Raw genomic sequence first — 71,278 nt, forward strand, 5'->3', positions numbered from 1 at the left:
AGGGGTGCGTGTGGTCCTGCCGCGGCAAATTTTTAGCTTCCCCGGCCTCCCAGAAGCACTCTGCCGGCCAAAAACAGGCCCATTTTGGGCCGGCAGAGTGCTAACGGAGGCTACGGAGGCCGAAAACGAGGCGCTGGCAGGCTGGTTACTCCCCCAAAGAAAATGTTCTCTGCACAAAGAAGGAAATCTACACACAACTACACTATCAGGTGGATGACCCCAAAAAGGCACATTACAATTTGGGTTATTTTCTTCTTTCCTAAAGAGATTTTTTTTTTTATTTAGCTTTGGAAACACATGCATACATTCATTCATTATTTCTCTCTCTCTTCTCTCTCTCTCTCTCACACACACACACACGCACACCCAAAGCATAAATGTCTTAGCTTTAGGACCAGCCTCCAGCTGTAAAGCACACCACAAAAAAAAAAAAAAAGGAGAGGCACAAATAAAGGAAGGTGTGACTTGCTCGACTGCCCAACGTGGGGTAGTCATCCTTCATTGCTCCCGGAATAGTCAATTCCCTTTCTGGCCATTGACTCCACATCTTTTCAAGTTTTGTTTTTTTCTTTTCTACATCCTTCAAAAGTCCCACAGGGGAACAAATAAAATATGAAAAAAAACAAAAGACACCCCCACCCCCATTTCCAATTATTTCAACAAACCCTTCCCCTCCCTTCCAACACGATCGGTCCCTGTCGTCTCGCTTTTTTTTCCACTTCATTAGAAAGCTGGTCAGCGGGGAGGGAAGTCACGAGAATTTTCCCCAGGATCTTTGGGGTTTCCTCTTTGGCCGAAAAACCGGGGTTGAGCTAAAGGATGTTGGCTTTTTGAGAACAGGACAAATGTTTATGGACCAAATCCCACATGTTGATCAGGTCGGACGGCTGAAGTTTATGGACCACCAGCATGCTTTTGTAGAAACAGGGCTCACGGTTCATTTTGCTGTTCTTGTTCCTCACGAGGCCAAACGTCTTGAAGCCGGTGTGAGCCACGGGGGTCACCTTGAGGTCCTCCAGACACATCCCCATGAAGACGTCATCGATGGGGTAGAGCTCCCGGTTTTCGGAGGCTTTGTGGAGACGCTTCGCCAAGGGCCCGTCCATCACGAAGCCCCCTCCGCCCGCATACGACGGGTAGTAGGTCTTGCCGTATAAAGAGTTGGGGATGTAGTATTTGTTTTCCTTCTTGCGAATGGGCTTCGCCTTGACCAGCACGTCGCCCACGAAGAGGTCCCCTCCTTTCTGATCCTTGAGGAACTCCAAGATGTTCTCCGGACTCACGAAGACGTCATCGTCGCCCTTGAAGATGTACCGGACCTGGTCGCAGTAGATGTTGAACCACTTCAAGAAATGGACTTCCTTCAAGGTGAGGTTGAAAAAGGTATCCAAGAAGTCCCACTGAAGGATGTCCCCATAGATCTGATCCTCGTACTCCAACAGCTTCTGGTAGTTGGCCCTCTCCTCTTCTTTGGAGGCGATGCCCAGGAGGAAGAGCGTTTTGATGGTTTTTCCATCCAGCACTCGCTCTTGGCCCCACGTCCTACGGATGGCTTCCCGGCGGTCGTGTTGAGTGATGACCGACTTCACCACGATCAGGAGCTCGATCTCGCCACTGCATTTCTCCGGGTGGTTGATGAGGATGGGGAAGTAGCGACAGTGCCGGTAAAAGAGGAACCGTTGGAAGTTGGGCTCCAGGTTTCGGAACCACTCCTCCTTGGTGAAGTTGAGGTTGGCCGTGCAGTTGGTGGTCTTCACGTCCCAGGACGTCACCCCTTTCTCGGTGGCTTTGGCGGGCGGGGGAACCTCAACCGCCTTTTTCCAGAAATCATTGGCAAGAGACGGCACTTCATCCCTTTTCTGGGTTTTGAGCGACTCTTGGGAGAGGGCGGGTTTCGCCGGCAGGGTCTGGAAGAGCTGGTTGGGAACACTGCCCTTCTGCAAGAGCATCATGGTTACGATCAGGGCGAAGGAGAAGAAGACGCTTTTGTATATGGTCTTCTTCCTGGCGTGAGGGAAAACGGGAAAGCAAAGGATCAAGGAAAATGTCTAGCCGAAACGTCCCCACTCGCCCCTCTCCTCCCCTCCCAGTCAGTCCTTATTGGACATGTGCAACATCGCTGATACATTCTCCCCTGCCCAGTCACTCCTTCAGGTAATTTTTCACCCTCCCGACGATCAGCTGTTCCGACGATCAGCTGTTCTGACAATCAGCTATTCCGACGATCAGCAGTTCTGACAATCAGCTGTTCTGACGATCAGCTGTTCTGGTGATCAGCTGTTCCGACGATCAGCTGTTCTGGCAATCAGCTGTTCCGACGACCAGCTGTTCCGACGATCAGCTGTTCCGACGATCAGCTGTGCTGGGATCCCCCTTCTTGTCTTACTGCTTTGCCCAGGAGGCTTCCCTGAGGCCCAGGAGGCAAAAAATGGAGGGGTTGTTTCAAAAAAAGCCAAACCTACCCAGTCACATGGCCACACCTACCTAGCCACACCCACAGAACTGGTTGTTAATAAATTTGAATCCCAACCCCTGTGTGAAGTGTATATAAGTTTAAGGGCTATTGGTATTCCTCCCCTTCCTTCCTTCCCTCCATCCCGCCTTCCAGTTGGTGACACGGCAGTGGTGGGATTCCAATTTTTTTACTAGCGGTTCTGTGGGTGTGGCTTGTTGGGCGTGGCAGGGGAAGGATACTCTAAAATCTCCAGTCAGAGGTAGTATTTGCCGGTTCTCCGAACTACTCAAAATTTCCACTACCGGTTCCTCCAGAACCGGTCAGAACCTGCTGAAGACCACCTCTGTGACACAGTGGTTAGAATGAAGCCTGGAAGGCAAACTCTGCCCACAGCCAGGAGTTCGATCCTGACCAGCTCAAGGTTGACTCAGCCTTCCGTCCTTCCAAGGGTTTACTTGCCCTCTGCCAGCAGACACTATGTGATGACCCGGGGCGTGACACAAAAATAACCAAGTCACAAAAGTAGAATAAATTCCCTTTAATTCCTCCAACTTGGCCCCCAATGTCCAATTCTCCTCAGCTGGATAACAAACTCTTTAAAAAAAAAACAGTCTATGAAGGGCAGAAATGCAGCCTGAACCTAAAGTAAAGATAATCAGAAATTAAAAAAAACCAACACAAACCACACTGAAGTAATTAACACGGCAGGCCAGGATGATAGATTGCAGACTTTCAAAGGATAACCCACAGTTGGAAGGATGCCAAAATCCAGATAAGGCTCGACCAAGATAAAGCACACTTTGCTTCCAGCAAGGGGCCGTGTTCAAACGCCCCACTTATATCCTGTTCTCCCAGCTGCAACTAATGAAAGGGATCAGGGCCCTTTCCTCCCCCATAAGCCATGTTGCTCCCTTCTCCGTTCTTCCCTGCGTGCCCTAGGATGAAGAGGGGGTGGGCCTGGGTCTTCCTCTGAATGCCCAGCTGCTCAATCTATTCCTCAGACACACTAGTATAGCAGTGCTCCAATATCTGGGGGGGCGGAGCTGCCCCAAAGGAGTGGGGCGGGGGGGTCAAGCTATTCTCCAAAGTACCCAAAGGTGGGACAAGAAGCAACGGACGGAAACTAATCAAGGAGAGAAGCAACCTGGAACTGAGGAGGAATTTCCAGACGGGAGAACAACTAACCAGCGGAACTGCCTGGCACCAGAAGTTGTCGGTGCTCCGTCACTGGAGATATTGAAGAAGAGACTGGACAGCCATTTGCCTGAAATGGTGTAGGCTCTCCTCCTTGAGCAGGGGGTTGGACTAGATGACCTCCAAGGTCTGACATGATCCAGAGAGTCCTTGGCTTACAACAACTGGTTTAGTGACTATTCAACTAGTTACAACAGCCCTGGAAAAAGGGACTTACGACCGTTTGTCACCTTTACGAGCGTTGCAGAATCCCCGCCACGGTCACGGGGTCAAAATTCCGATGCTTGGCCACTGACTCATCTTTATGATGGTCGCAGTGGGTCACACGACCCCCTTTCAGCACCTGCTGACAAGCCAAGTCGACGGTTGTTAAGGTTCACTTAGCAACCGGATTACCAGCTTAACAACTGCAGCGATCCACATAACAGCTGTGGCAAGAACGGTCCTTAAATGGGCAAAACTTAACAGCGATGAGCAAAAGAAATTTGGGGCTCCATGGCAGCTGTAAGCCGAAGATAGACCTGGCGTAGGGCCTCCTGCTTGAGCAGGGGGTGGACTAGAAGACCTCCAAGGTCCCCCTTCCAACCCTGTCATATCGATGAATTAAAACGCAGCGCGGCAGGAGCAACCGGCAGGCTACAAGGCGAAGGGTAAGGTTTTCTTTCCCCAGTGGCTGAGCCTCCCAATTTCTACCGCAGATTACAGATGAACAGAGTTGGAAGGGACCTTGGAGGTCATCTAGTCCAACCCACCTCCCAAGCAGGAAACCCTACACCATTTCTGACCTTGGCAGTCCAGTCTCTTCTTGAAAGCCTCCAGGGATGAAGCTCCCACAACTTCCGAAGGCAACTTCTGTTCCGTTGGTTGATTGTTCTCCCTGTCAGAAAGTTTCTCCTTATTTCCAGGTTGAATCTCTCCTTGTTCAGTTTCCATCCATTATTCCTTGTCTGGCCTACAGGTACTTTGGAGAATAGCTTGATCCCCTTCCTCCTCCTCTCTGGGGCAGCCCCTCAAATATTGGAAGATGCTCTCCTGTCTCCCCTGGTCCTTCTCTTCCCTAGACTATCCAGGCCCAGTTCCTGCAACCGTTCTTCATATATTTTAGTCCCCTAATCCTCCTGGTTGCTCTTCTCTGCACTTTTTCTAGAGTCTCAACATCTTTTCTATAGTGTGGTGACCAAAACTGGATGCAGGACTCTAGGTGTGGCCTTACTAGGGCTTTACAGAGTGGTATTAGTACCTCCCTTGATCTGGATTGTATCCCTTTGTTAGTACAATTTAGGATTGTACTGGCGTTTTTGGCTGCCGCTGCACATGGCTGGCTCCTACTGTGTTTTCCCCCCAAAATAAGACCCTATCTCATATATTTTTGGCCACCAAAAAACGGCACCAGGTCTTATTTTCAGGGGACGTCACCTACTGACTAACCTCCCTTGTGCGCGTCGCCCCTGGCATTCTTTTCCGCTGTCAGAGGCCTTCAGGAGCTGCTTCTTCTGAGGCTGACAAGGCCTCTGCATCCCATAATAGAGCTCTCGGTCGATCTGGAGCTTTCTTATCCGTTCTAGAGGCCTTCATGAAAGCCTGGCCAGCCTTGCCGGCTACAGAAGAAATGGGCTGGCTAGACAGGTGTTGGGGGGGGCGCGAGGCCTGGCTACACCTTACTAAAGTAGTAGGGCAGCTCCACACACCCCCACCCTAGCTTAATTTTTAACCCATCCACTCTGGAGTGGGTGGGATCTTAATTAGGGCTTATTTTGGGGGGTAGGGCTTATATTGGGCACAGAGGTTAAAAAAAAAACAAACCAAGCTAGGGCTTACTTTCAGGGTAAGTCATATTTTGGGGGGGAAACGGAGTATTCAGCTGGTTGTCCACTTAAGACTCCAAGTTCCCTCTCCCAGTTATTGCTCTTAAGCCTGGTTGCATCCAGTCTACATGTGTCCTTGGGTTTTATCTTGGTTTACTTTTGCTTTGCAAAAGACACGTCAGCCGTGGCAGAAACTGTCTTCATCTGGCTGTGGTTTATGCCCTTCGCCAAGCTGGCACCTCGCCCGAGCCGTTTTCAATTTCCTCCCCAATTCCAGCTAGCTCCGCCATCAATTGCAAAGGGGCCCAAGGACAGTCAGGTTTCTGTTTGCAGACAGTGGGGCAAATAGAAAGGGGTCTGTTGCCAAGCTGGCAGCCCCCACCCTTCGCCACCCCCACCATGCCGAGAGAGAGAGAGAGAGAGAGAGAGAGAGAGAGAGAAAGAAAACACAGGGAAAAGGGTTTTCAGGCGCCCAGTCCAGATTGTGCAGGGAAGATTAGCAAGAGAAGCCAGCCAAATGCAGGGAGCGTTTTCCCTTTTCATACCGGAGCATAGAATCGTAGGGCTGGAAGGAACTCTGGAGGCTTGTAGTCCAGGAGTCGCCAACCTTTTGGACCTCAGGGACCCCCAAACTCACCATTTTAAATCCCGCGGACCAGAGACCCTGGGAAAATCCCCCAAAAAGTCTGCAGGAAAATTCCCCACCCCCGTTTTCCTACCGATCGATCGTTCTTTATTTGGGATCGCAGGATACCGTCTCCAGCTCTGTTCTCAGGGGAGAGAGAGAGAGAGAGAGACTGAGACTTTTGGCTTCATGCAAGGAAAGCAGCAGAAGCCGCAGAAGTCTTTCTTTTCTCCCCAAACTCTGCCAGAAATGAGTCTTGGTGCTTGTCAGCACAGCCTCTTGGGCAGGAGGCCTTGCAGGGTCCCAAAGACTCATTTCTGGCGGAGTTTGGGGGAGAGAAAGAAAGACTTTGGCTGCTTTCCTTATGTGCAGCCAAAAGCAGAAGAAGAAAGAAGCGGAAAGAAGCAGCCCGGTGGCCAGGCGAGGTGCATGGGGCGCGTGGGACAAGTTCCCCCCTCTGCCCTTTCCCCCCTCCCCTCACGACCTCGTGTTGTTCGCAGTGCAAGCGACGCAAGCCTTGTGTTCCTGCAGGCCATGTGGGCGGCGCAGCCTTGTGTTCCCGCGCAGCCTGCATTAATTGCTTTGAGGGGGACATTTCTCTGCGGTCCACCAAAATTTTCTCACAGCCCCACTGGTTGGCAACCACTGTTCTAGTCCAACCCCCCTTAAAATTCCTATTCTACTCTAATTTCAAACAGGAGACCCCTATACCATTATACTATTTTTAAGTAATGTTTTTTTTTATATTCCCCCCTCAAGTTAAAATACAAAATCCAAAAATAGAAAAAACACGAAATAACAAAAAAAAAAAAAACAGGAAAAAATGCGCAGAAAGACCAGAAAGTAACCAATATGCACCTAGATTGTCCCTCCAAGCTGAATATTGATAAATATGCGGTATTTTCAACACTACTGTGGAACCATTACACGGGATAGTCTTCAACTTAAAACAGTTGGCTTTTAGCGACCGTTCAAAGTTACTGAAATAAAGCGACTTATGACCATTTTTGAACAGTTGCAACCTTTGTAGCACACCCAAGATCACCTGAAAAAAATTCAGATGCTTGGAAATTGCTTCATACTTACGACTACCTTGAAGTACTCATATCAAAAGACCTAAGCGCCAGAGTTCACCGCAGCAGCATTGCCATAAAAGCATTAAGATTTGTAAATCTAATCTTACGAAGCTTCTCCTCCGGAAATATTGAATTGCTAACTAGAGCATACAAAACCTTTGCTAGACCAATGCTTGAATACAACTCATCGGTCTGGAATCCGCACTGTATATCAGACATTAATACAATTGAGTGAGTCCAGGAGTATTTCATGAGAAGAGTACTACACTCCTCTGCTCGCAGTAGAATACCCTACACCACCAGGCTTGAGATTTTGGGCTGGACAACCTAGAACTACGCCGTCTCCAGTCTGACCTAAGCGCAGTACATAAAATTATCCATTGCAATGTCCTACCAGTCAATGACTACTTCAGCTTCAACCGCAACTATACAAGAGCACCCAACAGATACAAACTCAATGTTAACTGCTCCAAACTTGATTGCAGAAAGTACGACTTCAGCAACAGGGTGGTCAATGCCTGGAATACACTACCTGACTCTGTGGTTAACCTCACCCCATTCCTAAGAGGTCTGTAAGGGGCGTGCATAAGTGCACCATCGTGCCTACTGTCCCTGTCCTATTGTCCCCATTTATTCGTACCTATTTCCTGTATTCTTACTCGTGTTTATACTTATACCTATCATCTTGTAAGTGATTGACAAATCAGATAAAAAATAAATAAAAGGAAGGAAAGAAGGAAGGAAGGAAGGAAGGAAGAAAGGAAGGAAGGAAGGAAGGGAAAAGAATGGAGGCAGGAGAGAAAAGAAGGGAGGGAGTGGGAAGAAGGAAGGAAATAAGGAGAGAGAAAAAGGGAGGGAGGAGAAAAAAAGGGAGGGAACGGGAGGAAGGAAGGAAGGAAAGGAAAGGAAAGGAAAGGAAAGGAAAGGAAAGGAAAGGAAAGGAAAGGAAAGAAGGGAGGGAGGGAGGAAGGAAGGAAAGGAAAGGAAAGGGAAGGGAAGGGAAGGGAAGGGAAGGGAAGAAGGAAGGGAGGGAGGAAGGAAGGCAGGAAAGGAAAGGAAAGGAAAAGGAAAAGGAAAAGGAAAAGGAAAGGAAAGGAAAGGAAAGGAAAGGAAAAGAGAGAATACCCATTCCTAAGAGGTCTGTAAGGGGCGTGCATAAGTGCACCATCGTGCCTCCCGTCCCTGTCCTATTGTCCCCATTTCTTTGTACCTATTTCCTGTATTCTGACTCATGTTTATACTTATACCTATCATCTTGTAAGTGATTGACAAATCAGATAAATAAATAAATAAAAGGAAGGAAAGAAGGAAGGAAGGAAGGAAGGGAGGGAGGGAGAGAAAAGAATGGAGGCAGGAGAGAAAAGAAGGGAGGGAGTAGGAAGAAGGAAGGAAAGAAGGAAGGAAGGAAGAAGGAAGGAAGGAAGAAGAGAAAAAAAGGGAGGGAGGAGAAAAAAAAGGGAGGGAATGGGAGGAAGGAAGGAAAGGAAAGGAAAGGAAAGGAAAGGAAAGGAAAGGAAAGGAAAGGAGAGAATACCCATTCCTAAGAGGTCTGTAAGGGCCATGCAGTAGCGCACCATCGTGCCTCCCGTCCCTGTCCTATTGTCCCCATTTATTCATACCTATTTCCTGCATTCTTACTCATGTTTATTCTTATACCTATTATCTTGTAAGTGATCGACAAATCAAATAAATCAAATAGATATAAACTAGCTAACATCGTGTGATGTTCATCCTAGTACGATGAGGTTACTTAGTTTGGGTAATGGGACATCTGCCAGAAAGCATCTCCGTACGATTTTGGATCAACACCCTTTCAATGGTGTGAGAATAGGAAGGATCTCCAGAGAGAGAAAAAATTCCGGGCCACAGGAATCATTTGCGCCACTCAGCTGACTCTGAGGACACAGATGAACCTCCAAGTGGCCTCCACGACCATCTAAAAGGATGCAAATGACCAGCTGTCTGCAAGGAGTATAAATCCTTCCATTCCCCACCATCCAAATCAGAGTCGAAGAAGCTTCTTGGATGAGAAGCGAAACACCTTTTTTCAAAGAAAAACCAGAAAGTCTAATTGCCTCTTGCAAAAAAAAAAAGAAAAAAAAAGGCACATTTGTGACTTTTACGGAATCAATAATTGTGCAAAGTTGGACTTTGGTTGTTCTGCCAACTGATTCTTACGGTAGCAATTTACTTCCTTTTATTTTAGATTTGTGAGGCTGGATAAAAGCCCTAATAAAAGATAAGTGGCACTTTGCAGGAATTATGACATTCCTCCTTCGACCCTCAACGCAGGATAATCAATTGCTAATGATGTGTACCAAGATATAAAGGGGAATGATACAATTACAGTTATTGTTGGGGAAAGAAACTCAGATAAGAAACCCAGATCCAAAACGAAAGGTTATGAAATACATTAATACATTTTATTACACAAATTGTTATAAAGTTAGCAAAGAAATTCCAGGAAGTAATTCAATGAGAAGCCCCCTTGAGGATTGGCACAAAGTCAGAAAAAAGTGCAAGTAAAAAAATCAAATTAATAACTCAAAACTACTTTAATGTAGGTAGTTCTCAATTTGAGCTCAAAATTTCTTTTGCTAAGGAGACACTTGTTAAGCGAGTTTTGCCCTGTTTTGTACAGCCACACCCGGAATGCTGTGTCCAGTTTTGGTCACCACATTACAAAAAAGACGTTGAGACTTTGGAAAAAGGACAACTAAGAGGATGAAAGGCCTGGAGGCTAAAAGATATGAAGAACGGTTGCAGGATTTTGAGTTTGGTTTCTCTAGAATCAAGAAGAAATAAGGCAGATGGTAGAAGTCATGATAGAACAATATTCTGGGCTGCCCAAAGAAGAGGAAGGAATCAAGCTATTCTCCAAAGCACCTGAAGGTCAGACAAGAAGCAACGGGTGGAAACTAATCCAGGAGAGAAGCAACCTGGAATTAAAGAGAAACGTCCTAAAAGTGAGAACAATTAACCAGTGGAACACCCTGCCACCAGAAGTTGTGGCTGCTCCATCACTGGAGGGTTTCAAGAAGAGACTGGAGAGCCATTTGTCTGAAATTATATTGGGTCACCTGCTTGAACACAGGGGGTTGGACTAGAAGACCTCCAAGGTCCCTTCCAGCTCTATTCTGTAATTATATTTATTTTTGTGCCTTCATCATCTCATCCATTTCTGATGGAAAACCACCATGACGTGGCTCAATTCCTTCGGTCTCATTAGCCCACAGAGACTTCTGGTTGTGTAGAGTAGGAGTCACCAACCTTGGTCACTTTAAGACTTGTGGACTTCAACTCCCAGAATTCCCCTTGTGGATTTCAACTCCCAGAATTCCCCTTGTGGATTTCAACTCCCAGAATTCTCCTTGTGGACTTCAACTCCCAGAATTCTCCTTGTGGACTTCAACTCCCAGAATTCCCCTTATGGACTCCAACTCCCATGCTGGCTGGGGAATTCTGGGAGTTGAAGTCCGCAAGGGGAATTCTGGGAATTGAAGTCCGCAAGGCGAATTCTGGGAGTTGAAGTCCACAAGGGGAATTCTGGGAGTTGAAGTCCACAAGGTTTGAAGACCCCCCAGTATAGAAAAAGACCCAGCCGACCACAGGCCCTTTACAAAACCTCCATTTCTTCGGTCTCTAAATCCGTGTCTCTCACCAAAGCTGGCTGGATGGTCTCAGAGGTTCCCTCCATGCCTTTGGATGGACCTGGGCCAAGAAAGAAAAATCGCAAGCCCTTCGGACACCCTCCAGGGATTGTAAGGTTCCAGCTGTCATCACCTTCCCTGGGGATCCCATCAAAAATAACTACAATTTCTAACTTTCCTCAGCCCCCATGTTGAAAAACATGGATGGATTAGCTGGGTGGAAGTTTTAGGCCTGCATCAAACTATATCTGGGGGGGATTAGTTTAATTCATCAATACAAGCAGTTTGAAATGTTATTTGGAGAAAAAAAATATATGTGCAGGGCATCCTAAACAAAAGTAGGATAATCTCTTCTTTCTTTTCTTTCTTTCTTTTTTCCTTCCTTTCCTTCTTTCTCTCTTTTTCTTTCTTTCCTACCTTTCCTTTCTTCTTTCTTTCTTTCTCTGCCTCTCTTTCTCTTTCCTTCTTCCTTCCTTCCCTCCCTTTCTTTTCTCTTTCTTCCTTTCCTTCTTTCTCTTTCTTTCTCTTTCTTTCTTCCTTTTCCTTCTTTCTCTTTCTTTCTCTTCTTTTTCTTTCTTCTTTTTTTTTTTCTATTTCTTTCTTCCTTCCTTTCCTTCCTGTCCTTTCTCTCTCTCTCTCTCTTTCTTTGTTTCTTTCTTTCCTTTCTTTCTTTTTCCTTCTTCCTTCCTTTCCTACCTTTCTTTCCCTTTCCTTCTTTCTTTCTTTCTTTCTTTCTTTCTTTCTTTCTTTCTTTCTTTCTTTCTTTCTTTCTTTCTTTCTCCCTCCCTTCCTTTTCTCCCTTTCCTTTTCTTTCTTTCTCCCCTCTCTCTCTCTTTCTCTTCCTTGCTTTCCTCCCTCCCTCTCTCTTTCTTTTTCTTTCTTGTCTTACAACCAGTCATTTAGTGACCGTTCCAAGTTACAACAATACTGAAAAAAGTTATTTTTGACTGGGTTTTTTTTTTTTTACGCTTACAAGCCGTTGCCATCTCCATGGTCAAAATTCAAATGTTCCGCAATTGGCATTTGCTTAAGAATGTTGCAGCCTATCGAGGTTGTGTGATTCCCCTTTTGCAATTTTTCAAGAAAAGACTGGATTGGCACCTGTCAGAAATGCGGTAGGATCTCCTTCTTGGGCCAAGAGTTTTTTTGGGGTGGGGCGGTTGGGCTAGATGACCTCCAAGGTCCTTTCCAACTCTTGTTAGTCTGTCTGACCTGCCCAGCGAGCTTCTGAGCCCAGCAGGTTCAACGGTGCGGTTGTAAGTCAAGGCAGGTGGGGCCAGTCAGGGGTCGGATTTGGGGGGGTTGGAAACCCCCAGCAGCCCAGCCCTGCCTTTTGCTTAACGTAAGTTGCAACACGGCAAACCTAATATTGGGAAGATTACAACGACCCTCTTACAACATGAAGTTGCACCGATCAGCACCAAGAAACCTCTCGCCCAAAGCGTCTTCATCCCTGTCCTGTGTTACCAGGGCCAAACGTGGACACTGGCAACAAAACATACACGAAAGTTAGTCACCGTGGAAGTGAAATGTTTGAGGAAAGCTGCTGAGGTCACCAGAAGTGATAAAATCAGGAATGAGACCATAAGAGAGAGAGAGAGAGGAAAAATTGGCATAGAACTGACCTTCAACCACATACAAAACCCACACAAAGGGGGTTTGCTCACCTGGAGGGAATCTTTGTGGGATTTCATAGCTGATAAGGCATGTGCAAAAAGAGGAGAAGGTCAAAGAACATGAGGTAGACCCGGAGAAGGAGAAGGAAGAAGAAAAGGAGGAGGAGGAGACAGGAGGAGACAGGAGGAGGAGGAGGAGGAGGAGGAGGAGGAGGAGGAGGAGGAGGAGGAGGAGGAGGAGGAGGAGGAGGAGGAAGGAGGAGAAAGAAAAGGAGGAGGAGGAAGGAGAAGGAGGAAGAGGAAGAGGAGAAGGAGAAGGAGAAAGAAAAGGAAAAGGAGGAGACAGGAGGAGAAGAAAGAGGAGGAGGGAGGAGGAGGAAGGAGGAGAAGAAGGCAGGAGAAGGAGGAAGGAGGAGAAAGAAAAGGAGGAGGAGGAGGAGGAGAAAAAGAAGAAGAAGAAGAAGAAGAAGAAGAAGAAGAAGAAGAAGAAGAAGAAGAAGAAGAAGAAGAAGAAGAAGAAGAAGAAGAAGAAGAAGAAGAGGAGGAGGAGCAGGAGCAGGAGAAAAAGAAGAAGAAGAAGAAGAAGAAGAAGAGGAGGAGGAGGAGGAGGAGGAGGAGGAGGAGGAGGAGAAGAAGAAGAAGAAGAAGAAGAAGAACTACTACTACTACTACTACTACTACTACTACTACTACTACTACTTTGTTTGGAGAAGGGTTGGAGAATGCCACCAAGTGCACTCTTACCCTCATAACCTGTTTGTGGGTTTGTCCTCCACTTCTAGTTGGCCACTGTTGGAAGCAAAGCTGGCCCGGATATTTCTTTGGCCAGATCTGGGCGCTTCCCTCTGACTTGAGGTCCTTCTTGGAAACACGTCCAGCGATCAAGAGTTGCTATTTCCTCCTTACACTCCGGAGGGAACTTAACACAGAGCCAGGCTCTGTTTGAAGGCACACCGGCGGCTTTGCTTCTCCCGACCTTCCAGGGACTCTTTTAGAAAACCGGGGACCAATTCCTGGGGCGCCTAATCACACGGGGGGCAAAGAAGGCATTCGATGAAATCCGATCCAGGGGGCGGAGGGGAAAGGGGAGCCCCTAGCAGAGATCCCCCCAAAAGAGGAGATTCAACATTCAGCCAAGATGCTTCTTCCCACGAACATCAAAGCCGGAGGAGACCTGAGTTCGATCAAACAAGCTTTAGACAGGGCGAGCGGAAGGTCCGCGGGCTGCAAAAGAGTCCAGAAACCTAAGGAGAACCGTCCTGTTCGGGAGGAGCGGGTCGATCTCTTCTCCGGAGCACCAAAGAAGGCGGGACAAGGAGCAACGGATGGAAACTAAGCAAGGAGAGGAGCAACCTAGAACGAAGGAGGAATTTCCTGACAGGGAGGACAATTAACCAGGGAAAGAGCTTCTCTCCGGGAGCTGTGGTTGCTCCAACGCCGGAAGTTTTTAAGAAGAGACTGGACCGCCATTTAGAAAAGAATAGAATTAGAATTAGAATTAAGAGTAGAATGGAATTAGAATTAGAATAGAATGCATAAAAAGAATAGGAGAGGAGAGGAGAGGAGAGGAGAGAGAGGAGAGGAGAGGAGAGGAGAGGAGAGGAGAGGAGAGAAGAGAAGAGAAGATTGGGGAATAGAATAGAATAGAATAGAATAGAATAGAATAGAATAGAATAGAATAGAATAGAATAGAATAGAATAGAATAGAATATTGGGGTATAGAATAGAATAGATATTGGATGAAGAATAGAATGGAATGGAATGGAATGGAATGGAATGGAATGGAATGGAATAGAATAGAATAGAATAGAATAGAATAGAATAGAATAGAATAGAATAGAATAGAATAGAATAGAATATAGAGTAGAGTAGAGTAGAGTAGAGTAGAGTAGAATAGGAGTAGAGTAGAATAGAATAGAATAGAATAGAATAGAATAGAATAGAATAGAATAGAATAGAATAGAATAGAATAGAACATTGGGGTATAGAATAGAATAGATATTGGATGAAGAATAGAATAGAATAGAATGGAATGGAATGGAATGGAATGGAATGGAATAGAATAGAATAGAATAGAATAGAATAGAATAGAATAGAATAGAATAGAATAGAATAGAATAGAATAGAATATAGAGTAGAGTAGAGTAGAGTAGAGTAGAGTAGAGTAGAGTAGAGTAGAATAGGAGTAGAGTAGAATAGAATAGAATAGAATAGAATAGAACATTGGGGTATAGAATAGAATAGATATTGGATGAAGAATAGAATAGAATAGAATAGAATAGAATAGAATAGAATAGAATAGAATAGAATATTGGGGTATAGAATAGAATGGAATGGAATGGAATGAAATAGAATAGAATAGAATAGAATAGAATAGAATAGAATAGAATAGAATAGAATAGAATAGAACAGAATGGAATGGAATGGAATGGAATGGAATGGAATAGAATAACAGAGTTGGAAGTGACCTTAGAGGTCTTCTAGTCCAACCCCCTGCCTAGGCAGGAAACCCTATACCATTGCAGACAAATGGTTGCCCAATCTCTTCTTAAAAACTTCCAATGTTTGGAGAAGCCACAACTTCTGGTGGCCAGTAGTTCCACTGGTTAATTGTCCTCCCCGTTAGCAAGTTTCTCCTTAATTCCAGGTTGCTTCTCTCCTGGTTTATTTTCCACCCGTTGCTTCTTGTCCTGCCTTCCGGTGCTTTGGAGAATAGCTCGACCCCCTTCCTCTTCTTTGGGGCAGCCCCCTCAACTATCGGAAGGCTGCTCTCCTGTCTTCCCCTGGTCCTTCTTTTCATCAACCTAGACATACCCAGGTCCTGCAACCGTTCTTCACATGTTTTAGCCCCGAGTCCCCTAATCCTCTTGTCTGAAATGTGATAGGGTCTCCTGCCTGTGCAGAGGTTGGACTAGAAGACCTCAAGCGCCCCCCCTACCTGTTATTCTGTATTATGTCTCACGGTTATAGACTATAGAGTCTAAGGGAAGTGACAGACATGTGCACGATTTATTTCCTGGGCAAAAAGAGGGAGAAATGGTGGAGACCGCTAGACGTCCAGTGTAGAGTACGGAGAAGAGCAACGAAGATGATCAGGGGACTTGGAGGCTAAAGCATTGGACGAACAGTTGAGGGAACGAGGCATCCCTAGATGAGAAGGATTGGGGTGACATGATCGCATGTTCCAATACTTGAGAAGTTGCCACAAAGAAGCGCGGGGGGTGTCAACCTATTCTCTCAAGATACCTGAGGGCCAGACAAGAAGCAGATCCGACCTAGAACTAAGGAGAAATTGGGTAGGTCTAGTCTAGTGAAGAGAAGAACTAGGGGTTACCTGCAGGGGTGGGATTCTACCGGTTCGGACCAGTTCTACGGAACCGGTTGTTACGATTCTGCGCCGTTCGGAGAACCGGCAAATCACACCCACTGGCTGGCCCCGTCCCTCCCCACTCAGGAGGCTTCCCTGAGGCCTAGTCAGGGGTGGTATTCATGGGGTTGGGGGAGGGAGAAGTGGCCTGAGAGCAGAGCCGAACCTTCCTTAGGACCGAAGCTTCTATTTTTTTCAGTGCAGACTCAGGCAGCAGATGGCAGAAAGGTAGATCTCTGAGTGAATCTGTGATTCTGCAAGCAGCTCAATCTGCCTGCCTGCTTTGCCTGATTTGGCGGGTAAAAGCTGCTCTTTTTTTAAAAGTAAAAAATTCAATCTTGACATATATATTTACAATCTTTACATACAAGCCACGCCCAGCCAGTCACGTGACCACCGAGCCACACCCACAAATTAGGCCATGCCCACAGAACCGGTTGTTAAGAAATTTGAATTTTTGGTTACATGATAACGTGTGAATTTTGGGACAGCCCCTCAAATATTGGTCCAATATTTGAGGGGCTGCCCCGAAGAAGAGGGAGTCAAGCTACTCTCCAAAGCACCTGAAGGCAAGAAATAAACAAGGGATGGAAACTAACCAAAGGTAAGAAGCAACCTGGAACTAAGGAGGAATTTCCTGACAGTTAGAAAAATTAACCCGTGGAGATTGGGAGAGAATTTGGACCAAGAACTGCAAATTAACGTTATCAACAGCATATAAAGAAATTTTAATCAAGATGGCATTTGACACCGGCGAGATTGCCCAAAATATACCTGGATATGAAACCGCAATGCTGGAAATGTAACCTAACAGATGGAACATACTATCGTATGTGGTGGCAATGCCCCAAAGTTAAAAAATACTGGGGAAAATTGAAAAAATGGATAAGAGAAATTATGGAGGCTTTTAAGAAGAGATTGGACAACCATTTGTCTGAAATGGTTGTCTCCTCCCTGAGCAGGGGGTTAGACTAGAAGACCTCCAAGGTCCCTTCCAACTCAGTTATTCTGCTCTAATACAGAATATTAGATATTCTGTAGAACATTAGATATTAGATGATATTGTTCTGTACATTCCTGGACAAACCCAAGAGAGGAATGGGCTTTTATTTCTACTGGCCCGCGTTTCTTAGCAAGGACCAAAACACGACGACAAATCCCAACCGCGCTGAAACCTGGAGTTGACCCTATATAGAAGGTTAAATCAGGGTTGATCCCCGTATCTACCTATGTCTAGAACAGTACTTACCACAGCTTTGCCCGTGAGAGGAGCAGCTCCCTGTTATAAGAAGAAATCTAAGCTTCTTAAAGCCACCAAGTTGGATGATGGTTAATGGATACCTTGAATGGTTCTAAACAAACCATGTCTGAAAGCTACCCTGGTTAATCAATGGGTGACTTGGTGTTATTAGCATCTACGAAGCAAATTCATCCAGGAAACCGCTATAAATGTGTAAATAGTGGCATTTTTAAACTATTTAACTTACTAAATGTTTTAGATAGGTTTTAGACTAGGTGGTTTATTATTATTATTATTATTATTATTATTATTATTATTATTATATGCTCTGTAGTGTGATTGTGATGTGGTGTTTGGGGCACTGGGCTGGAGTAGCTTTCAAATTCCATTGTATTCGTGGAATGCAATGAGAATAAAAAGGTAAAATTCTAAAAAGTTCTACGTAAAATATATATCAGAATAAGAATAAGAATAAGAATAAGAATAGAATAGAATAGAATAGAATAGAATAGAATAGAATAGAATAGAATAGAATAGAATAGAACAGAATATTGGGATATAGAATAGAATAGAATAGAATAGAATAGAATAGAATAGAATAGAATAGAATAGAACAGAACAGAATATTGGGATATAGAATAGAATAGAATAGAATAGAATAGAATAGAATAGAATAGAATAGAATAGAATAGAATAGAATAGAATGCAAGGTCATGCCAAATGGGGAAGGAAGTTCACTCTGCACACGGCCAGAGGCACTCCCAGCTTTTACATAATCCTATAAAATTCTCCCATCTTCTGACGAGCAGAACCACAAGCCACTTGGCTCCAATTCAGCTTCCTCATCTTATTGTCGAGAATAATTTATTGAACCCGGCGCTCTTTTAAGAGTTCGAAACCACCGGCGTCCACATCCCAATTTTTTCCCCAGCTGCGGCTCTTTCAAATCCACTCATCGCCTCATGAAATCAAACAGGGGACTGAGGGGATTTCCTACCGATAAAAGACCACCGACCCAGTGAAATAAATACCTCAGAAATTACCCCGAGGAAAGATTTAACAGGTAAACAGTCACAAAAATCCAGGTAAGGAGCATCAAGCCAAGTCAAAAAGAACATTATTTTAATTTCAGGCCCCCGAAGATCACAATGGACTTTTCCGTCCATTCAAAACTGCACTGAGATGTTTGACCTCCTATGACGGCTAGTCCTCGCATAACGACCAAAATGGAGCCCAACATTTCTGTTCCTAAGCGAGACAGCGAAGGGAGTTTTACCCCAATTTTACAACCGCTCTTTCCACAGTTGGGGAGTGAATCCCTGCGGTTAACTTAGTAACGCGGCCGTTAAATGAGTTTGGCTTCCCCATAGACTTTGCTCGTCAGACGGTCGCAAAAGGGGAAATCTTTCCCCCGGGATACGGCGACTGTTGTAAATAGGAATCTGTTGACAAGCGCCTGAATTTTGATCACCTGACTTATGATGTAACAGTCGTAAGTGTGAAAAACGGTCATGGGTCACTTTTTTCCAGTGCCGTTGTAACTTTGAACCGTCACCGAATGAACCGTTGTAAGTCAAGGACTACCTGCATCAAGGAGATGTTTGAGACGGGAAGTGTGAAAAAAAAAACTTAAGTTTTGTGTGGTTTTAAGCGAGGGGGAGGGGGAAAAAAAACTCCACCCTGTTTGATAAATCATGTGGTAATTTTTTTTCCTCCTTAAACCACACAATTTAGGTTTCGTTTCACCCTCCTGGTCTGTTTCCATCCTGATAAATTTAAGGTCACACCTCTTTTCTGGTACTTCTTGGAAGGCCCCAAACATCCGTGGTGTTATTTGGGGCCTGAAATTAAAATACGGGTAACAGACAACAGATGATCAGAGTTGGAAGGGACCTTGTAGGTCATCTAGTCCAACCCGCACCCAAGCAGGAGACCCTACACCATTTCTGACAGAGGGCAGTCCAGTCTCTTCTTGAAAGCTTCCAAGCTCCCACACCTTCCGAGGGCAACTTCTGTTCCATGAGTTGATTGTTCTCCCTGTCAGAAAATTCCTCCTTATTTCCAGGTTGAATCTCTCCTTGTTCAGTTTCCATCCGTTATTCCTTGTCTGGCCTTCAGGGGATTTAAAAATAGGTGATCCTCACTTTAAAACCCATTAGTTTTGTGACAATTCAAAGTCACTACAGCCGTGGAAAAAGTGACTTACGGCCATTTTTCACACAAAGTTTGAGGTTCAATTGGGATCGTAAGTCGAGACTACCTGTAATTAAGTTTTTACCTGTAATTAAAATTCTACCTGTAATTAAAATTCTCCTGGGCTTTCATTTTGCTTGACTGGATCTTTAACCTGGATTTTTTTTAACCTTCAGTTGAGGTCAAATAAGTTTTGCTCTTAAGGAGAGTCACCATTTCAACGGAGAGAAAAGTAAAGTCCTACACTTAGGCAAGAAAAACCAAAACGACACATACAGACTGGGTGAAACCAGGCTCAATAGCAGGAACTGGGAGAGGGATCTCGGAGTCTTAGTGGGACAACCAGCTAAATATGAGCCAGCTGTGTGCAGCAGCAGCCAAAAAAGCCAATGCAATCCTAAATTGCATTAACAGAGGGATACAATCGAGATCAAGTGAGGTACTAATACCACTCTGTAAAGCCTTAGTAAGGCCACACCTAGAGTACCGCATCCAGTTTTGGTCACCACACTATAAAAAAGATGTTGAGACTCTAGAAAAAGTACAGAGAAGAGCAACCAGGATGATGAGGGGACTGGAGGCTAAAACATACAATGAACGGTTGCAGGAACTGGGCCTGGCTGGTCTAGGGAAGAGAAGGACCAGGGGAGACAGGAGAGCATCTTCCAATATTTGAGGAAGCTGCCACAGGAAGGAGGAAGGGGGTCAAGCTATTTTCCAAGGCACCCGAAGGCCAGACAAGGAATAATGGATGGAAACTGAACAAGGAGAGATTCAACCTGGAAATAAGAAGATTCACTTAACAACCGGGTTACTAATTTAGCCATTGCAGCGATTCACTCAACGACTGTGGCAAGAAAAGGTTGTAAAATGGGGCAAAACTCACTTAGCAACCATCTCACTTAGCAACAGAAATTTCGGGCTCCATGGTAGTCGTAAGATGAGGACTTCCCGTCCTTCTCTGTTACATCCACAGATTGTACAAAATGCAGGGGGTTGGACTAAGGCCCCTTCCAACTCTGTTATTCTATTCTATTCTATTCTATTCTATTCTATTCTATTCTATTCTATTCTATTCTATTCTATTCTATTCTATTCTATTCTATTCTCCATTCCAATATCTATTCTGTTCTATTCTATTCATATGTATGTATGTATGCATGTATATGGATATTGCAGAGATGAGTTCAAGAGTCCCCTTTTGGTGAGATAAATGAATAAATAAATTTAGTAAAACAAAGAAATATATAAATCAGTGTTTCTCCAGGTGAGCAGCTTTAAGGCAGGTGGGACTTCAACTCTCAGAATTTCCCAGCCAGCTCAGCTGGGAGTTGAAATCCACCTGTCTTAAAGTTGGCTAGTTTCAGAAACACTGATTAAAACCCTCACCAACGCCACAAAACTGCACTGATAATCCCTTACGTTGGTTTCAGAAATTGCACAATGTTCTCCCTTTCTTTTACACAAGGTTGCATTGTGCACAATCCTTCTCAGAGCAACTATGTGCCGAAAACTTCGGAGAAAGGGAATAGAAAGTCGAGGCTTTTCCCTAAGGGGCATCGTAGCTTTTTCTGTGTCATGTGTGAATCTGTTTTTGTTTTGTTTTTTTGTGTGGAAAAAAAACAAACAAACCCTCTGGATGTCTTACGGTCTCATTTGCAAAGCCAGCCAGCCATGATTCCTTCATGGGTAAACCAAACCATGGTTTATTAGCCATGCCTGGATTGCAAGGGTTTGCTGAATATTCCCCACGAAAACTGCGGTTTTGAACTACGGTTCCCCAGTTTAGCTGTGGGAACTGCACCAAGTTATTAAAAAGTTGGAAATGAGGGCTAGTGGATTAAGTAGAAAGCGTTTCACTAAGGGATCAAAGCAAAGTTTCAGTCTTTCTCCGGGTCTGTTTAAAAATAACCTATATAATTCTGGGACATTCATTCACACAACCTGAACTTTCTCCAGGTTAACCGCGATAAAAGTTTTATTTTACTTTCGGGTTAAACGCTGGTGCAAATCGGCCCCTCCGCTTAGCTTCTCCCTCTCTGTTCCCTGCCTTTTTTACAAACCCAGGAAAGGGATGTTAAACAGAAGGTGTTGTGTGAACCCAGCCAAGCAGCCTCTCCCGTTTATTTCAAAGAGCTTCTTCTCCCAGGTCAGACTTTTCAAAAGAGAACAGAAGAAGAGGAGAGAATTTCAGCTGATAGCCCTACCTCCAAATCTCCCCTCCCCATCCACAAACAGAGGCGAGCGACCCTCACCTATGGAAGGAGGGAGGGAGGAAAGGAAGGAAGAAAAGGAAAGGAGGGAAAGAGGGAAGGAGGGGGGGAATGGGGAGAAGGAAGGACAGCAGGGGGGGGAGAGAGAGAGGAAGGGGAAATGGAAGGCAGGGAGGAATTCAGAAAAGGAAGAAGGGGAGAAGGAAGAGAGGGAGGGAGAAGGAAGGGAAGGAAGGAGGCAGAGCGAGAAAGGAAAGGAAAAAGGGGGAAAGGAAGGGAGGGAGGAATTTGGAAAAGGGAGGAGGGGGGAAAGGAGAAGAAAGGGAGGAAAGAAAGGAGGGGAAAAAGAAAGAAAGAAAAAGGAAGGAAGTAAAAGGAAGGGAGAAAGGAAGAATGAGAGAGAAAGGAAGGAAAGGAAGGAAAGAAGGAAGGAAGAGGAAGAGAAAGGAAGGAAGGAAGGAAGGAAAGAAAAGGGAAGAAAGAGAAAGGAAGAGAGAGGGAAAGGAAGAGAGAAAGGAAGAAAGAGAGAGAGAAAGAGTGGGAGAGAAAAGAAGGAAAGGAAGGAAAGTAGGAAGAGTGAGAGAGAGGAAGGAAGGAAAGGAAGAAAAGGGAAGAAAGAAAGAAAGAAAGAAAGAAAGAAAGAAAGAAAGAAAGGGAGAAAGGAAGAAAGGAAGGAAAGAGGGAGAGGGAGGGAGAGGAAGGAAAGAAAGAAAGAAAAAAGAAAGAAAGAAAGAAAGAAAGAAAGAAAGAAAAGAAAGAAAGAAAAGAAAGAAAGAAAGGGAAGAGAAAGGAAAAAGAAGAAGGAAAGAGGGAGAGAAGAGAAGGAAAGAAAGAAAGGGAGAAAAAGAAAGAAAGAAAGAAAGAGAGAGAGAAAGAAAGAAAGGAGGAAGAAAGAAGGAAGAAAGAAAGAAGGAAGGAAAGAGGGAGAGGAGGGAGAGAAAGAAAGGAAAGAAAGAAAGGAGAAAGAAAGAATGGAGAGAGAGAGAGAGAGAGAGAAAAGAAAGAAAGAAAGAAAGAAAGGGAAAAGAAAGAGAGAGAAGAATGGAAAGAAAGAAAGAAAGAAAGAAAGAAAGAAAGAAAGAAAGAAAGAAAGAAAGAAAGAAAGAAAGAAAGCCAGGCGAAGGACCCCGCCGAGCTTCCCCAGAAAGGAATCAAAAGCGGGGGCGGGGGGACCCCTTCCCTCCCCTTAGCGACCCTTCCCCAGTCCCGGGCAAAGCGCGGACAGGACCAGCCCGTCGGCCCGTCGCCGGCATCCCAAACGACCCCGCCGCCTTTTCCCCAGCCGCCCCCTCCGGGCCGAGTCCCCGTGGGGGTGGGTGGGGGGGAGGACAGCCAGCCTCCTTCCCGGCCGGGACCCCAAGTAGAAGCCCCCTCTTTCCCTTCTCCTCCCCCCACCCTCCCCGGCCCGCCCACCCACTCACCAGTGGCTCATGCTGGCCGCTTTGCAAGGGCGCGAGGATGCGCGGCGGAGGCGCAGCTGCGGCTCGGCGTCGGCTTTGCAAGTGCGGCTCCGCTCCGGGCGGCTCCTCCTCCTCCTCCTCCTCCTCCCCTGGCCGAGGCAAAGGCGGAGCCCGGGTCGGTCCAACGCCTTGGCCGGCCACCACCTTCCAAGCCCCCCCGCCCTCCCGCCCGGTCTCGGCCCTTCTTAACCCCTTCGGACCCCGCGACCGAGAGAAGGATGCCCGGCGCCCGCGGGCGCCCTGGCCGGACCAGCGGCTTCAAAAGAGGAAGAGGAAGACGAGCAGGCGCGTTTCTGCAACGCCCGCAACGTCCCCCGGACCAGATTTAGCCCCTCTTGCCTCCAGGGCGCCGGTCCCGGGGATCTAGGGGATCCCCCCTCCCCACCCCCGGAGTTAAATCTAGCCGGGGAGAGGCAGCTGGTCCCGCAGCGCCCCTCTTGCCCTCCGCCCACATCCAGCCGGTGCCCAAATCCAGACGACAGCCCAGAATAACCTAGCTAACTCTGTTCGTTTAAGAACTAGTTGAGACCGGACGGAGGGGGGGGTTGGTCTAGGAGACCTCTAAGGTCCCTTCCAACTCTATTACTCTGTTATCCCTTCGGGAAAGCTAAGAAATGATGAGTTTCCTTCGCTTGGGGTAGAATCGGGGCAGAAGAGGGGATGAGAGATGTGGGGGGGGGGTGTTAAAGTAGACAGGGTAAACCCCTCCCCCTTTCAGGGTTAGGCATGGGAATTCCCTGAGGGGCATTGACTCCCCCTTGTGCAAAATGCCTGTGACCTGGTTTGGGAGGTTGTGTGAATGCAGCCGGACTGACCCAACCGGTTCTGCTCCGGATGAAATGAAGCTGTTTCTCTCTCTGTGTGTGTCTGTCTGTCTCTGTCTCTGTCACTTTCTGTCTGTCTTTCTCTCTCTCTCCCCTTCTCTCTCTCCCTCTCTCCCTTTCCCTCCCTCTCTCTCTTCCTCTCTCTTTCTCTCTCCGTCCCTCTCTCTCTTCCTCTCTCTTTCTTTCTCCATCCCTCTCTCTTTCTCTCTCCCCTCTCTTTCTCTCTTCCTCTCTCTTTCTCTCCCTCTCTCCCTCTTTCTCTCTCCCTCTCCCTCTCTCCCCACTCTCTTTCTCTCTCCTCTCTCTCTTCCTCTCTCTTTCTCTCTCCATCTCGCTCCATCTGTCTCTTTCTCTCTCCCCTCTCTTCCTCTCTTTCCTCTTTCTCTATCTCCCTCCCTCCCTCTCCCTCTCCCTATCTCTTTCTCTACCTCTCCCCTCTTTCTCTCTCCCTCTCTCTCCCCCTCTTTCTCTCTCCATCCCTTTCTCTCTCCCCTCTTTCTCTCTTCCTCTCCCTCCCTCCCTCTCTCCCCTCTCTTTCTATCTCCCTCTCCGTCCCTTTCCATCTCTTTCGCCCTGTCTCTCTCCCTCTCCGTCCGTCTCTCTCTTCCTCTCTCTTTCTCTCTCCATCCCTCTCTTTCTCTCTCCCCTCTCTTTCTCTCTTCCTCTCTTTCTCTCTCCCCTCTCTTCTTCCTCTCTCTCCCTCTCTTTCTCTACCTCTCTCCCTTTCTCTCTCCCTCTCCATCCCTCTCCCTCTCTCTCTCTCTCTCCATCTCTTTCTCCCTTCCTCTCTCCCCCCACCACTTTCGGGAAAAGTGGGGTACCAAGGCAACAATCCAGGAATTCCATGCTTTAACCAGGTTGTGTTCCGTCCACCTAGTTGGGCTAAATTGGCACCAGGATTCTTCACACGTCGCAGCAGCTGCATTCACACAAACTCCAAGGTACGGTGTTAAAAGTAACCTGGCTCGGCAAAGCTACTTGCTGGATGGTTTCCACCCCATCCTTAAATCTTCATTTGAAAGGTTTCTTTTCCCTAGTCAGGGTAGATGTGGGTTTAAAAGTGGCTTGTAGAGCGCCCGAGAGAAAGATGTTGTGGGAAATTCCTCCTGTTTGAAAGAACAAAAAAAGAAGGAATCTCTTAGGGAATCTGGGTGACCCACCCAGGATCCTGCGGTTAAGGGAAATTGCAATCGATACACAGATGTAGTAAGGTTGTAGTAAGTTGCTCAGCAGGTGGCTAGAGATATTGGCAGGCCACAGCCTTATGGATTTTCCTTCCTTAAGCAAAACACTTGTGAGTTTTTGCCTCCTTTTACAAACTTTCTTGCCATGTTATTAAGTGAACCATGGTAGTTTGTTAAGTTGGTCACATGGTTAACAGAACAACAAGAATCAATCAAATCAATCGGAACAGAGCTGGAAGGGATCTCAAGAGATCTTCTAGTCCAGCCCCCCGTTGCTCAAGCATTTTGGATAAATGGTAGTTAAGTACATCTGGCTTCCTCACTGACCTGGCTTGTCAAAAGGTCACAAAAGGTGGATTGTCATGACCTCCGGGCACTCCACAACCCTCGTAAATACACACCAGCTGTCAAGAATCCAGTAGGAAGAATTTATAAATGTGCATAACTGAGTTAGAAATATTGTAGGGGAAGCCGTAGGTTAACTAACCCAAGTCTCCATCCAAGTTACTAGTTAACAGCCTCAAAGTCCTTTAAACTCTCAACAAAAATTAGAATTAAACACCGATTTCATAATTTCTGCCTGGAAACTGCTACCGGATTTTATGCTTGAGGTGGAAAATAATATATGAAACTTTTATTTTGGGTTTTACCGATTAGATAGATTTGTGGTTATAGAAATGGCTAATTTAAGCTATGACGGAAAAGTAAAAAAGTTGAAGTTGGATGTTAATGCCTTTTCTTTCTTTTTTTCCCTTTTCCCCTTCCCTTTTTCCTCCCCTATTTTTCCTACTATTTCCTTTTGTATTTTTTTTTTTTGCGGTATGTTATTATATCATAAATTAATAAAATTGTTATAAACAGGAAAAAAAAAGTAAAAGAACGAAACCCTTATTTCAGATTGTAAACACGAACGAGCAAAGACCCAAAACACAATCAGCACAATTCAATCGTAATGATAACGTTTACAGTTCAAAGAAAGAGATTCAACCCACCACCCTTGATTTAATCAACCCCCTTTCCTTTAAGCCTTCATGGCCAAAGTCCACCCCCAAGATCTTGTCCCCCTTATAAAACAATCTCTGTACCCCATTTTCTCTGTAGCTGCCCTTATAGGCAAGTCTCTTTGCTTTGGGAAATAAATACGCTTTTTTTCCCTTACAACTGTCTGGATGTCATTTGGATTTAGCCTAGCCTCATCCTGACTCAAGTTGGAACCCCCAAAAATTATTCTCCCAACCATCCCTTAATTTTTTTAAAAAAATAATGTTTATTAAAACAATTTTTCTTATACACAACATCATTTCTATTCATTACAACGCTCTCTCGTGACAGTATACATACTTTTACATAAATCTTAACTATCTATATACTTGTCTATATTGCTTAATCTATCTTTATCCACTATATCTTTTACCTTGTTATCTTATTGTCTTCTTCTCTATTCAACTCTTATATCTATTATTTAGCCAATCATACAGTACATCCCACGTCAAATAATAATCCGTTTCCTGTCTTTCCTTTATCTCCACGGTCAACTTAGCCATCTCGGCGCACACTAGTATTTTTCTTGTCACATTTTCCTCTTTACTATCGTTTTTCCAATTCTGTGCATGAGTTATTCTTGCTGCCGTTAATAAATGTAGCATTAAATACTCTCTTTTCTTATCATATTTTCCCATTCTAATAGTAAAGTCTCCGGTCTTGATTCAACTTGCTGTTTAATTATTTCTTCTATCCATTTTTTTTGTCCTTAGCCAATATTTTCTCGCTACAGAGCATGTCCGCCATGCATGGTAATATGTTCCTTGCTTTTGTTTGTATTTTCAACATTCGGATCCAACCATCCAAATTTTGATCGCGTGACCAGGAAGATGCTGCAGTGGCCTAAGTGTAAATGCTGGTCCTAAGTAACTTTTTTTCAGTGCCGTTGTAACTTGGACCAGTCACTAAACGAATGGCTGTAAGTAAAGGATTATCTGCATTGGTGCTGCAAGAAGAAATGAATTCAGAAAAGAGGTTTTAAGCACATCATAAATATATGTATAAGATTGTAAGGATTCTATTATAAATAAGCAATTACTAGTTTTTTAATTTATGGTTGTTAGTATGAATGTTATTCTCATTATCAACTTATTAATACTTTGTATGAACAAATAGACCCAGACAATACACTGTTCATTAAGCATTATGTATTTTAAAGAAGAAGAAAAGGAAAATTGCTATAAAATGTTCTATATAGGTGGCATCTGCCCCTGGCGAGATTAGCTAAAAATGTATAAAAATATGTTTCCAAGTTGGAAATGTAAACAATTACATATTACCACATGTGGTAGACCTGTATAAAAGCAAGGAAATTTTGGGCTCAAATACATACGTGGCTAGAAAAAAATGACCAAACAACATATACATTTCAAACCAGAACTGTTTTTACTAGGTATCACATCAGAGGGTTATGACAATATTAAAATATATTTAATATTATATATTTTGACCGCAGCAAGACTCGTATACGCGCAGCCGGTGGAAGAACGAAAACACCCCGTTTAGAGTATGAGACGATAAGGAAGATACTAGACTGTGTAGAAATGGACAGACTAATGCTAAAAATAAAAAGATGAAGGAGATATAGAATACTATTCAACATGGAATAGATTTTATCAGTGGTTAGAAACACGAGGTAGAAATTGGAAGGCGAAAGACTCAGGTGAAGGGGACTTGGAAAGAGACTCTATTTGTATTATTGATAGAGGAATATAAGTATTAGAATGATAGAGGAGATAACATATTATATGATGGTCAGAAATTTTTGTACAAAAATTTGTATATATATATATTTGCATATATATTATTCTGCTTTTAGTTTTGCTTTATGGCGATTGGAATGTATTCAATATATTTGTATGTAAACAATAAAAAGACAAGAAGAAGAACAGTATAAATACACAAATGTTTAAAAAATGTTTTGGAGGGGTTTTGTAGATCATTGTTAATTGTGTGTGTACATGTGTGTGTGTCTGTGTGTCCCTGTGTGTGTGTTTTATGTAAGTTGTGACTCATAATTTGTGGTTTCCTTTTCGTAAGAGCAGGTGTGAAGTTACTGCAGGAAAACAAAACCAGGTCAAAAATTGACAAAAAAAAAAAAAAAACCAACCCCGAAGTTTCTCCTTTTGTTTCCAAAGGTATCAAATTTGTCTTGAGGGCTAGAAACTTGCATTTCAGGTATAAACGACCCCAAAGGAATGCTATTGTGAACTATTATGCTAAGCTGCAGGCGTTGCAAGGAAGTAGCTCGGCTGTGACATCCGATCCATAGCAAAACTTTTAAGAAAGACCAAAAAAAAAAACCAAACAGACAACCCCAAGCCAGGCTGGTTTTACGCTCTGCGCAACAAACGGTAAAATAAATATAACGGGCACGGATTTAACTATACCGTAATGCGTCCTTATAAATAGATGGGGGGGAAACCACCCCAGCGCAGAGCCAAACTTAACCTCAGAAGAATTGTGCATAAAAAACAACAACAACTAAACCATCCTCCAGATGTTAAAAACAGCGTGGTTTTTAAAAGACAAATTTAAATAATGCTTGACAAATGTCTCGGCTACAAGTTCCCTGTTTGGGGACAATGGCTGTCTCATCGCTGTAACTTAAATGTCATAAGCATTATGTCTTTTAATGGAGTGTGTGCAAGCCGTGGTTTAAAAATTAAAAGTTAAAAAAAAGAAACAAGTCAAAATGACCACGAACAGACCTTTGCTTGCTTTTTTATGCATGTCACACTGTCAGCACTCTTTCTAGAGTCTCAGCATCTTTTTTTACATTTCTTCTTTGCGGGAAGTGCTGAGATATTGGAAGATGCTATCATGTCACCTCATCCTTCTTTTCCTTAAACTAGGCATGTCTTCTGTCCATCCATGGTTTGCTCAGATTTTCTTTCTTCCTTCCTTCCTTCCTTCCTTCCTTCCTTCCTTCCTTCCTTCCTTCCTTTCTTTCTCCCTTTCTTTCTTTTTCTTTCTTTCGTTTCCTTTCTCTCTCTCCCTCCCTCTCCCTCTTTCCTTTCTTTCTTTCTTTCTCCCTTTCTTTCTTTCTTTCTTTCTTTCTTTCTTTCTTTCTTTCTTTCTTTCTTTCTTTCTTTCTTTCTCTCTCTCTCTCCCTCTTTCCATTCTCTTTCTTTCTTTCTTTCTTTCTTTCTTTCTTTCTTCCTTCCTTCCTTCCTTTCTTTCTCCCTTTCTTTCTTTTTCTTTCTTTCGTTTCCTTTCTCTCTCTCTCTCCCTCTCCCTCCTCTTCCTTCCTTCCTTCTTTCTTTCTTTCTTTCTTTCTTTCTTTCTTTCTTTCTTTCTTTCTTCCCTTTATTTCTTTCCTTTCTCTCTCTCTCTCTCCTTTCCATTCTCTCTCTCTCTTTTTCTTTCTTTCTTTCTTTCTTTCTTCCTTCCTTCCTTCCTTCCTCTCTCGCTCTTCCCACTTTCCTTCTTTTCCTTCTTTTCTCTCCCTCACTCTTTCTTCCTTCCTTCCTTCCTTCCTTCCTTCCTTCCTTCCTTCCTTCCTTCCTTCCTTCCTTCCTTCCTTCCTTCCTTCCTTCCTTTCTTTCTTTCTTTCTTTCTTTCTTTCTTTCTTTCTTTCTTTCTTTCTTTCTTTCTTGTGCTTTGGAAAATAGCTTGACCCCTGTCCTCCTCCTCTCTGTGGCAGCCCTCAAATATTGAAAGATGCTCTCCTGTCTCCCCTGGTCCTTCTCTTCCCTAGACTAGCCAGGCCCAGTTCCTGCAACCGTTCATCGTATTGTAGGAAGTTAGCACCTACCCGCCCTCCCAGAAAAATGAAACATCCTAGGAAATATTAAAAAGGCAGAATATTTCCCCTAAAAAGAGTAGAAACTCAGAAGCAGAAACTCACCTCAGAAGCAGAAGCTCACCCCCCACCTTTGCTAATGGACCATTACTCTGGCCTGGGCCAGTCTATTTTACATAACAAAGATCTACTCCCGGTAGAGCTAGAATAGGAATTCCCAAAGCCCTTTCATGACATCATCATCCAGCAAGGCTCAACCAAGCCTGGGGACTCAGAACGACCTATAGAGTTGCCCCTGCATGGCCTCATGGGAGTCTGACAACCAATCAGAATACAAGCTCAAATTCAAATCCCAACAGAGGCAAACTCAGCATCTCAGCCCTTCCTTCTTTCTTCATCCAAGGCATGTGATCCTGTCCACCATTAAACCATCTTTCCAAGCAGTCACCATGGTCCCAGTATCTTTCTTACCCAGAATGATAATTCTTCCAACCGTATGTTTTAGCCTCCAGTCCCCTAATCCTCCTGGTTGCTCTTCTCTGCACTTTTTCTAGAGTCTCAACATCTTTTTTTATAGCGGGGTGAGCAAAACTGGATGCAGTACTCTAGGTGTGGACTTACTACGGCTTTACAGAGGGGTATTAGCGCCTCCCTTGATCTTGACTTTCTCGGTTAATGCAACGTAGGATTGCATTGAATTTTTGGGCTGCTGCCACACACCATTAGCTCGTATTTAATTGGTTGTCTCCACGATCCCTGTCCCGGTGACTCCTAGTTGAAGTTGTCACACAATTCTTGAATCCTGGGGAGACAATTCCCACATGATCCCCATCTGTAAAAATGGAGAACGAAATCAAGCACTCTAAAACAGTCGCTTAACTTTATCGATTAGAGACTTTTTTTTTTTAAATGGTCAGGTATAGTTTCTCACCCCAAATGCAAACTCACACCAGGCAACGCATCTTTCCTGATGGCATCCGTTCCACCGTGAAATACATTTATTTCACGCGGAATTAAATCCTTCGTCTTAGATTTCCTTGCGACGTTTCCAAGTTTAATTGTCACGGGGTTTAATGTATTGGTTTTCTTTGAAGGTCAGGGTTCCCTTAAGGATAGATTTAAAACGTGTTCAATAAACTTTTTTGTTCTTTTTGGTTTTGGGTTATCTAAACTCAGCATTTTGTTTTTAAAAAAAGACTCAGCGCAGTTTCCCTGCATCAATGTACTCTCTAAAAGCCAATGCCAACTGGAGGGTGCGCCATCAATCAATCGGCGGTGACACACAGAACAATGCTTTTTCCATTTTAGCTGACAAGCCTCAGAATTATTGATGATCCCAATCTTACTCAGGCTCACTCAGTGACCAACTGCTTAGCTGAGACCGTAAGTGCCTCTTGGCCTCCGACATGCTTCCTTTAACCTGATTTATTGAATGGAATATAATTAGCGGGATCTGTAAAACGGACCAAGGTAATGTTATGCAGGGTGCAAGAAGTGGGTTCCCACGGTGCCTCCCGCCCCTCAATCCAGGGAGTCCTCATCTTATGAACACGACTGAGCCCAAAATTTTTGTGGCTAAGTGAACATTTGTTAAGTGAATTTTCCTCCATTTTTTTTGAATGGAATGGAATAGAATAGAGGAAAGGGGTGGAGAGGAGAGGAGATAAGAGAAAGTAGAACAGAACACAGAATAGAATAGAATAGAATAGAATAGAATAGAATAGAATAGAATAGAATAGAATAGAATAGAATAGAATAGAATAGAATAGAATAGAAAATAGGATAGGATAGGATAGGACAGGACAGGACAGAATAGAATATGAGTCGAGAGGAGAGAAGAGAAGAGAAGAGAGAAGAGAAGAGAAGAGAAGAGAAGAGAAGAGAAGAGAAGAGAAGAGAAGAGAAGAGAAGAGAAGAGAGAAAGGGAAGAGAAGAGAAGACAAGGGAAGAGAAGAGAAGAGAATATGAGTGGAGAGGAGAGAAGAGAAGAGAAGAGAAGAGAAGAGAAGAGAATATGAGTGGAGAGGAGAGGAGAGAGAAGAGAAGAGAAGAGAAGAGAAGAGAAGAGAAGAGAAGAGAAGAGAAGAGAAGAAGAGAAGAGAAGAGAAGAGAGAAAGGGAAGAGAAGAGAAGACAAGGGAAGAGAAGAGAAGAGAATATGAGTGGAGAGGAGAGAAGAGAAGAGAAGAGAAGAGAAGAGAAGAGAAGAGAAGAGAAGAGAGAAAGGGAAGAGAAGAGAAGACAAGGGAAGAGAAGAGAAGAGAATATGAGGGAGAGGAGAGGAGAGGAGAGAAGAGAAGAGAAGAGAAGAGAAGAGAAGAGAAGAGAAGAGAAGAGAAGAGAGAGAAGAGAATATGAGTGGAGAGGAGAGGAGAGGAGAGGAAAGGAGAGAACAGAATAGAGCTGGAAGGGACCTTGGAGGTCTTCTAGTCCAACCACCCTTGCATCTTTGGGCGGGCGGGCGGCGATGGCTTGGAGGTTGACCTCCGCATTTGTGGGGGCCCTTTGTATCGGGTCAACGCAGGCAGCACCATATCCGGTGTGCAACAAAAGTACTTCCTAACGGCAAGCCCCCCATTCCCCCCATTTCGCATGTTTTAATACAGGCCTTAATTTGGGGGAAGGGGCTTAATTTCATTTCATGCCTATAAAACATGCTGGGACTTCCTATTGGGGGAGGCCGTATTGTTGGAGAAACAGGGAATATCATTTCAGACAAATGGCTGTCCAGTGTCTTCTGGTGGTGGAGCACCACGATTTCTGGTGGCAGGCAGTTCCCCTGGTTAAGTGTTCTACCGTTAGGAAATTCCTCCTTAGTTCTAGGTTGCTTCTCTCCTTGATTAATTTCCACCCGTTGCTTCTTGTCTCACCCTCAGGGACTTTGGAGAATAGCTTGACTCCCTCTTCTTTGGGGCAGCCCCTGAGATATCGGAAGGCTGCTATCATGTCACCCTCCCAATTCTTCTTTTCTTCAGACTAGCCAAACCCAAATCCTGCAGAATGGAATGGAGTCGAACTGAATTGAATGGAGTTGGAAGGGACCTTGGAGGTCATCTAGTCCAACCCCCTGCTCAAGCAGGAGACGCTAGACGATGGCGAACCTATGGCACGCCTGCCGCAGGTGGCACGCAGAACCATTTGCGCCAGCACGCGAGCCGCGGGCAAAGTTACCTCACTGCGCAGGCGCGCGCCTCACAACTGATTTTCGGCTGGTTTGAGGCCTTTTTCGGCCTCCCAGAGGCTTGAAAAAAAGCCTCTGAAGGCTTTGCAGGCCGAATAATAGGCCCGTTTCATCACTTCCTGTAATACCGCATGCGCAGGGGGCGGGGGGGGCGGGCATGCATTGCCTTCTAGGTGCTGGCACGTGAACACGCACAATTTTGGGCACAGGAGCTCCAAAAGGTTAACCACCATTGCCCTATACTATTTCAGACAAACGGCTGTCCAATTTCTCCTTAAAAAAACCTCCAGTTTTATCCAGAGGACTACTACCTGTACAGTTATATAACTCCTAAATTAATCATTGTAGGACAGTGTGGAGGAAACTCCCACTGCCCTGTTAACCTCCCCATTTCTGAATTTTCATCCCATTTATTTGGATGTGTAACCTGTTTATAATCCGGTTTTTCAGCTATGCTTCTAGTCGTGTATTTCTTTTATACGGCTTTATTATCCTGGGGTAAGTCGCCCAGTGTCACTTAGATGATTTAATAAATAATCAGAACTACAAATATTCAGGTCGCAATTAGAGGGCAGCAAAAAAAATTCTTCGGCAATGTAATTTTTGCCCCTGTTGGTCGTCCTTAATTTTGCAGGAAGACCCGATAACGGTAGAAGAGGAGAAAAAAGAGACGCGAAAGGTCTTCTTGTGTGCGTGCATAATAGTAAAGCAGAATTGAACAAACCACGATGGTGGAGTTTACTCACAGGGCCAATCCCTCATTCCATTGGAATTATTTGATGTGGGTTGATTGCACATTGTGAGTTAGTTACTGATTTATTTCGTGGCAAATACTTTTACAGCATGTCAAGTTTTGATTTCTTGTAAAGCACCAATGGCCATACCCAAAAAATAAATAGTTATTTTCAACTTAATAAGGCAATTTAAAAAAAAATCAACCCCCCCACAATGCAGCCATCTTGGCACAGTCTGAGGTGGGCGGATTTCATCCAGAAAAGCGGTCTTAAGAAGCAAAGTCGGATGGGACCGCAGAAGGTCATCAATCCCAACCCGCCCCCCTCCCCTGCATGCTGCAGGATTCACAACATCAGGGGTGTGTCCAACCTCAGCAAGTTTAAGACTTGTGGGCTACCTTGACTGGGGAATTCTGGAAGTTGAAGTTTACAAGTCTTAAAGTTACCACCCTCGATATACCATCCTCCATAACAGAATAACAGAGTTGGAAGGGTCCTTTAGAGGTCTTCTAGTCCAACCCCTGGCTCAGGCAGGAGACCTTACACCAGTGGTGGCTAACCTTTTTGGGCTCCTGTGCCAAAAATTGTGCACGTGCTTGCACACTCACGCTCATGTGCCAGCACCCAGAAGGCAATGCATGCCACCCCCTACGCATGCGCATGCAATCCCCACCCTTGCCACCCCCTTACATGCACTGCGCCTCCCAGCTGATTTTCGGTGGGTTTTGGGCTTTTTCAGCCTCCCAGTGGCTTGAGGAAGGCTTCTGCAGGCTTCTGCAGGCTTTGCAGGCTGAAAACTAGGCCCGTTTCGTCACTTCCAGTATTTTCGGAAAAACAGGAAGTGATGAAAGGGGCTAGTTTTCGGCCTACAAAGCCTGCAGAAGCCTTTCTCAATCCTTTGGGAGGTTGAAAAAGCCGAAAACCCACCGAAAATCAGCTGGGAGGCACACACATGCGCAGTGAGGTAAATTTGCCTGCAGCCCGCATGCCGGCACAAATGGCTCTGCACGCCAGCTGTGGCACGCGTGCCATAGGTTCGCCATCACGGCCCTACACCGTTTCAGACCAATGGTTGTCCAATTTCTTCTTAAAACAACGCCTAAAGCAATTGTGCCCCAAATTTCTGTTGCTAAGTGAGACATTAGCGGCGAGTTTTGTCCCATTTTACGAACTTTCTCGCCACAGCCATTACACGAATCATCGAAAATGTGAAGTGAGCAACTCGGTTGTTAAGTGAATCTGGCTTCTCCCCCCGTTTGACTCTGCTTGCCAGAATGTTGACAAAAGGACCCCGGGATATTACAACCGTCATAAATATGAGCCAGTTACCCGGTGCCCGAATTTTGATCACGTGGTTGTAGCGTGAAAAACGGTTATATTTCCCTTTTTTCCAGCGTCCTTGTGACTTCCAACGGTCGTATAATGAACTATTTTAAGGCCTTTCTCACAGGGGCATAGCAAGGATTTTCCTTTAAGGGTACATCCTTATTCAGCAGAGGAAAATCAAACCAAACCAAACTCAGAAAGGCTGTCTGTGCAATATTGAATTTTTAATATGAATCCCATCTTGCAGCTATACTGTAAATGATTTTTTTGTTTGTTTAATCTATTGTGGGAAGAAGCAAAATTGACAGGGATTGTCTGGGATGGATCATGTTCTTTACTGGAAACCGAAAGGATGTTTAGGGGAAGAGTCAATTCAATGGCAGCATCCGCATGGGAGGGCAAAAAAGTCAAAATGGCGCCCACGATTGCGCAATCAAGCTCTCTTCCTCCTCCCTTTTAACGGGTTGAGCGTGTAAAATTGAGTACAAAATTGTGGTCTTTTCACACCCACACACACACACACACACACACACCAAAAAAGGTCAGTGGTCCTTTGGTTGGATGTTCCAATTCAAAACGCCAGAATTTTGACCACGGGGAATTCTGCAAACGGTCGTTAAGGGTGAACAACTGTCCCTTTTTTCAACTTCAAACAGTCACTAAACCGCGCCGTCGTAAGTCGAGGCGATACCTGCATCAGGAAATAAGGAGATTATCAGTGACAGAGGAGTTTGAGATGGGAAGCGTGAAGCGAAACTTAAGTTGTGTTGTTTTAAGGGAAGGGTGGGGGGAAAAAAGATTCAATTGTGTGGTAATTTTTTTTCCCTCTTAAGCTATACAATTTAGGTTTCGTTTCACGCTCCTCGTCTGTTTCCATCCTGATAAATTGAAGGTGACACCTCTTCTCTGGTATTTCTTGGAAGGCCCAAAATGTCCGTTGTGTTATTTGGGGCCTGAAATTAAAATACAGGTGATGCTCACCTTAAAACCCATTTGCTTTGTGACCGTTTGAAGTCACAACAGCAGTGGAAAATGTGACTTATGACCGTTTTTCACATTTACGACCATGGCAGCATCCCCATGGTCACATGATCAAAATTTGGACATTTGATAACCAACTTATGGCTGTTTTTTACACTTAAGACCGTCGCAGCATCTCTGTGCTCACGTGATCAAAATTCAGACATTTGATAACTGAACTTATGACCGCTTTTCACACTTACGACCATCACAGCATCCCCATGGTCACGTGATCAGAATCCAGCAGCTTGACAAACGACTTATGACTATTTTTCACACTTACGACCATCGCAACATTCCCCATGCTCATATGAACAGAATCCAGACGTTTGACAACTGACTTATGACCGTTTTTCACACTTATGACCATCACAACATTCCCCATGCTCACATGATCAAAATCCAGACATTTGACAACCGAGTTATGTCCGTTTTTCGCACTTATGACCCTGGCAGCATCCCACTGGTCATGTGATCAAAATCCAGACATTTGACTACTGACTTATGACCGTTTTTCACACTTACAACCATTGCAGCATTCTTCCCCTGCTCGCGTGATCAAAATTCAGACGTTTGAAACCGACTCACATTTACGATGGTGGCGGTGTCATCACTTGATCCCCTTCTGACAAGCAGAGTCCATGGAGAAGCCAGTGTGTGGACACAACGTGTGGCCATCATGGTTGAAAAACGGGGCACAACTCCCTTCAACCACTGCCTTGCTTAGCGACGGAAACGCTGAACTCCATTGTGGTTGTAAATCAAGGACGGCCTGTACTGTGGCAGAGATAGCAGAGGGATTCCCTGCTGTCTATTTTTTGCTTGTTTCAAATATCTGTCGTTTCCACAGCCCAAGAAATTATTCCAACGTGGATTTTAAAGCAACAACAACCTCGGAGCGCAGAACAGATTCCGACACACGGAATTAAATGTCATTTATTGAAGCGGGAAATCTAATCCCTTTAATCTCACCAAGAATGTGCGGGCAGGTGGTTATTTTATCTGGTGCAGGATCTTTCTCTGCGTGTCACGCTTGTAAAAAAAACATTCCTTTTTTTGCAACAGGTAAAGTCGGAAACAGCCTCGGTGGCCCAGGTGAGCTTGGAAACAGGTTGAACTGCTACTGTATTCCTATTCCCTGGCAGGGGCCAGGACCGGGCCTTTGGTAGCAACCCCGCAGGTAGACATGCCGCCGGTAAAGCTTTCTCCAAGGTGGGAAGTGCTGCACGGACCCCAGCTTCAATGAGCCGCATTTGAAATACAGGTTTAGTTTAGTTTACTTTATTATCCTTGCACCTCGTACAAGGAAATCAAACACCATCTTCAATGCACTTTCTTCTTCTTCTTCTTCTTCTTCTTCTTCTTCTTCTTCTTCTTCTTCTTCTTCTTCTTCTTTCTTCTCCTCCTCCTCTTCCTCTTCCTCCACCTCTTCCACCTTTCTTCTTCTTCTTCTTCTTCTTCTTCTTCTTCTTCCTCTTCTTCTTCTTCTTCTTCCTCTTCCTCTTCCTTCTTCCTCCTCCTCCTCTTCTTCCTTCTTCCTCCTCCTCCTCTTCTTCTTTTCTTCTTCTCCTTCTTCCTCCTCCTCCTCCTCCTCTTCCTCCACCTCTTCCACCTTTCTTCTTCTTCTTCTTCTTCTTCTTCTTCTTCTTCTTCTTCTTCTTCTTCTAATTCTAATTCTAATTCTAATTCTAATTCTAATTCTAATTCTAATTCTAATTCTAATTCTTCTTATTCTTCTAATTCTTCTTATTCTTTTCTTATTATTCTAATTCTAATTCTATTCTCCTCCTCCTCCTCCTCCTCCTCCTCCTCCTCCTCCTCCTCCTCCTTCTTCTTCTTCTTCTTCCTTCTTCTTTGTCCTCCTCCTCCTCCTCTTCTTCTTTCTTCCTCCTCCTCCTCTTCTTCTTTTCTTCTCCTTTGTTGTCTTCCTCCTCCTCCTCTTCCTCCTCTTCCTCTTCCTCTTCTTCTTCTTCTTCTTCTTCTAGTTTACTTTATCATCCTTGCACCTCGTACAACGAAATCAAACGCCATCTTCAGTGCACATCATGACCATGAAAATAAACACAAACACACACCCTCCACACCCCCAAAACCCCCGACACCGCACCAACACTGCACTAGACAGTAGAATCCAGGTAATCCTGGACTTACAAAGGTTCGTTTAGTGACCGTTCAGAGTTACAACAATGACTGAAAAAAGTGACGTGACCATTTTTTTTCACACTTACGACAGCAATCTGGGGAACGCAGGGTCAAAATTCAAAAATTTGGCAAACGCTGTCTTGAACCCAAAGCCGTCGGTTTGCGTTTTCGCACAATGTATTGTATAAATCTGTAAGGAGAGTCAATTCAGACTGATAAATAAAACATATGAAGAACGGTTGCAGGGACTGGATACGTCTCGTTTAACGAAGAGGACTAGGTGGGGAAAACTTGCTATCAGTCGTTCAATATTTGGGGGGCTGCCCCAGAGAAGGGAGGGGTCGATCTATTCTCCAAAACACCAAAGAAGGCCGGACAAGAAGCAATGGGTGGAAAGTAATAAAGGAACGAAGGAGAAATTTCCTAACACTGGGGACAATTAACCAGGGGATCAGCTTGCCACCAGAAATTGTAAGTGGTTCAGCACTGGAGGTTATTAAGAAGAGACTGGACAAGTTACTTCTGTGAAACAGTATAGGATCTTCTGCTGGAGCAGGGGGTTGGACTAGAAGACCTCCAAGGTCCCTTCCAACTCTGCTATTCTATTCTATTCTATTCTATTCTATTCTATTCTATTCTATTCTATTCCATTCCATTCCATTCCATTCCATTCTGTTTCTATTCTATTCATTCCATTCTGTTTCTATTCTACTCTACTTTATTCTATGTTATTATATTCTATAACTGATCAAGGAGAGATTCAACCTGGAAATAAAGGAGAAACTTTCTGACAGGGAGAACAATCGACCCATGGAACAGAAGTTGCCCTCAGAAGTTGTGGGAGCGCCATCAGTTGAGACTTTCAAGAAGACACTGAACTGCCATTTGTCAGAAATGGTGTGGGGTCTCCCGTTTGAGCAGGGGGTTGGACTAGATGACCTATAAGGTCCCTGCCAACTCTAATTATCTGTATCTGTATATTCCAATATCTATTCTATTCTATTCTATTCTATTCTATTCTATTCTATTCTATTCTATTCTATTCTATTCTATTAATTCCATTTTATTTCTATTCTGCTCTATTCTATTCTATATTCCAATATCTATTCTATATTTCAATATATGTTCTGTTCTATTCTACTCTACTCTACTCTACTCTATTCTATTCTATATTCCAATATATGTTCTGTTCTATTCTATTCTATTCTATTCTATTCTATTCTATTCTATTCTATTCTATTCTATTCTATTCTTCATCCAATATATATTCTATTCTATTCTATTCTATTCTATTCTATTCTATTCTATTCTACTCTACTCTACTCTACTCTACTCTACTCTATTCTATTCTATATTCCAATATATGTTCTGTTCTATTCTATTCTATTCTATTCTATTCTATTCTATTCTATTCTATTCTATTCTATTCTATTCTATTCTATATTGCAATATATGTTCTATTCTATTCTGTTGTGTTCTGTTCTAGTTCTAATTCTAATTCTAATTCCACTCCACTCCATTCTCTCAACAGTTACAAGGATTAAGTATATCCAGTTTAATTAAAAGGAGAACTAGGGGTGACATAATAGTGTCTTCCAATAGTTGAGGGGCTGCCACAGAGAAGAGGAAAGCGTGAACCGATTCTCCAAAGCACCTGAGGGCAGGACAAGAAGCAACGGAGGGAAACTAACCCAGGAGAAAAGCAACCTGGAATTAAGGAGAAATTTCCCAACAGTGAGGACAATTAGCCAGCGGAACTGCTTGCCACCAGAAGTTGTGGGTGCTCCAACACTGGAGGTTTTTAAGAAGAGACAGGACAGCCATTTGTCTGAGGGGGCTTAGTCATGTGTTTAGTCATGAGGGTTTAGTCATGTTGGAGTAGGGGGTTGGACTAGAAGACCTCCAAGGCCCCTTCCAACTTTATTATACTGTTACTGATCTCCCCTGGATGAAGACAGCCCTTATTCCTTGAAAATCCAAACAGTTTTGCACCGAGTGGCAGAGATAATTCTATTTTACACTGGGGAGAAAAGTTTTTTAAAAAAGAAGGTAGGTTTTCAGGCTTTTGTGTGCATCTGATGCTATCTTTCCCAGCGCCCTGTTAATGGTTGCGGGTAGCAATCGGTCCTACAGGTAAAAATCCAAAACGTGCTGCCGGGAACGTTTGTGTTTGAAAAGAATCTTCCCAATCAGGTAACTGAAAATATACAACATACCTCTTTTTTTTGTGTGTTATTTGTGAAACACGAGGGTTACTTCCAGGGGTGGGATTCAATTTTTTTAACAACCAGTTCTGTGGCCGTGGCTTAAGTTGGTGGGCGTGGCTTGGTCATATGACTGGCTGGGCGTGGCCAACACAACATCACTCACATCGAGGCACGCATCTCCTCGTCTGGCCTTTCGTGACTGTGGCGATGTTGCAATAGTCGTAAGTGTGAAAAATGGTTGTAAGTCACTTTTTTCAGTGCCGTCGTAACTTTGAATGGTCACTCCACACAAGCAAAGGAGGGAAAAAAACTCCAGAGGAGTTCCTGAGACAGGAAGTCTAGTCCTACCAAGAATGTAATCAGGGTTAACGGAGAGGCAGTTTCTGTAAGCAACACCAGAATGTTTCCTTCCTGCCTTCCTTACAGGATTAGCCCTGTAATTTCTTCCAACAACCGGTTCTCCGAACTGCTTAGAATGTTAACAACCGGTTCTAGCAAATAGGTGAGAACCTGTAGAATCCCACCCCTGGTTACTTCTGTCCTAGGAAGGAGCAGTTTCCCACAGTTAGTCAGGATTCTAGGTGTATCATTGAACATCAAGGTTGGGAGGTACTTTCAAGGTCATCTAGTCCAACTCCAGGTCATCTTGCTCACCTGTTCTTACCTTCTTCAGGAGCTTTTGAGCTCTGTGGCCAGATCTTCACTGGAGGGTGAAGAAAGAAAGAGAGAGGGAGAGAGAGAGAGAGAGGGGAGAGAGAGGGAGAGGAGGGAGAGGAAAAGAGGGGAGAGAGAGGGAGGAAGAGAGGGAGAGAGAGGGAAGGAGAGGGAGAAAGGGGAGAGGGAGGGAGGGAGAGACAGGGGAGAGCAAGGGAGAAGGAGGGAAGGAGGGAGGGAGAGGGGGAGAAGGAGAAGAGAGAGGGGGAGGGAGAGGGAGAAGAATGAGGGAGGGAGAGAGGTTCTGGCCCCCACATTACCAAAAGATTGGTTGAGACTTTGGAGAAAGTGCAGAGAAGAGCAACTAAGAGGATTAAAGGCTCGGAGGCTAAAACATATGAAGAACAGTGGCAGGAATCGAGTATGGCTAGTCTAGACAAAAGGGACATGGTGGCTCAGTGGCTGAGACACTGAGCTTGTCGATGAGGAAGGTTGGCAGTTCGGCAGTTCGAATCCCTAGCGCCGCGTGATGGAGTGAGCTCCCGTGACTTGTCCCAGCTTCGGCCAACTTAGCAGTTCGAAAGCATGTATAAGAAATGCAAGTAGAAAAAGCCCCAGAAGGCAGGATAAGAAACAACAGATGGAAACTAATCAAGGAGAGAAGCAATCTGGAATTAAGGAGAAACTTCCTAGCAGTGAGGACCATTAACCAGTGGAACAGCTTGCCACCAGAAATCGTGGGCGCTCCATCACTGGAGCTTTTTAAGAAGAGTTTAGACCAGTGGTTGCCAACCGGTGGGCCGGGACCACTAGTGCTCCACAAAATTTGGGGGGTGGTCCGTAGAGAAATGTTACCCGCAGAGCATCCCCCAAAGCAATTAATCCATGCTGCATGGGAACCCATGGCCTGCAGGAATGGTGCCTGCCCATTCACTCCTTACCTGGCAAACTTGCCTCCTAAGTTGCTATTTTTCCTTTTTTCCACCCCCCGACCATCAGTTCTGCTTTGCCGGGTGTTTTCGATTAGCTAGAAAGCAGGAAAGCGTTGGATTTCTTGCTTTCTAGCTAAACTCTAGATCTTCAGCTCTGCTTTTAAGCAGAGCCAAACCTTCCTTAGGACTGAAGCTTCTATTAGTCAGTGCAGACTCAGGTAGCTGATGGCAGAAACGCAGATCTCTAAGTGAATCTGTGATTCTGTGAGCGACTCAATTTGCCTGCCTGTTTTACCTGATTTGGGGTAAAAGTGGCTCTTTTTTTATAAAAATACAATATTTACATACATGGTGTGTTGTGAGTTAATTTTATGAGTTTGCGTGCAAGCAAATTTTATGTGACAGACTCACGTAGCCGATGGCAGAATCATAGATCTCTAAGTGAATCTGTGATTCTGTGAGCGACTCAATCTGCCTGCCTGCTTTGCCCGATTTTGGGTAAAAGTGGCTCTTTTTTTATAAAAAAATTCAATCTTTACATATATATATATATTTACAATATTTACATACAAGCCACACCCCCAGCCAGTCACATGCCCACCAAGCCACACCCATTAATTAGGACACGCCCACAGAACCGGTTGTTAAGACATTTGAATCCCACCCCTGCCTCTGTGTGTTTGTGTGTGTGTGTGTGAGAGAGAGAGAGAGGGAGGGAGAGGAAGAGAAGGAGGTCAGATCAAATCTCTCTCTCTCTCCCACCAACGTCAGCAAGCCACCATCGGTCGAAATTCATATTAGTGGTTACTGGGATTTATAATTCTGAGTTGGTGGTTCTTGGGAGGTCCAAAAAGTTGGTGACCCCTGGTCTAGAGACAGTCACTTCTCTGAAATGGTGTAGGTTCTCCTGCTTAAGCAGGGGGCTGGACTGGAAGACCTCCAAGGCCCCTTCCAGCTCTATTCTGATCCTCATCCCTCCCTCCTCACGTCGGGAGCGCCTCTCTGCGTGGCCTCCCCCATTCGGTTCAACACCTGGCTGGAGACGCGGAGGAGCACAGAGCGTTCATTCAAGCAACCCAGCTCTGAACAAGGATGTCCTCTCTCCAGCCAGCCAGACGAAACTCTCCCCCTCCTCATTTTGGGCCTGGGAACGCCCCCTCCTCTGTGCCCCCTCCGTTGGATGCGACTAAAGGCAGGCTTGAGTTTCCATCTCCCCAAAAGCTGCTTTTTAGGGTGTGTTTCGTTTTGTTTTTTACACGAGCTGTTAGGAATGAAGGTAATCTAACAGCTATTTGGGATGGAAATATATAAACCGGGATAGACATTTTAATGCTGTCTCTTTAAATTATGCATAATAATTTTCAGCGGAAACAGGTGCCACCCAGCTACCATAGACCAAGCCAGCATTCCTCCCACAAGGTGCGAATGCAGACCATCATTGCAGCAACAAACTTCCCTATCCTTCGATTGATTCCCTGACTTGATCGGCGGCCACCAGGCAGATGCTCGGCACATGGAAAATCTGACTAGCTGGGACAGTCCCGTCACTTAAAATAGAATTAGTCGATCGATGGAGGGAGCCCCAGTGATTTCTGCACGAACATTAGTGTGATAAGCCGGGTTTGGTGTTTGCTTTGAGAGGGAATTGCAACCTGGAGTGTTTGTTTTCGAGTGTCGAACGGCAATAGCAACTGATGGGCTCAGTTCCCAGTCTGCGCCGGAGTTGACAAAACAGAATTGTTACTTCCACAACTTGCACCAAGCCCAAAGGGATTAAATCGGATGAGGGTCAGTAGAAAAGTCTTAATTTTCTTTTTTTTTAAGTAACTATTTTTTTTAAAAAATTACGGGCTAGAAACCTGGAGACGGTGAGTTCTAGTCCTGCCTTAGGTACAAAAGCCGGCGAGGTAACTTTGGGCCAATCACCAGGAGACAGTGAGTTCTAGTCCCGTTTTAGGCATGAAAGCTGACTGGGCGACTTTGGGCCAATCAGAAGGTTGGGAGTTCTAGTCTTGCCTTAGGCATGAAAGCCAGCTGGGTGGCTTTCGGCCAATCAACAGGAGACATTGAGTTCTAGTCCCGCCTTAGACAGGAAAGCCAGCTGGGTGACTTTGGGCCAATCACCAGGAGACTTGGGAGTTCTAGTCCCGCCTTAGACAGGAAAGCCAGCTGGGTAACTTTGGGCCAATCACCAGGAGACAGTGAGTTCTAGTCCCGTTTAGGCATGAAAGCTGACTGGGCGACTTTGGGCCAATCAGAAGGTTGGGAGTTCTAGTCTTGCCTTAGGCATGAAAGCCAGCGTGGGTGGCTTTCGCCAATCAACAGGAGACATTGAGTTCTAGTCCCGCCTTAGACAGGAAAGCCAGCTGGGTGACTTTGGGCCAATCACCAGGAGACTTGGGAGTTCTAGTCCGCCTTGACAGGAAAGCCAGCTGGGTGACTTTGGGCCAATCACCAGGGAGACAGTGAGTTCTAGTCCCGTTTTAGGCATGAAAGCTGACTGGGCGACTTTGGGCCAATCAGAAGGTTGGGAGTTCTAGTCTTGCCTTAGGCATGAAAGCCAGCTGGGTGGCTTTCGGCCAATCAACAGGAGACATTGAGTTCTAGTCCCGCCTTAGACAGGAAAGCCAGCTGGGTGACTTTGGGCCAATCACCAGGAGACTTGGGAGTTCTAGTCCCGCCTTAGACAGGAAAGCCAGCTGGGTGACTTTGGGCCAATCACCAGGAGACGGGGAGTTCTAGTCCCGTTTTAGGCATGAAAGCTGACTGGGCGACTTTGGGCCAATCAGAAGGTTGGGAGTTCTAGTCTTGCCTTAGGCATGAAAGCCAGCTGGGTGGCTTTGGCAATCAACAGGAGACATTGAGTTCTAGTCCCGCCTTAGACAGGAAAGCCAGCTGGGTGACTTTGGGCCAATCACCAGGAGACTTGGGAGTTCTAGTCCCGCCTTAGACAGGAAAGCCAGCTGGGTAACTTTGGGCCAATCACCAGGGGACTGGGAGTTCTAGTTCTGCCTTGGGCAGGAAAGCCAGATGGATGACTTTGGGCTGATCTCTAGGAAATGATGAGTTCTAGTCCTGCCTTAGGCATGAATGCCGGCTGGGTGACTTTGGGCCAATCATCAGAAGACTGAGAGTTCTAATCCCACCTCAGACATGAATGCCTTGCTGGCTGGGGAATTCTGGGAATTGAAGTCCACCCATTTTGAGGCTGCCAAGGCTGAAAAACATTATATTTGAAGACCCTTTTAAATAAAATTTCTACTTCCCTGCAGGCCCCATACCTGAGTGGATTCTGCCTGTCAGTTCGGAAGATTATTTTAATTCTTGAAACCAGGAAATCCTCGTCTCCTTCCTCCTCTCCTTCCTTCTCTTCCTCCTCTCCCTCCTCCTCCTCCTTTCTCTTCTCCTTCTCCTCCTCCTCCTCCTTTTCTTCCTCCTCTTCCTTCCTTCACCCTCTCCATTCTTTAATTTTTCTTCATAACAGCAACCCTAAAAGATAGATTGAGGGAATTTAGGGCCCAAATCCACCAGGCACTTCCACACTTCTCTCTTATTCATCAGTTTAAGACTGCCAGCTCCAGAAAATGTCCTACAAAGCTTAATTTAGGGCAGGAACTAAAACCTTCAAAAGGAAAACAGATGGAAATCCCTTCGCCATCGCTGAAGATTTGCAAACTTCAAGTCAGGAAAAAACCAAGCCGAAAAACCATTCGCTGCCAACTGACAGAGGCCAACTCAGCTTCTTCTCCTCAAAAGTTTGTTCCAGATGACTTCAGAGTAGCTAAAGATGACAAAAGTCAAAAAAATAATTTTTAAAAAAATTGGATTTCAGATCTAGAAAGAAAGGGGAGCAGCTTTGTTACCGCAGATTCCTTAGCTCACATGTCAGGCAAAAAAATCTGTTCTCTGCCTCCCAAGTCCTAGCTGGGTCTTCCTTTGGTTGCCCTGCACAGGAGAACGGAGCTGGAAAGCAGGTGAGCCACGCCCACCAAGCCAAGCCAAGCCCGCCAAGCCACACCCACAACTGATCGGCTGGGTCTTCCTTTGGTTGCCCTGCACAGGAGAACGGAGCTGGAAAGCAGGTTAGCCACGCCCACCAAGCCAAGCCAAGCCCGCCAAGCCACACCCACAACTGATCGGCTGGGTCTTCCTTTGGTTGCCCTGCACAGGAGAACGGAGCTGGAAAGCAGGTTAGCCCGCCCACCAAGCCAAGCCAAGCCCGCCAAGCCACACCCACAACTGATCGGCTGGGTCTTCTTTGGTTGCCCTGCACAGGAGAACAGAGCTGGAAAGCAGGTTAGCCACACCCAACTGATCGGCACCAAGCCAAGCCAAGCCCGCCAAGCCACACCCACAACTGATCGGCTGGGTCTTCCTTTGGTTGCCCTGCACAGGAGAACGGAGCTGGAAAGCAGGTTAGCCACGCCCACCAAGCCAAGCCAAGCCCGCCAAGCCACACCCACAACTGATCGGCTGGGTCTTCTTTGGTTGCCCTGCACAGGAGAACGGAGCTGGAAAGCAGGTTAGCCACGCCCACCAAGCCAAGCCAAGCCCGCCAAGCCACACCCACAACTGATCGGCTGGGTCTTCCTTTGGTTGCCCTGCACAGGAGAACGGAGCTGGAAAGCAGGCTAGTGGGGTGGAGAGGGAAGGGGGATTTTGCAGTATCCTTCCCTTGCCACACCCATGCACCAAGCCATGCCACACCCACCAAGCCATGCCACGCCCACCATTCCACGCCCACAGAACCGGTAGTAAATTTTTTTGAATCCCGCCACAACCTGGATTATCGATTTTGTGATTTAGCATTCATTGCTTTGTGAAAACTAACGAGTTGGATCACTATTCCATCTCTGGCTCTGTGTCAACTCAGAAAGTCACTTCAAATTCACTAATCACAATTCGCTGAGCGTTTGGAAACCGGCAAATCTCATTTGCCTCCCTGATTTTTCTCAGAGGGAAGTTTTTTAACCTCCCCGACAAAATGATAAAACTTCCTTTGACTCGAACATGACTTCGGGATGCGGCTGTCATGCATAATCCATTTCTTTGACGATTGCCCAGAAATGATTCCGCCTTGCTTTCTTCCAAGGATGTGTTTTCAATTTCTCTTGGGATTTTTTTTTTTTTTTACTATTTAATTTTTTTGGTAGTCTCTCCCAGTTATGCTCTGCTTGGTTTCCTGAGCTCAAAAAAAAAAAGGTCTTTTGAGTAAGACCATCTGTAGCGACTTATTTTCTGAGATCTCCAGAGAAATAATCAGTAGCAGCCCTGGAATGACTGTTCGAGATCCAACGTGCAGCATCTACGAAGTTATGCGGCAAAGCAGCTGGCAAGCAAGCTTGGTGCGTTTTTATCATTGGCAGAGCACAGAACAACAGAATTTGGAAGGTGCCTTGGAGGCCATCTAGTCCAACCCCCCTGCCAAGCAGGAGACCCTATACCATTCCAGACAAATGACTGCCTGATCTCTTCTTCAAAGCCTCCAGGGATGAAGCTCCCAAACCTTTCTGAAGGCTCTTTCATGGATTAATTGTTCTCAGGACATTTCTCCTTAGTTCTAGGCTGAGTCTCTCTTTCGTTCGTTTCCATCTTCGTTGCTTCTTGTTCTACCTCTAGAAAGTGTGGGTGCTTCCACACGGGAGGTTTTAAAGAAGAGACTGGACAACCATTTATCTGGAATGGTATAGGATCTCCTGCTTGAGCAGGGGGGTGGACTAGAAGATCTCTGAGGTCCCTTCTAGATCTATTCTGATAGAACAGAATAGAATAGAATACTGAATAGAATAGAATAGAGAATAGAATACAGAATAGAATAGAGAATAGAATACAGAATAGAATAGAATAAAGAATAGAATAGATATTAGATGAAGAATAGAATACAGAATAGAATAGAGAATAGAATAGAAATACAGAATAGAATACAGAATAGAATAGAATAAAGAATAGAATAGATATTAGATGAAGAATAGAATAGAATGCAGAATAGAATAGAACAGAGAATACAATAGAATAGAATAGAATACAGAATAGAATAGAGAATGGAGTAGATATTAGATGAAGAATAGAATGGTGCATAAACGCACCCATGTGCCTACCGTGCCTGTCCTATTGTTTCTTTTATTTTATTTTTATATGTATCCATGTATTCATAACTATGTTTTTACTTATACCTATTATCTTGTAAGCAATTGACAAAAATAAATAAATAAAATAAAGAAAGAAAGAATAGAGAATAGAATAGAATACAGAATAGATATTAGATGAAGAATAGAATAATAGAATAGAATAGAGAATAGAATAGATATTAGATGAAGAATAAAATAGAATAGAGAAGAGAAGAGAGAACAGAATAGAGAATAGAACAGAATAGAGAATAGAATAGAGAATAGAATAGAACAGAATACTGAATAGAATAGAGAATAGAATAGAACAGAAAATAAAAGAATAGAACAGAATAGAATGGAATGGAACAGAACTCAGAATATAGAATAGAATAGAATAAAAAAGATAAAAGAATAGAGCTGGAAGGAACCTTGGAGGTCATCTAGTCCAACCCCCTGCTCAGCCAGGAAACTCTATTCCATTTCAGACAAGTGACCGTCCGGTCTCTTCTTAAAAACCTCCGGTGTTGAAGCACCCACAACTTCTGGAGATGAGCTCTTCCACTGAATACTGCTGTTGTTCTAACTTTTAAGACATTTCTCCTTAGTTCCAAGTGGCTTCTCTCCTGGATCAGTTTCCCTCCATAGTCCTGCCTTCCAGGGCTTTGGAGAATAGGTTGACACCCCCCACCCCCCACCCCCCACACCCCCACACCCCCCGTTCTTTGTGGCAGCCTCTCAAATAGATGCCTGCTATCCTATCTAAGAACCACGGTTAGAATGCAGTAGAGGCAGGGCTACCGGTTCGTACCAGTTCCGGCGAACCGGTTGTTAATTTTACGGCCAGTTCGGCAAACAAGCGAATCCCACCCACCCTGCCCTCCCGTCCTAGGAGTCCTCACCCAGGGTGGAGGGTGGAGGCTCAGGGAGGGTGAAAATGGGCCCCCCGGGAGTTTCAGGAGGCCCGAAACAGTTGCTGGGGTTTTGGGATCCCGCCCCCGCTTACCTGGGACCCAAAATGGCTGTGTGGGGACTCCTGGGAGGCCAGGAGAAAGCAGGGCCAGCCAATCCTCAGAACTACCAGTTTGCTGAACCAAATATAAAATTAACATCCGGTTCGCCCGAACCGGCTGATGGCCACGCCGGATTAACCAGGTGGCTCTGATAAAAAGCACTTCATGGGGTGATTCGCTTCACAACTGCAGTGATTCGCTTCACAACTCTGGCAAGAAAGGCACCGACGGTTGTGGTTGGCCGGCAGCCGGTGCAAGCCGGCAGAAGTATCGGACAGCGAGGACGAAAGGGAACCAGTCAGGGAGTCTCGGGGAAACGGACTCAGACGAGGGTCCTGCATCCGATGCAGAGATAGGGCCAGGACCCATCTGAGAGTGGGGTGCTCTCTCCAGAGCCTTCGGAGCCCGGCAGAAGAAGACCCAGGGGAGCCTGTTCCCAGTGCGCATGTGCGCAGCGCTGCTAGAAGGTGACAGCAGCTGAAATAAAAGAGTAAGGCTGGGCGGCGATTGCCCCTCCCATAAGGGATAAAAGTCAGTCCTCAACGACGAACCGCTTTGCAGGAAGCAAAGCAGTTCAGTAATCTCCGAGTCCTTCGTGAAGCTCTGTACTCTGGTCGTGTTTTTTTTTTTTTTCTGGGTTTGGGGGTTTGGTTTATGTTAGCCTTAATTGGGCTTCTGTTTCTTGGCAGCATTCTGCAGCGCTAAAAAGCATGCTTTTATCCGGAGGAACTGTGACTAATTCGTTTTGGCTGGGAATGCAGGTAATTCCCAGCATTGCATTAAAAAAGTTTACTTCTAAATTCAGTTTGTGTTTTACTAAGTTTGACGAAGCCCGGGTCAAAACACCGACCAAAGTTACCATCGCGGCTCTTGGTGTGTCAATGCAGAGAAATGGATTCATCCAGAAAATAGGTTGTGCTTTTTTGTGGGAAAACTCCTGATGTTGTGGCTCCCAAGGGCGTGTGTTGCACGCACGCTCCCACTAGGGAGACAAGGGTGAGCAAACGGTCATTTTTCCCCACGCTCTATTTCTCCAACATAAATTAGGTTTTTTTTTTTTTTTAAAAAAAAGCTAGATTTCTCCAGCCCGAGAGATTTAATAAACAGCAATTTCTCCGTCTATTCCTCGGTCTGTCATTTTGCCAGCACTTAGCAGGTTGTTTATCCAAGGGGTTATTCAAAGCCAAACTTGATTTACGACTCAGCAGATCTTCCAGGAATGAATGACTTCCTTGGACACCGTCCAGTTTCGTCATCGTCGACTTTCCAGAGAGAAGCATCTGCCGACAGGCAGGAAGGACGTCGTGGAAAGAGAAGGAAGAGACGAGGGCAGAGCACAGAGACACTAGCAGAGGAGAGGTCCTTTCCAGGGTTGGCTAAATTCGATGCACCCAGAGATGTCCACAGAGATGGTGCAGAAGAAACACGATGGCCACCAGGGTCAAATCAAAGATGGCACCAGAGGCCGGAAGCACATGAGGATGCAAGGATGATCCACAGCTGCAGAAGCTCTTTGACTGCTGGTTTCGGACAACATTGAGATTTATGGCCTTGGGAGAACATCAGATCTTCTGGGCAAGGCCCAAAAGTATCATGTCAACTGATCTTGAAGGAAAGGAAGCCGCGAACCTCTGATCTCAAAGCTACTTTGGGGATCTTGGGAGGAGCCAGCACCCCACTGGGAGGGTCTCTAGCCTTAAGTGGAGGGGCGAGCAGGTTGATCCCGGTTGGTATTTGGACAGGGCAGGGATCCACTGGGAGATCGGAGTTTGGTAGTTGGATCCTTCAACCGCGAACGTGAAGTTTTGTTGGGTATGAGGTTGAGAGGGTGTTTTACTTCTGAAGCACATTTCCAACCCAGGATTCCCCTGATAAGAGCCAGGATGTCAAACCTGTAGAATTGCCACATTTCATCCATGCCGGTGAGGAATTCTGGGAACTCATTTGGCCATTCAATTCTCCCCCATTGAGGCCCCACCAGACTGGGGTAGGTGGAAACAGACTATCTGAGAGGTGTCGTTCATTCATTCATTCATATCTCCTGCTCTCACTCTCTCTCTTCCCTCCCTCCCTTTCTCTTTCCCTTCCTCCTTCCCTCTCTCTCTCGATTGGGGGAGGTGGAAACAGACTATCCAAGAGATTTCATTCATTCATTCATTCATTCATTCATTATCTCCCTCTCTCTCTCTCTTCCTCCTCCCTCCCTCTCTCCCTTTCTCTCCCTTCCTCCTTCCCTCTCTCTCTCGATTGGGGAGGTGGAAACAGACTATCCAAGAGATTTCATTCATTCATTCATTCATTCATTATGTCCCTCCCTCCCTCTCTTCCCTCCCTCCCTCTCTCCCTTTCTTTCCCTTCCTCCTTCCCTCTCTCTCTCGATTGGGGAGGTGGAAACAGACTATCCAAGAGATTTCATTCATTCATTCATTCATTCTCTCTCTCTCTCTCTCTTTTCCTCCCTCCCTCTCTCCCTTTCTTTCCCTTCCTCCTTCCCTCCCTTTTGCTTTGGCGCCTGGCACTCCGTTTCCCCCTCTTGCCCCATTTAATCCCCCCGTTTTACACGTGAGGGTTCTGTAAACAAGCCCTCTTGTGTTTGCACTGATTCACGGATGAGCTGTTGAAATGTCAGTTCCTCCCATCTGATGACGGGCAGGTCCATTAGACAAGAGGAAATACCTGGGGGGGGAAAAAAAATCCTATTTATTGAACGGCCCATCCCTGGGCTCTCAGGGCTCCTTCTTTCATTAACTTGTCTTCAGAGGGATTAGATGCCAGAAAGAGCAAACAGGAGAGCGACAAAGAGGACGGATGGCTAAAACATATAAAGAACGGCTGCAGGAAACTGGGTTTGATGGAAAGAAGGACTAGGGGAGACATGATAGCAGTCTTCCAGGATTTGAGGGGCTGCCCCAAAGAAGAGGGAGTCAAGCTCTTCTCCAAAGCATCTGAGGGCAGGACGAGAAGCAACGGGTGGAATCTCATCCAGGAGAGAAGCGACCTCGAATTAAGGAGGAATTTCCTGACATTAGTGGACACTTTGCCTTCAGAAGTTGTGGGTGCTTCGACCCTGGAGGCTTTTGGAAGAGATTGGACAACTGTTTGTCTGAAATGGTACCAGGTTTTCCTGCCTAAGCAGGGGGTTGGACTAGAAGACCTCCAAGGCCCCCTTCCACTTCTGTTATTCTATTCTGCTCTGAAACACTTCGGAGCAGTGTTTTTGTGTAGAAAACATGAACGTCCGTCCATGCTTCTGGTATGGGGCTTCCGGGAATCCTCCGCTTACGATCGGCCACTTAGCAACCACCTGAAGTTATGACAGACCCTCCCTAAAGCTACAAGGCAGTCCTCGACTTACGAACCGCAACGGAGCCCAATATTTCTCTGGCTAACAGAGGCATTCGTGAAGTGAGTTTTGCCCTCCATTTTACGACCTGGCTGGCCACAGTGGTTAAGTGAATAACAGGCTTGTGAAGCAAATAGCTCTGCTTCTCCGTTGGCTCTGATAGTCAGAAGGTTACAAAAGGGCTTCAGATAAGAGATAATCAGGGTTGGAAGGGACCTTGTAGGTCATCTAGTCCAACACCCCCGCCGTGTCCCCAGGACACTGTGGACTGTCATAAGTATGAGTCGGTGGCCAAAACGCCTGGATTTTGATCACGTGACCGCAGGGATGCTGTAACAGTCGTAAGGGTGAAAAACGGGCCTAAGTCCCCCTTTTTTTTCAGCGGCGTTGTAAGCTTTGAACGGTCACTAAACAAACTGTTGTAAGTTGAGGACCGCCTGTACTCAAGAGTACCCAAATACTTACAACCTGATTTCAAAGTTACAACCCCTGTGGTGTTCCTGGAGTTACCGCCGCCATTCTCCCAGCCCACCGGTCTCCCGCATCCGCCCTTAACTCGGCCTAGATCAGTGCACCAAATACAAGCTAGGCGGATATGACCTCGTCGATGATCCTCACTCTGTGAAGGACCTTCGTAAGACCTAAGCGCCAGAGCTCACTCTAACAGCATTGCCAAAAAGGCTTTAAGAGTTATAAATCTAATCTTACGAAGCGTCTCCTCCGGAAATATTGAATTGCTAACTAGGGCATACAAAACCTTTGCTAGACCAATACTTGAAGACAGCTCATCTGTCTGGAATCCTCATTGTATGTCAGATATTAACACGATTGAGCGAGTCCAGAAGTATTTCACGAGAAGAGTACTACACTCCTCTGCTTGTAGTAGAATACCCTACACCACCAGGCTTGACATTTTGGGCTTGGACAACCTAAAACTAGGCCGCCTATGGTTGGACTTAAGCGTAGTACACAAAATTATCTGCTACAATGTCCTACCAGTCAATGACTACTTCAGCTTCAACCTCAACAATACACGAGCACGCAACAGATACAAACTCAAGGTAAACTGCTCCAAACTTGATTAGCAGGAAATACGACTTCAGCAACAGAGCGGTCAATGCCTGGAATGCACTACCTGACTCTATTGTTACATCCTCAAAACCTTCACTTTTTAAACCTTAAACTGTCCACTATTGACCTCACCCCATTCCTAAGAGGTCTGTAAGGGGTGTGCATAAGCGCACTCTCGTGCCTACCATCCCTGTCCTATTGTCTCCATTTATCCTTACCTATTTCCTGTTTATACTTATACCTATTATCTTGCAAGCGATTGACAAATCAAATAAAAAAATAAATAAAAGGAAGGAAGGAAGGAAGGAAGGAAGGAAGGAAGGAAGGAAGGAGAGAAAAGGGAAGGAGTGGGAGGAAGGAAGGAAAGAAGGAAGGAAGGGGGAAGGAAGGAGAACACGGGAGAGGAAGGAAGGAGAGAAGAGAATGAAGGGAGGAGAGAAAAGAAGGGAAGGAATGTGAGGAAGGAAGGAAAGAAGGGAGGAAGGGGAAGGAAGGAGAACAGGGAAGAGGAAAGGAGGAGAGAAAAGAAGGGAAGGAGTGGGAGGAAAGAAGGAAAGAAGGAAGGAAGAGGGAAGGAAGGAGAACAGGGAAGAGGAAGGAAGGAGAGAAGAGAATGAAGGGAGGAGAGAAAAGAAGGGAAGGAATGGGAGGAAGGAAGGAAAGAAGGGGAAGGAAGGGGGAAGGAAGGAGAACAGGGAAGAGGAAGGAAGGAGAGAAGAGAATGAAGGGAGGAGAGAAAAGAAGGGAAGGAGTGGGAGGAAGGAAGGAAAGAAGGGGAAGGAAGGGGGAAGGAAGGAGAACAGGGAAGAGGAAGGAAGGAAGAAGAGAAAATAATGGAGGGAGGAGAGAAAAAAGAGAGGGAGCAGGAGGAAGGAAGGAAGGAAAGGAAGGGAGAGAATGGAAAGGAAGGGAAAGGTCTGTAAGGGGCGTGCATAAGCGCACCATCGTGCCTACCGTCCCTGTCCTATTGCCTCCATTTATCCTTACCTATTTCCTGTTTATACTTCTACCTATTATCTTGCAAGCGATTGACAAATCAAATCAAATCAAACCAAATCAGTAAATAAAATGGATGGCTGAGGAATTCTGGGAGTTGAAGGCCTCACCTGTTTAAAGTTGCCAAGTTTGGAGAGGCCTGGTTGGTTTTTAGAAAACCACACGCTACTTACGCACCTGTTTGGCCAGCTGTCTTGGGAAGAACTGGGGGAGTGAAGAATCAGAACTTCCGCAACTGACTGGACATCCGGGTCATCTCCACGGCGCATCAAAGTTCTTCCAGAAGTTTCGGTTTCAACTGTAGTTTGGGGGAAAAGGAACATTTTTTGGGGGTGTGTGTGTGCTTTGTTTATCGTTGTCATTCAGTACGTTGCAGGCTGTTCTGCCCAAGCCTTCCTGAGACCGTAAAGAAGCACACGCTTAGTCCAAAGAACTCTTGTCTTATTTCAACGCTGGGAATTATTTTCATTCCCAGCCCGTAATGAGTCCCCAATAGTCCCTCGAGATAAGCACCCACCTTTCTCTCCTTTGAATCACTGCCAGCAACTAAAGTGCCAAATGAACTGTAAAAAACTAACTGAAGTACGAAGTCCTCACAGAGCTTCAAGGATTAATCCGAACAGAGCCAAACAAACGTTGCTTCCTGCTGGGAAGAAGGCGGAGCCTCCTCGCTGACGGACCGTAGATCGCGACTCTCTGTGGCTATGGTCCGTGCTCTTTCGTTGGAGAGCCCTGATCATTACAATTAGGGGCTGAAGCTGCCTTGGAGGGGTGGTGGAGTAAGGGGAAGCCGCAAGCCAGGTTGAGGGGAGCCGCATCTTCCCCGCTTGGCTTGGTCTTTTCCCCCCCCACGAAGTCGACTGCAGCAGTGGTTTAAAATGGCCACCCTGAAGAGGAAGACTCAGCTGGATTAAGATTTGTGCAGGAGGAAAGAAAGAGGTGGATAACATCTGAACCGGGACAATTGCGCGATACAACTAAACAAAAGTACCCCGGGATTAAGGTAACATGGAATTTTTAAGAAAAGAAAAGTGAGCGGCGAAAGTACAAAGGGATAGGGGGGAAAAAAGAATATATTTTTGACAGCTAAGCGGGGCTTCGAACCGGGAAAGGAAGAAGCCGGAATTAAAGATTTAACTAAATTGGACTAAAATATTTTGGCAATAAACAGACATAAAATAAAGCTGGACTTAAGATTGTCAAAAAATAATAATAATAAAGTTTACAAATTGGAGACTGGACTGTGCTGGAATATTGAGGTTCGAAAAACCCTAAATAAAAAAATAGGGGGAAAAGGTGAAGACTTTGTATAATGGAGAGTGCCACCTTTTGACAAAAACTTGAGATCAAACGTTGCTTCCTGCAAAGGTTCCTGTCCCTTTGCTCCTCTTTTATGTCTTATGGGAGGAGCAATCACCTCCAAGCCTTACTCCTGAGTCGCCCCTTTTATCTTAGCTGCTCTTGCCTTCTGGCAGCTGTGCGCAAGCGTACACTAGGAACAGGTTCCCGCTGTTCCTCTGCCTCACTGCTGCCAGACTCCGGAGGCAGCACCCCACTCCCAGATGGTCCTGGCCCCATCTCTGCATGGGATGCAGGACCCTTGTCTGAGTCCTCCCCAGACTCCTGGACTGGTCCCCGTTCTTCCCCACTGTCCGATTCCGTTGCCGTCTGCACAGGCTGCCAGCGAACCACAACACAGGCATCTCGGAAAAGCTCAGCCAAACACAACACACATGCACACACTTCAAACCCCAAAACACACTAAGGCAGAAGCTTGTCTACCCCAATGATAAAATCAGGGGTGGGATCCGACCGGTGTAACTACTGGTTCGGTGATTTTACGATTCTTTCCAGTATAGAATCATGGGATCTACAGTTGGATAAGGCCATGGAGGTCATCCAGTCTACCCCCGCTTTAACTCAATTGAAGCATCCTCAACGTACAACTGTCTAGCCTCTGTGTGACACACTGAATAAAGGGGGAACCTACTCCCTCTCTGTACATTGTTTTTCCTACAAGGTTGGGTTTTTGGTTTTTTTTTTGCTAACGTTGAATTTGAATCTGCTATTTTCACCCAGAATTCCCTATTCTTGGTTCTAGAGTAACCCAGAACCTGCTGGCAAGAAACCACTGGACCAACTACACAGGTAGTCCTTGACTTACAACCATTAGATTAATGACCATTTGAAGTTGCAACGGCACTGGAAAAAAAGTGACTTACAGTCCTAAGTCACTTAACGACTGGTGCAGCATTCTCCACAATCACGTGATCAAAATCCTTGGCAACGGACTCTTCCGGGGTTACGGAAACAGGCTCCGGCTCCCAGGTTGCTTAAATCAGGCCCATGAGGCAGGCCTGGAAACATCAAGAGTGCCTCTGGCGGTTAAAGTGGGCTGCATGCAGCCTCCCCACGCCTCATTTACACTCTCGATGGCCTCTTGCAGCACTCTTCCATCACAAAACTGGGCCTAAAAACAGGCCCCAAACAGGCTGAAAAATAGGCTGAAAAACAGGCTGAAAAATGGGCCAAAACTAGGCCCAAAATGGGCTGAAAAACAGGCTGACAAGCAAGTCAACGGGGAAGCCAGATTCACTTAACAGCCACGTTACTAACTGAAAAGCTGCAGTGATTCACTTAACGACTGTGGCAAGAAAGGCCATCAAATGGGGCAAAGCTCATGGAACAACTGTCTCGCTTAGCCGTAGACAAATCTGGGGCACCATTGTGGTCGTAAGTCGAAGACCACCGGTACAGGAAAAGACAGCCATTGGATTACATTTTAAAATTCAAATTATAATTCTCCTTCAAACCGGAGTTTCCCCAAATGACTAGGTCACAGGGGTGTCAAACGCAGTTTCACGGAGGGCCGCATCAGAGCTGTGTTTGACCCTGGGGTGTGTGTGTGGGGGGAATGTGGTCATGTGGACGTGACCACCTTGATGACACTCGTATCAGGTGCACTTCTGGTGGTCCGGGTGGGGCTGGGAGGATCCACTTTTGCTAGTAGTTTGGTTTGCTGGCACTCTGTCAGTGAAAAGAGAGCTCGGGCATCCCACACAGGCCCCCCAGCCTCCATTTTCTACTGTGACAGCCTCCGGTAGCCCTTTGCCAGTGAAAATGGCCACCATGCGGAACCCTCACGAGCTCCGTTTTTGCTGGTAGAGGCACCGCGGGCCGGTCCTTTGCTGTTTCCAGGGCGGCCTTGTGGGCTGGATCTAATCACCCCATGGGTCTTGAGTTTGACCCTTGGAGTAGGACAGGGGTGTCAAACTCAAGGCCCGCAGGCTGGATCCAGCCTCCGGGTTGCTTAAATCTGGCCCACCGGACTGGCCTGGAAGTATCAAGGGACTGGCCTGCAGTGCTTCTGGAGGCTAAGATGGGCCACATGTGGCCCCCTGCACGCCTCATTTTCATTCTCCAGGGCCTCCTGCAGTGCTCTTCCATCATAAAATCGGGCCGTAACCGGGCCGAAAAACAGACTGAAAAATGGGCCAAAACCAGGCCGAAAATGGGCCAAAAAACAGGCTGAAAAATAGGCCAAAAACAGGCCGGAAAATGGGTCGAAAAACAGACTGAAAATGGGCGGAAAACAGGCCCCAAATGGCCTGAAAAACAGACTGTAAAAAGGGCTGAAAATGGGCTGAAAAACAGACTGAAACATGGGCCGAAAACAGCCGGAAAATAGGTCAAAGAACAGGCTGAAAATGGGGTGAAAACTGGCCGGAAAATGGGCCAAAAATAGGCCCCAAACAGGCAAAACCGGGCCAAAAAACAGACTGCAAAACAGGCCAAAAACAGGCCAAAAACATGCCAAAATGAGCCCCCAAAAAGACTGAAAAATGGGCTGAAAATAGGCTGAAAAATGGGCCAAAAATGGGCCCCAAACAGGCAAAAATGGGCCAAAAACAAGCAAAAAATAGAAGGCAAAATGGGCCGAAAACAGGCTGAAAAATGGGCTGAAAACAGGCAAAAAAGGGCCAAACAACAGATGGCAAAACGGGCCAAAAACAGGCCAAAAACATGCTGAAAATGGGCCGAAAACAGGGTGAAAAATGGGGCAAAATGGGCCCCAAACAGGCAAAAATGGCCCAAAAAACAGGCGGCAAAATGGGCTGAAAACAGGCCAAAACTGGGCCAAAATGGCCCCCAAGCCGGCAAATATAGGCCAAGAATGAACAAAACACAGATGGCAAAATGGGCCAAAAATAGGCCAAAAATGGGCTGAAAAGCAGGCTGAAAACAATCTGAAAAATGGGCCAAAAACAGGCCCCAAACAGGCAAAAAAGGGCCCAAAACAGACCATCTGGTCCATTTTCAGCCAGCAGAGTACTGCAGGAGGCCATGGAAGGCAAAAACGAGGAGGCGGCTCCCCTGCACCCCCGCTTTGGCTGGCAAGGTGCTGCAGGAGGCATCCGCCCCGCTTCCCCACGCCTCCCCACGCCCAGCCTGCAGAGGAGAATTACAATGCTGGCCCTCGAAGAAATCCAGTTTGACAACCCTGGACTAGGACAAAGCCGGCTCCCTTTAGGGACTTCGCCTCTGAGCTGCTCGAACTCAAGACTTACACGTCGAGGAGAACGGGACCTCCGAAAGGCTGGGCCTCTTCCCGCTGCGTGTCGGAGGCCGGGAATTGGAGCACCGTGGCGCGTATATCTCTTTGCCGCCGGAAGACGGGGCTTCGTTTTCCAACCTGGAGCAAACAAGATGGCAAGAGGGATGAATGCCAGGGTCATTAAACTGTTATCGCTGGGTGGATGCTCACCTTCCCAATTTCCTGTAATGGAGAAGAGGATAATTTTGGAATTGCAGATTAGTGCCAGGGCCACGGCAGTTTTGTTCGCTATGGTTCTCCCTTTCAATCAATCGGGAATAGAGCTGCAGTTGGGTAGGAGTCGAAACAGTTTGTGTTTCAACACATGGTCGGGGAAAAAAAATGATAAAACAACACATAGATTTAAAGCCAGAGATATTTTTATTGGGGATTTTGCTGGAAAGTTATAGCAAAGAAACAACATTTGATTATTAATGTTTTAAAAGCAGGTAGAACTGTATTTGCTCAAAACTAGAAAAATGAGAAAATTCCGATGGGGGGGAGGGAATTAAGAAAATAATAGAAAGTGCAGAAATGAGTAGATTAACATGAGCAATTAGAGAGAAGAAGAAAAAAGAGTACTATAAGATTTGGGATTTATCTTATGAATGGTTAACAAAGTAGAGTAAGAAACTAATGGATATTGTCGTAATTATATACTATAATTGATCATTTTTGAATAAGTTAGAATGTGACTATAATCTAGCAAGAGTTGGGATTTGCTTTCATGGATAGCTGGAAACTGAAATAAAAAAAAACCTAAGGACTATGTAATGATAATATGATGTATAATGTTGATTAGAATACAATTTGAGTGTAAGCTCAAGAAGAAATATATACAAATATTGTGCACACACTGTATAATTGAAAGAAGGTTTTATTTGTTGTTTGTTGTTATAAAAATAAAAAATATTGTTAAAAAACAAAAGAAAATGAAACAGTTTATGTCCGGGATATGAAGGGTCAGAATGACAGAATAACAGAGTTGCAAAGGACCTCGGAGGTCTTCTAGTCCAGCCCGCTTGTGCAAGCAGGAGACCCTATAACCTCTTAGTCAAATGGTTATCCAGTCTCTTCTTAAAAACCTCCAGTGACGGAGCACCCACAACTTCTGGTGGCAAGCAGTTCCACTGGTTAATTGTCCTCCCTGTTAGGAAGTTTCTCCTCAATTCCAGGCTGCTTCTCTCCTGAATTAGTTTCCATCCATTGTTTCTTGCCTTGCCTTCAGCTGCTTAGAATGTTTTAGAGTACAATAGAACTGCAAGGGACCTTGGAGGCCTTCTAGTCTGACCCCCTTGCTCAAGCAGACCTTATACTAGTGGTGGCTAACCTTTTGGGGCTCCTGTGCCAAAAACTGCGCTCGGCTCGCGTGCCAACACAGCCCCCACACTCCCCTGTACATGTGCGCACGATTCCTCCTCTCTCACCCAGCTGCCCCCTTACCTGCACTGCGCCTGCCAGCTGATTTTTGGGCGTTTGAGGCCTTTTTCAGCCTCCCAGAGGCCTTGAGGGAAGCCTCTGCAGCCTCTGTAGGCCGAAAAATGGGCACGTTTCGTCACTTCTAGTATTTCCGGAAATATAAGAAGTGACGAAACAGGCTTGTTTTTTTGGCCTCCAAAGGCTGCAGAGTCTTCCCTCAAGCCTCTGGGAGGCCAAAAGTCAGCTGGGAGGCACACGCACGCGCAGTGAAGTAAGTGTGCCAGGGGCTCGTGTGCCCGCACAAATGGCTCTGTGTGCCATTTGTGGTATGCGTGTCATAGGGTCACCATCACGTCCCTACGCCATTTCAAGCCAATCTCTTCTAAGAAATCTCCAGTGATGGAGCACACATAACTTCTGGAGGTGAACTGGTTCCACTGGTTTAATTGTTCACACTGTCCTAGCAGTGTTGACGATTAACCAGTGGAACAGCTTGCTACCAGAAGGTGTCGGTTGGACGTTTCTCCTAACTGTTTTTCTCTTTCCTTCCAGAAGTGGAACCAAAAATTATGCAGGTAGTCCTCAACTTACAACACATAGAGACCGTTCAAAGTTGGGACTGAAAAAAAATAGCTGATGACCATTTTTCACACTTATAGCCGTTCCAGCATCCCCGTGGTCATGTGATTAAATAAATTCGGATGCTTGATAACTGGTTCCTATTTATGACGGTTGCGGTGGCCCAATCCACTTTTCTGACCTTCTGGCAAGCAACGTCAATAGGGGAAGCCAGATTCACTTAACAACGGTTACTAATTTAACAACTGCAGTGACTCCCTTGACGGAGGTGGCAAGAAAAGTGGGTCAATGGGACGAAACAGATTTCTCACTTAGCAACCTATTTTTTTTTTCTCGATTGTGGTTGTAAGTTGAGGTTCACAGCTCCCTGAGCATGCTGGCTGGAGACGATCGGGAATAGATGAGAGTCAGTTTGGAGTAGGGTCTCCCGCTTGGGCGGGGGGTTGGACTAGATGACCTATAAGGTCCCTTCCAACTCTGATTATCTGTTATCTGAGCTGCCTAGAAACTAGGAGCTCGTGAGTTCTAATCTCAAAGGCTGGCTGGGTGGGCCCATGGGCCAATCAGCAGCAGACTGTGACTACTAGTCCCGCCTTAGACATGGAAAACAGTTAGGTGACTTGGGGCCAATCACCAGGAGGTGATAAATTCTAGTCTCACCTAGAAACTAGGTGAGTTCTAGTCCATTTTAGGCCTGAAAGCCAGCTGGGTGACCTTGGGCCAATCAGCAGGAGAGGGTAAGTTCTAGTCCCGCCTTAGGCATGGAACCCAACTGGGTGATTCAGGGCCAATCACCAGGAGACAGTGAGTTCTAGTCCCGCCTTAGGCATGGAACCCAAGTGGGTGATTCAGGGCCAATCACCAGGAGACAGTGAGTTCTAATCCCGCCTTAGGCATGGAACCCAAGTGGGTGATTCAGGGCCAATCACCAGGAGACAGTGAGTTCTAGTCCCGCCTTAGGCATGGAACCCAAGTGGGTGATTCAGGGCCAATCACCAGGAGACGGTGAGTTCTAGTCCCGCCTTAGGCATGGAACCCAAGTGGGTGATTCAGGGCCAATCACCAGGAGACAGTGAGTTCTAGTCCCGCCTTAGGCATGGAACCCAAGTGGGTGATTCAGGGCCAATCACCAGGAGACAGTGAGTTCTAGTCCCGCCTTAGGCATGGAACCCAAGTGGGTGATTCAGGGCCAATCACCAGGAGACGGTGAGTTCTAGTCTCGCCTTAGGCATGGAACCCAACTGGGTGATTCAGGGCCAATCACCAGGAGACGGTGAGTTCTAGTCCCGCCTTAGGCATGGAACCCAACTGGGTGATTCAGGGCCAATCACCAGGAGACAGTGAGTTCTAGTCCCGCCTTGGGCATGGAACCCAACTGGGTGATTCAGGGCCAATCACCAGGAGACAATGAATTCTAGTCCCGCCTTAGGCATGGAACCCAAGTGGGTGATTCAGGGCCAATCACCAGGAGACAGTGAGTTCTAGTCCCATATTAGGCATGGAACCCAACTGGGTGATTCAGGGCCAATCACCAGGAGACAGTGAGTTCTAGTCCCGCCTTAGGCATGGAACCCAACTGGGTGATTCAGGGCCAATCACCAGGAGACAATGAGTTCTAGTCCCGCCTTAGGCATGGAACCCAACTGGGTGAGTCAGGGCCAATCACCAGGAGACGGGGAGTTCTAGTCCTGCCTTAGGCATGGAACCCAACTGGGTGATTCAGGGCCAATCACCAAGAGACAATGAGTTCTAGTCCCACCTCAGGCATGGAACCCAACTGGGTGATTCAGGGCCAATCACCAGGAGACAGTGAGTTCTAGTCCCGCCTTAGGCATGGAACCCAACTGGGTGATTCAGGGCCAATCACCAGGAGACAGCGAGTTCTAGTTCTGCCTTAGGCATGTAAGATGGTTGGGTGACTTTGGGCCAATTGCCAGGAGATAAATTAGTTCTAGTCCCATATTAGGCATGAAAAACAACTGGGTGACTATGGGCCAGTCCCTCTCTCTCAGCCCAAACCCACCTCTCAAGAGTTGTTGTGAGCTAGCAAGTGGCTGTCCAGTCTCTTATAAAACCTCCAGCGGCCACCAATAAACCCATTTCGTACTCTATCAAAGGATCTCCAAACTTGGCAACTTGGAAGAGTTGTGGACTTCCACTCCCAGGATTCCAACTCGGCTGGAAAGGACCTCAGAGATCTTCTAGTCCAACCCACTGTTCTACCAGTGGGCTGTCCAATCTCTTCTTGAAAATCTCCAGTGATGAAACCCACAACTTCTGGTAGCAAGCAGTTCCACTGGTTAATTGTCCTCACTGGCAAGAAGTTTCCCTTAATTCCAGGTTGCTTCTCTCCTTGATTAGTTTCCATCTGTTGCTTCAGGCCTCGTATGACCGGATGTAGAATGTCACCTTCAAATAAATCCTTGACAGTTTTGGGAGTTGTGACTCAAGGCTCATGATTTAATTGGAGTAACTGCCGGAACCCTGACACCATGATCCTCTTTTTATAGTTGACACAGGGGTTGTAAACTGTGACAAATAAAGTCATGTCACTTTATTCAGTGCTGTTTTGTAACGTCAAACAGCCACTAAGTTGAACTGTTGTAAGTTGAGGACTAACTGTGAAGCATTCGTTTAGTGACCGTTCTAAGTTGCAACGGCACTGAAAAAAAGGGCCTTGAGGCCTTTATTCACACTTTATTCACACAAAGTGGGACTTATCTCTGGTGTGTGTGTGTGTGAGTCTGCCTACCGAGATGAGGTGGACCAACAGTTGCTTTTGGAGACAATAATTTGGTCCTCAATACCAATAAGACCAAGGAGCTGATAGTGGACTATAGAAGGAACAGATCAGACCTCCAGCCCTGGCTTATCCATGGAGACCGAGGGGAGCAAGTGGCCAGTTTTAAGTTTCTGGGTGTTACCCTAAAAGAGGACCTGACCTGGGGGGGCTCACATTGCAGCCCTGGTCAAAAGGGCCCAACAGAGATTCTACTACCTGAGGCTTCTCAGGAAACAAACAACTGGATGGAAAACTGCTGGGGACCTTCTACCGCTGTACCATAGAGAGTATCTTAATTTACTCCATCTCTGTATGGTTTGCCAATTGCACGGGGCAGATAGGACAGCACTCCAGAGGGTTAACATCATTGCCCAGAGGATCATGGGCGGCCCTCTCCCCTCTTTGGAAGAGCTTTAGAGCTCCCTCTGCCTTAAGAGAGTTCAAAACATCCTCAAAGATCCATCTCATCCTGGGAACCCCTTTTTTTGAACTATTACCACCTGGCAGACGGTGCAGGATAATAATAAAAACAAGGACAAATAGGCTGAAAAACAACTTCTATCCCAGGGCAGGAGCTCTATTGAATTCTACTGTCTAGTACAATATTCATGCAATATCAGGGGTTTTCCATTCAATTGAATAGGATGTGAAGGATGTGTGTTTGCGTTTTATTTTCATAATCATAATGTACACTGAAAATGGTGTTGGATTTTGTTGTACGAGGTGCAATGAGAATAAACAAAACTAAACTAAACTAAACTTACAACTCTTGCAACATCCCTGTAGTCATTTGATCAAAACTCGGACGTTTGGCAACTGGTTCATATTTATGACGGTTGCATCGCAGTGTCCTGGGGAGGGGGCGAGGCATATTATCCCTTTTTTGCAACCTTCTGACTGGGAATCCGGATTCACTTAACAACCAGGTTGCTAACTTAAGAAATGACGTGATTCCCTTAGCAACCATGCCCAGAGAAGTCGTAAAATGGAGCAAAACTCACTTTGCAAAATGTTTCACTTAGCCATGGGAATTTGGGGCTGACTTGCGGTCGTCCCTCGAGGATGACATCCCTGTACTGTGTTAACAACTGCGGCGATTCCCTTAGAAAGGTCCCAAAACGGGAGAGAACTCACCCAACAATGGTCGGTCTTGCTTAAGCAACGGAAACTTCAGGCTCCCTTGTGGTCGTAAACGGAGGATTACCTAACGAAAAACCACTTTCCCACCATCTTGGAATCAATGGCCTATGAGTCACTAAGCCTGAGCTCTCCAAACTTGGCAACTTTGAGACTTTGTGGACTTCAACTCCCAGAATCCTCCCCAGCCAGCATAGCTTACTCTCTTGTAATCCCTTCCTCTGCAATCTCTCTCTCCACTTTAGGAGGTTAAGAGAAAAAAAGAAACAGACATGGCTGGCTGGGGGATTCTGGGAGTTGAAGTCTACAAATCTTTTTTTTTTGCCAAGTTTGGGGACCCCTGCCCTAAGCAACTGTAGAGCCTTTCCTGATTCAGATGAAAAGTGGAGTTGTAAATTGTCTGCATTGCTGGTTATCCCATACCACCTGAGTAACTTTAAGGGGAGTGGACTTCAACTCCCAGAATTCCCCAGCCAGCAATGCTGGCTGATAGGTTAGTAACCTGGCTGTTAAGTGAATCTGGCTTTCAACGGAGCATTGCTGGCAGGGGAATTCTGGGAATTGAAGTCCTTTTTCCTTAAAAATTGCTCAGGTTGAGAAGCGGAGATATGGATATTAATTTATGGACGTCCCAAAGATGCTTTTTTTCAAGACTTTCTGGAAAGTCCAGTTGCCTCTTTAAAAAAAAAGTATCTTTGGGATAACCATGGCCTGGATGGCTCCTTAAGTATTAATTTGTGGAGTTGAAATCAATCTTTACACACCTAGAATAGAATAGAATGGAATGGAATGGAAATGAACAGAATACAATAGTGTGGAGTGGAATAGAATAGAAATGAATAGAATAGAAAAGAAAATAGAAAAGAAAATAGAATAGAATAGAATAGAATAGAATAGATTAGATTATTGGAATGAAGAATAATAATAGAATAGAATGGAATGGAAATGAATAGAACACAATATCGTGGAATGGAATAGAATAGAAATGAATAGAATAGAAAAGAAAATAGAAAATTAAATAGAATAGAATAGAATGGAATGGAATGGAAATAAATAGAATACAATAGTGTGGAATGGAATAGAATAGAAATGAATAGAATAGAAAAGAAAATAGAAAAGAAAGAATAGAATAGAATAGAATACACTAGATTATTGGAATGAAGAATAATAATAGAATGGAATGGAATGGAAATGAACAGAATACAATAGTGTGGAATGGAATGGAATAGAATAGAATAGAATGGAATGGAATGGAATGGAATGGAATGGAATGGAATGGAATGGAATGGAATGGAAATGAACAGAATACAATAGTGTGGAATGGAATAGAATAGAAATGAATAGAATAGAAAAGAAAATAGAAAAGAAAATAGAATAGAATTCAGAAATAGAATAGAATACAGAATAGAATAGAATGGAATGGAATAGAAAAGAGAATAGAATAGAATAATAGAAATAATAGAATAGAATGGAGAATAAATAGAATAAGAAATAGAATAAAATAGTATAAGAAATAGAAACAGAAACAATAGAATAGAATAAGAAATAGAAATAATAGAATAGAATAAGAAATAGAAATAGTAATAGAATAGAAATAATAATAATGGAATAGGATAATGACTTTGTCACTTTGAATGTACCCTAATTGGTGTACATTAAAGTGAAATTTCGTTGCATACAGCTGTCGAAGGGTCACCACCGCCAATCTACACTACAGAATATAATGGAACAAATAAATAAATACAGATAAACTGCCAGTTCTACCGAAGGTTGGCTTCTCTATTACAGGAGCCCTTGGAGATAAGAAATAAGCCTCTGGAACAGAATGCCTCTGCTTTCCAGCTGATGCTTTGGAAATATGACCAAGAAAAAAAAGCAACAACGCACGCAAGTTAAAAAATTTTTTTTAGCTAAGGGCGAGGGAGTTTTTGCAAATCCAGCTGAAAAGGAAATTGCAATTTCCCATTGCTTGGAAAACACTACGAAGCCAGTCATGTTCCGGATGTCCATGGATCTGAATTTTGATCACGTGACCGCGGGGAAGGCAGCAAAGGTCATAACTGTGAAAAAAATGGTCATGTCCCCTTTTTTTCAGTGCCGCTGTAACTTTGAACGGTCACTAAACGAAGTGCCGTAAGTCGACGAGTACCTCTATTCTATCTTAACTTGCTCAGGTGTGTTGCCTAAATACTATTAAATCATTGATTTTTTTTTTTAATTTAAAGTTTATAACTGTTCCCTTCCAGATAGATAGGATGCATGTACGTATAAAGTCATTTGGGAGGGTTCTTTTAAAAGAAATTTATCAACAGGGTTTTTTTTTCTATAATGCAGGATTGGACAATAAATAAGTTGCTCTTTCCATGTATTTAGAATACCAGCTCGATCCCCGTGCTTCACTACGAAACTATGTGGTCGGGCTTAGTTTTGGGGGGAGGAAAATAAGGGAGGAAAAATTCTTCCTCTGCCTACTAGCATCCACTGGTATTCATCTGGCTAGCGTCCTGTCAGTGTGTGAGAGAGTAAAGGGCTGTTTGGAAACCGAAGCAGTATTTGCTGTGTGAGCAAGAAGGAGACAGCAAGGAGCCTGGGCGTGGCTTAGCTCAACTAAAGCTGCTTGGTGCTGCTGTGAAACTAAAACTCCTCTCCTCTGCTTGTGTTTTGCATTTGGAAGAGATTTCTTTTCAGGTGGGGTGGGGGAGTGGAACTCCTTAGCATCAGAGCGTGTTAATTATAATAATAATAATATGCAAAATACTAACGCTCTGATGGTCATTTCGAAGAATCCTTTCTTAGTGAGCCCCTAAAAGCCAAGAGGAACATACGTGTCAAATTTCAAGTTTGCAGGCTTTATGGTTCTGGAGATTTTGTGACGATGCGTGAGTGGAATTTCGCTTTTATATATAGAGATAACACACGCATTTTTTTGACTGGGTTAGCAAATGCATTTTATTTTTATTTTTTCCTCTATAGCTGGGTCGAAGACGCTTCCAGTTTCCTAGTGACAGACCTAAAGTCACCCAGCTGGCTTTCATGCCTACCACGTGATTAGAACTCACCATCTCGGATGATTTATTTGTTATTTATTTGTTTGTTTGTTTATTTATCACCTTTATTGAGAGACCTGGTGGTGAAGACGCTCACCTCCCACTTGGAAAGTTGAGAATTTAATCCTAGGTATCGGCAGACGTTTCTCTCCTAGGATGCCAAGAGAAAATATCTGCTGCGTTCTTCACATAGGTGTCAGGAAGGGCATCCGGACAGTAAATTCTAAACTCCATCTAATTAAGGGATTACACGCAGTGGCCCCCAACCTTTTTTGAACCAGGGACCGGTTTCACGATTATTTATTCTTCCATGGACCGGTACCTGAGTAACGCGAGACTCCACTGCCATCGGGACGGCTCTTCATTCGAAGCCGCCCACCCACACCCTTCGACGAAACTAAGGCGCGAGCACCCAAACGCCGCTTTCCAACCGAAAACCCGGAAGCAACTGAAAACCCGGAAGCGCCGTCGAAACAAGATGGCGGTGCCCAAGCTTTGCGGCTCGGTAAAAAATGATCCACAGACCGGTACCGGTCCGGGGACCGGTGGTTGGGAACCCCTGGATTACAGGGTCGTAAAAATGAAGATGTGTCACCTTTATGATTTCTGTAAGTTACTCTGAGTGACAAACATACCTAATCCTCTTTCCTTCTCTAATTTCCCCATAGGTGGGATGGAGAGAGATTGAACCAAAGTCAGGCAGTTGGCTTTCATGCCTAAGGCAGGACTAGAATTCCCAGTCTCCTGGTGATTGGCCCAAAATCACCCAACTGGTTTTCATGCCTATGGCGGGACTAGAATTCCCAGTCTCCTGCTGATTGGCCCAAAGTCACCCAGCTGACTTTCATGGCTAAGGTGGGAGTAGAACTTCCAGTCTCCTGGTGATTGGCCCAAAATCACCCAACTGGTTTTCATGCCTAAGGCGGGACTAGAATTCCCAGTCTCCTGCTGATTGGCTGAAAGTCACCCAGCTGACTTTCATGGCTAAGGTGGGAGTAGAACTTCCAGTCTCCTGGTGATTGGCCCAAAGTCACCCAGTTGGTGCTCATGCCTATGGCGGGACTAGAATTCCCAGTCACCTGGTGATTGGCTGAAAGTCACCCAGCTGACTTTCATGGCTAAGGTGGGAGTAGAACTTCCAGTCTCCTGGTGATTGGCCCAAAGTCACCCAGTTGGTGTTCATGCCTATGGCGGGACTAGAATTCCCAGTCACCTGGTGATTGGCTGAAAGTCACCCAGCTGACTTTCATGGCTAAGGTGGGAGTAGAACTTCCAGTCTCCTGGTGATCGGCCCAAAGTCACCCAGTTGGTGCTCATGCCTATGGCGGGACTAGAATTCCCAGTCACCTGGTGATTGGCTGAAAGTCACCCAGCTGACTTTCATGGCTAAGGTGGGAGTAGAACTTCCAGTCTCCTGGTGATCGGCCCAAAGTCACCCAGTTGGTGTTCATGCCTATGGCGGGACTAGAATTCCCAGTCACCTGGTGATTGGCTGAAAGTCACCCAGCTGACTTTCATGGCTAAGGTGGGACTAGAACTTCCAGTCTCCTGGTGATCGGCCCAAAGTCACACAGTTGGTTTTCATGCCTGAGGCGGGACTAGAATTCACAGACTCCTGGTGATTGGCCCAAAGTCACCCAGTTGGTGTTCATGGCTAAGGTGGGACTAGAACTTCAAGTCTCCTGGTGATCGGCCCAAAGTCACCCAGTTGCCTATAGTGGGACTAGAATTCCCAGTTCCCCGGTGATTAGCTGAAAGTCACCCGGATGGTTTTCATGCCTGTGGCGGGACTAGAACTCCCAGTCTCCTGATTTCTAGGCCAGCAACTTAAACCAGTACAGCTAGCTGGCTCTCAGGGCTGCAGCTCCTTCCACGTGGTTTTACGGATTCTGTAAATGGGATCTCAAAATAAAAGCTATAAGATAAGCCCCCCACAAACAAGGCTTTTCAGGATTATGGTGCGGGTCCCGTCTCTCTCCGAAATGAACCTGTCTCTGACAAGCGCAATTCTAGACGTAAGGCCATTCAGCCTTATCATCAAAAATGGGAAACGGCAGCCATGCCTGTTAGCCACAGAGACCGGCCACTGTTACTTCCTGCATGCAGCAACCTTACGCAAGTTTGAGAAAGTTCCCCACACCTACCAGGTGGTGGGCATGGAACAAAGCGATGCTTAGAAACGATTTGACAAACTCTCTAGAGGAGAATATCGAAGAACAGAGTTGGAAGGGACCTCCAGAGATCTTCTAGTCCAACCCTTGCTCAAACAGAGAGCCTATTTATACCATTCTGGACAGGTGGCTGTCCAATCTCTTCTTAAAAGCTTCCAGTGTTGGAGCACCCAAAACTTCTAGTGGCGAATGGTTCCACTGATTAATTCTTCCAACTGTCGGGAAATTCCTCCTTATTTCCAGGTTGAATCTCTCCTTGTTCCGTTTCCATCCATTATTCCTTGTCTGGCCTTCAGGTGCTTTGGAGAATAGCTTGACCCCCTTCCTCCTCTCTGTGGCAGCCCCTCAAATATTGGAAGATGCTCTCCTGTCTCCCCTGGTCCTTCTCTTCCCTAGACTAGCCAGGCCCAGTTCCTGCAACTGTACATCGTATGTTTTAGCCTCCAATCTTCCCCTTATCATCCTGGTTGCTCTTCTCTGTACTTTTTCTAGAGTCTCAACACCTTCTTTATAGTGTGGTGACCAAAACTGGATGAGGGACTCTAGGTGTGGCCTTACTAAGGCTTTACAGAGGGGTATTAGCACCTCCCTTGGTCTCCAATGTATCCCTCTGTTAATACAATTTAGGATTGCATTGGCTCTTTTGGCTGCCACCACACATTGCTGGCTCCTATTTAGCTGGTTGTCCACTAAGACTCCACTAAGATCCCTCTCCCAGTTCCTGCTATTGAGCCTGGTTTCACCCAGTCTATATGTGTACTTTTGGTTTTTCTTGCCTGTGTATAGGACTTCTCTTCCCCTCCTCTCTGGGGCAGCCCCTCAAATATTGGAAGATGCTCTCCTGTCTCCCCTGGTCCTTCTCTTCCCTAGACTAGCCAGGCCCAGTTCCTGCAACCGTTCTTCATATATTTTAGCCTCCAGTCCCCTCATCCTCCTGGTTGCTCTTCTCTGCACTTTTTCTAGATTAGGGTCTCTTCATAAATCTGCTTGATTTTTCCAATCTCTCCCAGCATCAGAGCTGTTTATGTTTGAAAAATAATGTACTGGATGGAACAGAATCACACAGCTGGAAGGGACCTTGGAGGTCTTCTAGTCCAACCCCAGGCTGAAGCAAGAAACCCTCTACCATTTCAGGCAGA

General features: G+C 45.5%; 2 protein-coding genes across 3 annotated transcripts in view; both read right to left on the minus strand.

Annotated features, from left to right (window-relative positions):
• Positions 1-556: 556 nt before the first annotated feature.
• B3GNT7 (UDP-GlcNAc:betaGal beta-1,3-N-acetylglucosaminyltransferase 7) lies at positions 557-23,019 on the minus strand. The gene is made up of 2 exons (XM_087933724.1): positions 22,856-23,019; positions 557-2,004 (listed from the first exon to the last, which is right to left on the minus strand). The coding sequence occupies exons 1-2, from the start codon at positions 22,864-22,866 to the stop codon at positions 813-815; spliced, it is 1,203 nt and encodes a 400-aa protein (XP_087789850.1). The 5' UTR covers positions 22,867-23,019; the 3' UTR covers positions 557-812.
• A 28,511-nt stretch (positions 23,020-51,530) lies between these two features.
• ARMC9 (armadillo repeat containing 9) overlaps positions 51,531-71,278 on the minus strand; it is a 106,335-nt gene continuing 86,587 nt past the window's right edge. For both annotated transcript variants that reach the window (XM_087933707.1, XM_087933706.1), the window contains 3 exons: positions 58,979-59,103; positions 54,588-54,708; positions 51,531-51,676 (listed from right to left, as the gene is read on the minus strand). In XM_087933707.1, coding sequence (XP_087789833.1) covers positions 51,604-51,676; positions 54,588-54,708; positions 58,979-59,103 — 319 coding nt within the window. In that variant the 3' untranslated portion in view covers positions 51,531-51,603. The remainder of the gene's footprint in view (positions 51,677-54,587; positions 54,709-58,978; positions 59,104-71,278) is intronic.

The sequence above is a fragment of the Pseudonaja textilis genome, chromosome 4 (genome assembly GCF_049901715.1).
Source record: "Pseudonaja textilis isolate UNSWEBS1 chromosome 4, rPseTex1.2, whole genome shotgun sequence".
Classification (NCBI taxonomy): Eukaryota; Metazoa; Chordata; class Lepidosauria; order Squamata; family Elapidae; genus Pseudonaja; species Pseudonaja textilis.